Source organism: Cibotium barometz, chromosome 3 (assembly GCF_041138505.1).
Source record: "Cibotium barometz isolate CiBa-2024 chromosome 3, ASM4113850v1, whole genome shotgun sequence".
NCBI classification, from domain to species: Eukaryota; Viridiplantae; Streptophyta; class Polypodiopsida; order Cyatheales; family Cibotiaceae; genus Cibotium; species Cibotium barometz.
Genome location: NC_141048.1, coordinates 30157455 through 30229543, shown reverse-complemented (window position 1 = coordinate 30229543; position 72089 = coordinate 30157455). Strand labels below are relative to the sequence as shown.

The window sequence follows — 72089 nt, the reverse complement described above, 5'->3', positions numbered from 1 at the left end:
TTGCAAGGCACCCATTCCATCACAAGAACAAGACTCTCTTCCAAATTTAGCCCACCCGACTTTAAAAGCAATCAACAACACGCAAAGAGCATGTGCTTTAGAATGGGGAGTATGGATAGAATTAATTAAAGCGACAGAAGTGAAACTACCAAGGTATCTTGGCATGTTTTTGCATTGACAGTTTGTAGATTAATTGAGAGCCACAAGCTCTCATCAAAGAGTTTAGTCACCCTGAAGGGAGAGAAGGGTAATGCAACGCTGCATCACTTGATTGATCCAACATTCTTAAACACAACGGTGCGCAAGAGAATCAAAAAATCAGAGGCGCAAAGGTTCCTATGCCTCTAAATTCTGGAATGCCACCTTCAAATCAGACCCTGGCTTATAAAACCACTGCAATTTTGTTAGGATGACATAGGAGCTGTTTGATTGTGAGAATGAACCATGGGCTCCACTTAAGGCACTGCAAGACATGGGGTTAATTCACTGCAACACATAGGGTTAATTCAAACACAAGACATACATTTCACCATCAATGTTCTTCGAAGTATTCATGCAGAATCAACATTTAAAAGAAATAATACCTCTAGCAAGCTAACCTATGAGCACCACAAAATTATGCAGAGCTTACACATGAAACGCAGAGGATATGGATTAGATTGAGTGCAATTTAATCTTCCTAGTATGAAATGTTCTTGTGAACCTCCATGAGATTATATCAACACAATTTGACAAGGAGGATGTAAACAAAAAACAATCAGACTCAATATACACACACAATTTTAGCCCCTGCACTATCTTTTAAAGAGAACTATAAATAGACATCACAAAGGAGCACCTACTGATGTTCCTCTGCTTTTCTGTTGGCTACTTACGGGACACACAACTTCAGTAGGCTATTCAACACAATTTGACAAGAAGGATGTATACAAAAAACAATCAGACTTAATATACACACACAATTTTAGCCCCTGCACTATCTTTTAAAGAGAACTATAAATAGACATCACAAAGGAGCACCTACTAATGTTCCTCTGCTTTTCTGTTGGCTACTTACGGGACACACAACTTCAGTAGGCTATTCAAGAACAACACCATTTCTGTTTCCTTTGGCATTGATACTGACCCCTCTTTACTATAGCATTCTATGATTGTCAAGAATCAATCATTACATGATGAACATCTGTAAAATCACCACCAGTCCTCCCACTAGGAAAAGGGGGGATGCACAGAAACCAACCTAAAATTTTTCAAAGAAAGTAAAGTCACAAAAGCCAGCCATACAGTATCAAAATGTTTACAACATTCATGGTAATTCCCTCAATGAAACACAGGTAATTATCACTAACTAATTAATTTTTACAGCTTTTACATGAAGACAATCAAAGAAGCTGTATCCATACATTGCAACAATTCATTGGGAAAAAAACAATGAAACAGTGAAGAGCACATTCCAAAGCTTGTATTTGACAGAAAAGAATGTCAGCCCAACAGTCCATGATCTACAACCACCATGTTGACTGGCATACACGATGAGGTTAACTACCTCCTAACCACACCCAATTAAAAGATAACCAAATCCAAATGTCAGCAAGATTAAGTTGTCTCCAACTGGTAATCATCACAATATGTCATTGGAGAGAGTAGTGACAAACCTTATTGGTAAAACTGTAATGCAAAATTCAGCACTCCATTCAACCTAATCACTTTTATGCTGCAGGCTTTCCTGTATAGCTTCCATGTGACTCTGCAGGTAGCATTCCAGACTTAGAGCAGGTCTGCATATGCCAACGCCTCAAGCCACCATTGTGTGTAGCTTGTAGAATACTCCTCAGCTAGCAATACCAAAGTAGCTCTATCAGTTGTGGCAAAGAAACTCCAAACCAAACTTTTTCATGCTCGCCCAAGCAACCTTTCCATAGTTTCACATTGCTTTGCCCACATCTTAGACAGCCAAGCTCAGTTCTTATTTGCGAACTTGGCTCTCAAAGAGATAAGCTACTGCTCCTCGGTGACATTGACTAGCTCGTATTCCACAAGAGAAAGATTATTCTCCTCCTTAACTGTGAAACTGGCCGGCTCCGTCACCTCAACTCTACCCCATCGGTCGACAGCCAGTCGCATAGAACCTCGAAACATGTCAATTTTAGCATTCCTCAGGATTAGGGTGGCTCCTTCCTTCACCAGGTCAACTGCCATACATCAAGTTCAAACGTGAACTCAGTGTAGTACTGCCAGATGCAGATTTTTTTTGACATATAAAAGAACAGACAGAAATCTTAATTTTCACATATGAAAGATAACAAGTAAAAAAAAATTCACTCTACAGCAATGTATAATCTTCAATATATCTGCACATGTAAAAAGAAAAGAGTACACACCAGCAGATGCAGCTAACCAAGTAAGATAAGATTCCACAGATGTGTTAGACTAAGCGGGTTGTCACAATGAGATAAACAGCAGTCATCATGAAAACCTAAGCCAAATCAGAATCTGCATAGTTTCAGAAGATTGCAAAGGCTGCCACTCAAACCCAAATGGTTGCAATGAAAACCAAGCAACAACCAGCAAAGTCTTTTGAAGAGAATCAGTAGGATTTACTAAAAATTAAGCCAGAAAAACAAGCCTAGTATGGCCACCTCCGAGAATGTGATGCCTAGCAGTAGATACAAAATGACTACAATCTGAAGCTGGTTAGTCACAAACATAAACCCTGGAGAATTCTAAACTCACATGCAAGATACTGAGAACAAATGATCGCAATAACGAGTTCCTGCTCACAATCAAATGACAAGGTAGTCCTCTCTCCAAGCACATAAACCAACGCTAGTTCAAAACCAAGCAAGATAAGATTCCATTGATATGTTCTGCTAAGTTGCATTTTCTTAGCTCCCTTTCACCAAGCAACAACTACACCTTCCAACCGCTTCAATTACTAACCAGGATCTTGCAATCAATAAAGAAATTGCCTGGACAAGCTTGTTCGAGAATCATAAGAGGAGATCAACTGTCTAAAAACTCCTGAAAAAACAGTACTAACCATCATCTAGGTTAGTTAAACAAGCATATTCAAGAAACGTAAGAGGAAACAACTGGTTTTCGTACCTTGTTCTAAGCCCTTAGAGAACACTAAAACATATGAATGGAGAAGAATTGGTTACCTACACTTCTCATAACAGAAACAGTCGCCTACCTTTGACAGGAACCACTATAAAAACCTAACAGGTAGAGTAAATTGCGTACAGCTCAGCAGCAAGCCCTGTAAACAGAACATCTGACCTACCTTGTTCAAAAACTTCAAAGAAAAACCATATCGCGTCTAGAACCCTAACAGGGAGAATAAACTGCATGCGCCTAAAACAACTCTGCGGCAACCCCCGGTAAACACAACATCTTACAGGCCTTGTTAAGAAACCCTTAAAGAAAAAACAAATTGCCTACATTTGGTAGACCCTAAAAAAAAGAAACCAGACCGGAAACACTCTGGAACTCTGAACGGGAACACTTATAACGCACACAAAAAAAAAACTAAAACATCTACGGAAAACCTCGAAGGTCAGAACAAGCCTGCAAATCCAATCCTCGACTGTACGGCCATGCCGCACGGCAAAACCATCAAATCAGAAGCCCCTAGAAGAAGAACGGCTGTAAAAGAACCACGGAGAAGGGCTAGATCATGCCTAACCTTGCTCGTTCCGCGCCGTGAAGACGATGACGCCGGTCTGGTCGCCGACGACGCACTCTGCTATGCGGACATGGCGAACGTTGCTCAGGTTGGGTCGCGACCTCTGCACCACCATCTTGCAGCTCACCACCTTCACCACTAAATTGTGGCCGGAGGTGCCGGGGAGCAACTGGTCCACAGTCACAAACACGGGCTTGCGAAGCTGCTGCTGCTGCTGCTGCTGTTGCTGCTGTGGCTTCGCCTTGGGCTGCTGTTGCTGCTGGCGCGGAGCTGGAGAAGCCATGGACTCTAGACTGAGCTAGGGTTGAGAGAGAGAGACAGTGAGAGATTAGGGTTTCGCAGAAGGGCAAGAAAGAGAGCTATGGCTTTCCTTTTTTTGTGCAACCACAGAGACCTTTTGTTTAGGGCACAAACCAAGAACTTCTTTACACGAAGACCTTACCTCTTAAATAATTATTAAATAATCATACCTTACCTCTTTAATAATTATTAAATAATCATTTCTAATCCTAATCCTAATCACTATTCCACTTCAGGTTCCAACCTTCGTCTTTGAGGGCTCATGTTATTAATATCTCAAAAATTGTGTGAGTGCTTTAATTACTTTGAAACTAGAACAAGCAATTCTACAAAGATATATCACTCTACAGTGGAATTTTGGGGCGCTATTTAATTTACAGATATCATTGCTTCATCCCGCTCTACAATAACCTACTTCGTCGTCCCTTCCCTTCCTGTTAATTTATTGTGCCCATGCATAGGTGATCGATCTCACTACCACATCTGTGAATGTGTGGAAGCCACCAATCCTTGTGAGTGATAGAAAATTATTTGTTTTGCCAAAGTCTTCATAATGAAAGTGTTAAAATGGTTACGCAGCATTAGGGATTCTTCCCCTTGATCAACTCCCTTCATCACACATACGCCAAAGCCTCTTCTCTTTAATGGATCCCAAGTGTAGGCAATCCTCTCTCTCTCTCTCTCTCTCTCTCTCTCTCTCTCTCTCACAACCCTAGAGAAGGTTAAAGCAGCACGAAAGGCAAGGAAATGGGCACTCTTTGGAGGGACTTGGCCTTTACTAGGGATTGCAAGACGGTAGAGCGAGTGGATCCCCATCCTACAAGTGATTAGGGTGTATATTTTGCTCCGACGAGCCTATGGACCCTTAGGTCTTTTCTTTTTCTTTCTCTTCCTTTTTTACATTTTTAACTTATGATAATATCTTTCACAATCTTTGCTTTATTCTAGTACCATAGGCCATATTTTAGCCTCCAATGAACATCAAAAGTAATCTCTCCCTCTCTCTCTCTCTCTCTCTCTCTCTCTCTCTCTCTCTCTCTCTCTCACACACACACACACACACATACATCTGCTTCACAGTCTCAAAAAAGTAGAAACGATGCTCAATAAATTGCAAGAAATTGAAAAGCTTCAAGGTGCAAGAATTGAAAGGGGCTATAATGTAGCAATAAAGGATGCACTACAAGAAAGTATACCGCTCCAAGTGACTATCTAGGTGACTTCCCTACTTTGATTTCCTAGATATAACAAGCATCGCTTGGAATATCTTGTTAGACAAGTCACGTTGAAATGACACCACCAAAGTCACTTTAAGATGTAAAGTTTATTCAAACAAATCAAAAGTGGGCGTCGCCAACATACCTTCAAGGAAGTCGCGTGACCCTTATTCACTATAAATTTCTTTGAGCATACTAGGAAAAGTCTGTTTTAGTATTAAAATGAAGAATTAAAAGGAAGAAGACTTATCTTTATTAGCGAGTACAAAATGGTTGTTTCACTCTCATGCATAGTAGACATTAAAAAATGTTAGTAGAAAAATAAAGAATTAAAAGGAAGAAGACTTATATTTATTTTAGCAAGTACAAAATGGTTGTTACATTCCCATACATAGTAGACATTTGCACCATTGAACATATAAATGAGTAAGGTGACCAAACACTAAAAGGTGTAAATTACCATATTCTTTAACATGGGAATATAAAAAGCAAATACAAATATAAAAAGTTCAAGTGAAGACAATACCCCATAGTTGCCGCTTACTGAATACGAGAAGTTATTGGTTGATCAAATGTGATCTTGTAGCATTGATGCCTCCACTTGCAAACCTCTCACACAACGATGGGAGTGTTTGAACTAGTTATATTTGTTGGGTATTTCGGAGCTTCACGTATGTGTTCATCGTGTGCGTGTATACCCATGCTTGTGTACCTATGTGTGTCCATATGTGTAACCTCTAAAAGGGCTAAGTATATGTATGTCCACCTTGTGTGTGTGTGTGTGTACACGTGTACGCGCACGTGCACGCGTGCATGTGCGTGTGTGACCTTATTCATATGTATGTGTGACCTTATTCATATGTATGTGTGTGTGAATACCTCTTATGTCTGAATAAGATAAGTGTGTGAAACCACTCTTATGAGTGGATAGGGTAAGTGTGCCATGTGGCACACACCTATTAATGTGTAGTATTTGTAAGGGTCAAAAGATAAGGTTTACCATCTATAAAAGCATGAACTTGGTATACTTCAAATTATTAATCCAATACACATTGAGTCATGCAATCATCTCTCTCTAGAGCATAGTTTCTCTCTCTCTCTCTCTCTCTCTCTCTCTCTCTCTCTCTCTCTCTCTCTCTCTCTCTCTCTCTCTCTCACCCCTGTACACTTCCACCATGGAGCCCTTCAAGCCACCATAGTTGCCTATGCTCCTGGGAACCCTAACCTTTGCCTTGGGATTCTACATTTGTTATCAGAGCCTTGTCACCCATCCCTCTTTGTCCCGTTAGCTGAGCCACCATTTGCACTTATGTAGACATGTGTATCACTACTTGGCTACACATGGGTAGCCTGCTTCAGTCTCCCACGATCAGTTGTAGTGACTAGTCCCCCACTCATCCTCCGAACAGGGAGGAATGCATACCATGGAGGCAAGCCTTAATTTGTAGCCCATCGAGCACTTGTGCTGCTATTGCAAGCATCATTCATTTAATATGCATGTCCGCCAAGGCATTGCCCAAGAACCCTTGACAGACAATTGCATTAGAAATTTGTTTTTATGTGTCACTTGCTCCACTACCGCCCACATGCCTAAGATGCAAGTGAAGTTGACCATGTCTAGAGAAAGGCCCTCAAATTTTGGCCTACTTGTCTACCATGGAAAAAAACGTGCACATGTGTATACATAGGAAGAAAATACACACACATTATATCAGCTTTGGTCCAAAAAAAATCTTTGTTTTGGATCTCATCAGCTTTCCCCATAGAATGCCACTTTATACAAATCCACCAGTGCGTTGCCAAACATGGTATTATTTTTAGGCCATATTTTACATGTAATGCATTCCAAGAGACAACATTAGAGCACTACAATCTCAACATTATATCCATCAAAGCAATGCCAACCATAATATTTTTTCCAAGCAACCTCTATATAGAAATCTCATCATGAATTGCCCTTTGTCAATTGCTTTTATGCTTCCACATACTTTCAACATGCAAGCAAAGGTCATTATGTCTAGAGAGAGGTAGTCATGATACATTTGTTCAAAACAATTCATAGCTTCCACACCTTGGTCCTATTGGGCATATGTCGAGCAAGAGAGAGGCCATCATAATGCATTTGTTCAAAACAATTCATTGCTTCCACACCTTGGTCTTGTTGGGCATATGTCGACGAGCAAGAGAGAGGCCATCATGATGAATTATTCAAAACAATTCATAGCTTTCGCACCTTGGTCCTACTGGGCATATGTTGAGCAAGAAGCTCCTCAAGCACTCGTTACACTTTTGCGAATGTGAAATGTCCAAGAGATCCCAAGAACACCTTATGCATGGTCCAAAGGAGACATCATCCCTTCCAAGCACACCATCAGTCCCCCAACAACCTCTGTGTGGCAATCTCCTTGTGAATCTTGTGCTTAGCACACATTAGTTCATGCAACCAAATGAGCATGTGCAACTTGACATAATACATACACCCTGCATATACGCACATACATACAGCCATGAACATAGGCTTCAAAATAGGCTAAAGTAGATTCAGCCATGATGTAGGTTATCCCATATTGCAATCTTGTCTCGTTAGTAGGATCCCCAACGCACCTTATTGCCACGATACCTCGCAATGAGATCTGAAGACAATGGCCTAGAATAAGGTCTTGAATCCATCCTGAGAGATGCATAGGAGGGAGCTGAATTTGAGAGAATCTGATGATGACTGGTCAATCCTCCTACGCCGGGAGAATGTAACATTGTAAACTATACCCCTTTTGAGACAATGGATGTCTCTCAGTCTCACATCAGTGTAAACTTGTAGCAGATAGTGCTGAGCATCAACTCCACTCTGCAACGCAACCACACCGTCCAGAATCGGCCCAACACAGTCCTCTCGCAAGAGACAAAAGTTCGTGGTGGCTAAATATTCAGACACACTAGAGTAGGCATTACCGCCAACTTTAACTGCTGCTAAATTCTCCGCGGTTCCTTGAGCAGGTGATCTATGCTAGGAGGTATAATGGGTATACTACGAAAATCTGGCTCGATTCTAATCGGTTGTGCTTCTTCCTACAGGTTTAGCAAAACCACAAATTAATGCAAAAATTAACTGCCTGCTCGCGAGCTGAATCATCACAGCAGCGAGCCTTCTACAAATTCATTCACTTACATTCTGATCTACAGATACTAAATTATGGTTGTCTAAAGGTTTTATCGCAGCGCTGCACCTAGCTGCCTTCTTGTCGAAGCTGCTCTTCATCTAGCAAGGCTGCCTTCTCCCTCTGTTGTCCTCCAAGTTCAGATCAGCCATTCGAGAAGCGAAGAGCCGTTGCACAACCTTGGAGTGCGCAAAGTGCAAGGCGGACCTACCCCCCTTGATTGACTTTGCATTCACATCTTGATCTTCAAGGAGCACCATTTCTAGAATGTCAACGCGGCCACCTCTTGCAGCAGAGTTTGAAGGAAGCTAACCTTTCTCGTCTAGCGCCTTAAGAATGTGGGGGAATTCTTCTTTTCCACGAACTCCTGCTAGATCCCCTTCTCGTGTAGAGAGGTGCAGCTGATGAAGCATCCTGCGCGGCGGTCACTAGCACCAGATGGTTGGCCAGGGTTTGCGTGCAGAGCACAAGACTCCGAGTCGTCAGCCAAGCCCAAGGGTTGTCAAACTGGCTGCCCAGATAGATGGAATCCTACACCTCACCCAACGGACACCTTTTCCTGTGCCCATTAGTAGAAGCACACGAAAGCAAAGAAGCAACCATGGAGTCCCATCGTCTGCATAGTCATTGCTGCTTATGCTCCTTCTCCTACTACCCTTCTCGCTTTCGCAGCCCACCCCTTCTCTAATGCCTACTTCGTCTTCAACCGAAAGAGTCGCGTGGGAATGAGCAAGAATGTTCGCTCAGGACACCACCCCCGGGCATGCCTCCTCTAGAGCGCTCTTCACGTCATCCACACCACATCAAACCCCCCCAACGAGTTGGCGTTGGGTGTCAAGACCTTCTCCAGCAGTACCAACCCATCGCAACCTTTGTTTTAGAGCACTAAGTAAGGTTTGAGCAGGATTTTCTCTAGATGTGGCTGGCCTAGTCCCACTAAGGGAAGCGGAGCTCGTAGAAGGTGTTGAGGACGACGACAGTCACGTGGGGAATGAGCTTGCGGTGGCAATGGCGGTTGAAGAAGGATTGTTGGTAACGGCTCTCTCTACATTTAATATTAGCCTACCAGCCTACCCGAACGCCAGTATTTTTTGAAAGGAAGGTTTTTTTTCAAACAAATGCGTCGCATCTCTTACCCATCTCTGTCCACCCCCATTCTTTGATGACACGTGTCATGGGAGAGTAAGCCCCTTAATATATATATAGATTGTCGTCTCCAGAGCTTTGTTTGTCACCACCAGCCTTCCACCTTGATCACTCACGAGTGTGTTTGTTTTGTTCATGCTACCTGGGGCTTCAACTCTTCACCATGAAATCAACACCCTCACCTTAGCTTACAACTTATGAAGGTTTAAATTACGAGGCCATGTCACTTACGAGGTTTAACTTATTTTAGTGTTGGTGTAAGGTTCCTCTGCCATCGATCAACTCACCGACCAAAGCTTCTCTTCCGCCTTCTGTTAACCACAATCGTTGCTACTCCTGCATGATGACCTACAACCTGAGCCCGTCACCAACTGCTCTGCTGAATGCATTTCAAAAAGCAATCATCTCCTTCAAGATGAGAGATGGTCCAAATCAATTTTAAAGATAGGGTCCGGAGGAGATGGCAACATCATCTGTTCTTGCACAATTCAAAAATTGTTGTGAAGATTGTCTAATTAGAGCTCTTGCATTTTAATAAATTTGGGCCTTTCTACAAAATTAAAGCATTATCATCAAATTGAAGCCTCTGCAACCCCAAAAATTTGGGGCTTTTTCTGAAATCAGTAAAAATCAGCTAAATTGAAGTCCTTGCATATACCAAAATTTGTGGCTTTTCAGAAGTAGGGCATAAATCCTCTAATTAAACCTTCTACAGTGCAAGAAATTTAGGGCTTTCTGATTTGAAGCCAACTCTGACACATTGAAGTCTTCACGGGTTCTCTGCCTTGGCCCTCGGGCCTAAAATGACTAGCCAAGCATCTACAGCTTCGCATTGGTTCCATAAACAATATCTACATCAACATCTGTTCAAGGGGGGGGGTCTAATCTCCTACAAATATTTGTGTTTTTTTATGTGTGAGTGTCATGGGTCCTCCACCTAGGTCATCCCCCGAAAAAGATTTATAATAAATGTTCATGCGTGTCAGTGTTATATGTCTGTACCACCTTGTGTTATAAATGGCTCTGTAATTTTCTCTTATCCATGTTTTGAGTCAAGGGGGGCTAGTTTGGGAGGCTGAGGAATCAATCACATGCATGATCAAGCTTCATTTGCAAACTTAACTATGATCTATTGTATCATGTCAAGTATGGCCATTGTGATGGTCAAGCTCCATTTACAGGCTTCACTGTGATCTATTGTATCACGTCAGGTATGGCCATTGTGATCTTTTGCATCACATGGTGCCAGTGGGCCTAAATCATCATGTGCATGAAGGATTATCCTCATAACACCTCTATGGCTCCAAAGTGTTTTTTTTGGGTATTTCAAAGCTTCACATGTGTGTTCATCGTGCGCGTGTATACCCATGCTTGCGTGCATGTGTGGGTCTGTGTGTATAGTCTCTAAAAGGGCTAAGTATATGTATATCCACCCTCTGTGTGTGTGTGTGTGACCTTATTTATATGTATGAGTGTGTGAACACCTCTTATGTCTAGATAAGGTGTGTGTGAAACCACTCTTGTGAGTTGATAGGGTAAGTGTGCCATGTGGAACACACCTATTAATGTGTAGTATTTGTAGGGTCAAAAGATAAGGTTTTCCACGTCTAAAAGCATGTACTTGGTGTACTTCAGATTATTAATCCAATACACATTGAGTCATGTAATCATCTCTCTCTAGAGAAAAGTTTATCTAACTCTCTCTCTCTCTCTCTCTCTCTCTCTCTCTCTTACCGCCTCTACACTTCAAGCATGGAACCCTTCAAGCCACCATAGTTGCCTATGCTCTTGGGAACCCTAACCCTTGCCTTGGGATTCTACAATAACATTTCTTGCCCCTCAGTATGAAAAAAGGAGAAACTTAGTCATTGAGAAAAGCCTATGGATGTTACCACCTCCTCGATAGTGTGGCATTCAAGCTATGATTGGCTATGGTTGTCTCTTGCCCATGTGATACACTATGTGAACACGCCCTTGCATCCTCCAAAAACATTGAGCATCCAAAATCATTATTAGATGGAATACTTACATATTTGGCCTATCTCTTGCTCTTTTGGAAAACTTAAACATAACCTTATGATAATGCACAACTACCTTGTGATGCTTTGACAATCACCTTATGATAGTGCACAACCACCTTATGATACTTTAACACAAGGCATTGTGTGACAAGTGTCTAGCATCCCCAATCCTCCTTAATGCAATGCAATATGTGAATGGTGTCTTGCTCCACGAGAAGAAGAAGTGGGCTTCATCTTCACCACTATTTAAGCTACATTTGAGGATGTCACAATCAAGGAGCTTCTTCTTCTTTGTCTCCATCTTGTAACAAAGAAGAAGAATAAGCAAACTATTTCTTCTTATACATGCACATGCGGCATGACACACTGATGAATGATGAAGAAGAAGAAGCTTGCTTTGGGGAAGATTTATTGATATTGGGGACTCAATTCTGCTATATTAATCAAGACTAGGACCCAAGAACCCTAATGTAAAAATCACATGGTCTACACCATATTGGTCATATTTATACTAATGGTACTATGAAACTTTTGGGGATATGGCAAGGATAACACTACCTAGGTTTTATAATGCATCCAAGATCAAGTTGTGCACACCCATGGTGGCTAGAATATCAGGAGTTGAAGAAGTTGAGAAGCTTGAAGGCTTCAAGCTCTTTGAGAAAAGAATAGACAGAATCGAGAAAACCCTCGAAAGAAAATATAGAGACCAAGGAGAGGCATGCCAACATTAGAGACGAGAGAAGAAATACAAGGGAGAAGCTGAGAGAGGAGAAGTGGAAATAAGTGTGATACCCTTCAAGTAATGACTTAAACGATCACACTGATGGGAAGTTGACAAGGGCCATTTATAATTGAAGGAAATCATATGTTCACAATGATGCATTAATTTATAGGATCATCACATTTGGCACAAAAGCCTAGGCATGCTAAAAAATAGCTTATTCTACCTACCTTAACCTAATCTCACTAATCATGAATTTAGCAATTCATTTGTGTTCATCTTCTTGTGATTTTGTCTTTAATTCATTTGAATTCATCTTCTTGTGATCATCTTCAATGCTTATGATTGTCTTCAATAATGTAATACTCATCTTCAATGAAATACTCATCTTCTTGTGATCGTCTTCAATATAATATTTGTCTTCTTGTACGCATCTTCAATGCTATACTCATTAGATTGTAGTTTTCTATAAGGTCTCGAGCACTATAAGGTCTCGGCGGGCACCTGCATGGCACTACTAGAAACATGGCACTATAAGGTCTCGGCGGGCACCTGCATGGCACTATAAGGTCTCGGGCGCCTGCATGGCACTACTAGTTCTCTATAAGGTCTCGGGCACCTGCATGGCACTACTAGATGCAAGGTTAAGCCATTATGCTTTGCCCTAGTATCTTAAAAGGGGGGGAATTTTTGTAGAGGCGGTGGCAAATTATCACTCTTCTCGATAGCATAGCTTGCAAGGCTTCTTGTGGCACATCTTCCCAGATTCTCTATTTGGGAGGCTGAATTCCTTTGTCATGTATTCCATGAATAGCTGCATTTTATGACCTCCAATAATCGTACATCTTTGTGCTCACTTTTCCACCGCCTCTATAATAATTCCCCTTTATGGGTACTAAGGCAAGGCATAGGCATGGACCCTACTACTTCTAGCAAGCAGCCTAAAACCTTGTGCCTTGCTTCTAGTATGTGCATCATTTTTGCCATGGTTAGCAGACACAAAATACATAGCACAAAAATTACAATTTAATGAGTATTACATTAAAGACGAGCATAAGAAGATGAACATAAATGCATTGCTAAAATCATGCGATTAGTGAGATTAGGTTAAGGTAGTTAGAATAAGACATTTTTGAGCATGCCTAGTTTTTTGTGCCACCTATGATCCTATTCATAAATGCATCATTACGAGCATAGGATTTCCTTTAATTTATAAATCATCCTTCTCGGATACCCATGCTACCCATGCATGCATCCCATTAGTGTGTTTATACTCAAAGGGTATCACACTTATTTGCGTCTTTATGTACTCATTGTGTCTCACCTCTCGGCCTTTTTTTAATTTTGGTTCTTCGTGTTGTTTTTCTAGGGCAAAACATACGCATGGCTCAACCCTGCTGCTTCCAACAAGTAGTGCCATGCCTGCACTTGAAACCTTGTGCCTTGCTTTTGGTATGTGCATCATTTTTGCCATGGTTAGTAGACACAGAATACACAGCATAGAAAATTGCAATTTAATGAGTATTGCATTAAAGACGAGCATAAGAAGATGAACACAAATGAATTGCTAAAATCATGATTAGTGATATTAGGTTAAGGTAGGTAGAATAAGATATTTTTTTCGCATGCATAGGTTTTTGTGCCACCTGTGATCCTATTCATTAATGCATCATTATTTCCTTTAATTATAAATCATCCTTCTCGGCTACCCATGCATGCATCACATTAGTGTGTTTATACTCAAAGGGTATCACACTTATTTTCCTCTTTATGTACTTATTGTGTCTCGACTCTCACCTCTCGGCCTTTTTTTAATTATGGTTCTTTGTGTTGTTTTCCCAAGGCAAAGCATAGGCATAGCTCAACCCTGCTACTTCTAGAGCAACAAGCAGTGCCATGTATGTGCCTGAAACCTTGTGCCTTGCTGCTACTTCTAGAGCAACAAGCAGTGCCATGTATGTGCCTGAAACCTTGTGCCTTGCTTCTGGTATGTGCATCATTTTTGCCATGGTTTAGCAGATACATATTAGCAGATACATAATACACATCACAAAAAATTACAATTTAATGACTACTGCATTAGAGATGAGTAAAAGAAGATGAACACAAATGAATTGCTAAAATCATGATTAATGAGATTAGGTTAAGGTAGGTAGAATAAGATATTTTTGAGCATGACTAGGTTTTTGTGCCACATGTGATCCTATTCATTAATGCATCATTATGAGCATAGGATTTCCTTTAATTATAAATCATCCTTCCCGGCTACCCATGCTACCCACGCATGCATCCCATTAGTGTGTCTATACTCAAAGGGTATCACACTTATTTGCCTCTTTATGTACTCATTGTTGTTAACCTATGACGGACATTCAGACGTACTATGTTTTACGTCATTAATTTAAATATTCTGAGTCATGGGCCGGGCTTGTCGGCACCATATGTTAAGGATGAAGGGATTGGGTGATCGCCGATGAGAGGCGCACCTTGAATATCAGTAGGATAAGGGTTAGGATCGGTCGGCCATGTATGGGCGCCCAAGTGTGAACGGCCAAGTCACCTATAAGAGCCAAATGTAACCCTAAAATCCTCATTCTCATGTGTTGTGAATACAAGTGTGCTCTTGCCTTATCTCTTTGGTTTCCTTCTCTTGCGTGTGTGAGAGAGAGAGAGAGAGAGAGTGAGAGAGCGATCGAGCACTGTGTAGCGGCACGGCGGCGGAGAGGCGGTAGAGCGGCGAGACGGCGGCTCCTTCTTCACTGCGACGCGGGAATCCTTCAAGGCGGCGGTTGAGCGGTGAGTGACACACCCTTTGGCATTCTGTTTGAGCTTGCTTTCCTTGTTGTATGCTTGCAGCCATTCGTGGCTCGCATACGGTGTCTGGCAAGTCCCCAGCTACGACCTATGCGGCAAAAGCGCACAATTGTGTGTCTCACCTCTCAGCCTTTTTTCAATTCTGGTTTTTAGTATTGTTTTCCTATTGTCCTCTTCTTGGTTCTCGATGGTTCTCAAACTTATTTCTCACTTCTCGGCCTCTCCCTTTGTTAGCAATCCATGATTCTTCTTGGTTCTTGGTTTCCATCTCTCAGCTTTCTCCCTTTATTTAAATTTCCCTTCTCGCCTCCACTATCATTTATTTTTCCCTTCTCGCCTCCACTATCATTGCGAGACTACCTTTCCTTGGTCTCTATATTTCCTTTCAAGAGTTTTCTCTCTTCCTTCTATCTTTTTCTCAGAGAGCTTGAAGTCTTCATGCTTCTTGGTCTCTTCAACTCGCGCTATTCCAATCGCCATATGTGTGTACAACTTGATCTTGGATGCATTATAAAACCTAGGTAGTGTTAGTCCTGAAGTATCCTCAAGTTTCACAGTACGATTGGTATAAAATATGAGCAATTTTATATGGTCTAACCATGCGATTTTTAAGTTAGGCTTCTTGGGTCCTATTCTTGATTGATATAGCAAAAGTAAGTCCCTCTTCTTAAGTTACTGCTCTTTAATGTGCTTGTCATGCCATACTTTTCTCCTATTTTGGACGATTTGTTGGGACCATACATCATCCAGCTAAGTTAATTGGTCCATCTATCTCAAAGAACTTCTACCTCACCAATTTCGTGTGTGGAAGACATTGTAAAAGCATGATAACTTCTAATACATACACAAACCTAATAGGTGTGTGCCCCATGGTCACCTTGTAAGCCATCCTATATGTCCATAGTGCAGTTATCAACTTCTTATCCTAGTTGTGAGGCTCTCCTTGTACTATTTTGGTAAGAATTTCTTTTAAGGTTTTGTTAGTTCTCTCTGCCTACATCTCGTATAGTAACGGAGTTGACTTTTTGTGCACAATCATGAATTCCCTTACCAGTTCTTGTATTTCCTTATTAATGCAATGGGTTCATTGCTCGATCACAATTTCAATCGGACACCCAAACCTAATTATCACTGATTCGTAGACAAATCATGCCGTAATTCTCACCGAGTTGTCCAATAATACCTTTTCTTCAACCCATTTAGTGATATAGAAGTAGCCACTATAATATACTTTGTCCTCCTTGGTGTGACCTTCTTGAAGAGTCCCTTGAAACCTAGGCCCGACTTCATGAATGAGATTCAATGGCATCACGTCACTTAGCATAGGTCTTCCTTATCTTAAACATGTGTCACAATGATTTCAAAATTTAACTGCATCTCCATTCATTGTCTCCACCACTCTTATTTCAAAATTTAAGTGCATCCCCATACATTGTCTCCACCACAAACCCACTTGTAACACTTTTCTTACTTTGATGTTTGCAACCAGATGGTCTCCCATGGCTCTCAAGTGTGCCTCCCTTAGCACCATTGTTCTTTCTTTTTGCAGTGGTACATATCTTTTGAGCACCATGTTTACTCCAAGTTAATATAGTACTCCCATAACCACCGTGTACTTAAAGCCTTCAAAACCAATACCTTCCTTTGATTCGTCGTGAATTATCATTCCATGATGTCCTGTCACTCTAGATCCATCATTTCAAGAAATTGAATTGATCGTGAATCTTCACAAATTCTTCCTCAAAATCCATTGACCTTGATAGATAATCGGCCACAAAATCCATTGATCTTGATAGATAATCGGCCACAAAATCAGCCTTTCCAACCTTGTTACAAAAGCAAGATCCACCTCATCAACCTTCCATGGATGACTACCTTATTAATAATATGTAATAAGATCGACATAGAATATGAAAAAGTTCCCTATGTCTGAATTTTTACACACTATAGACCATCCTAAGAGCTTCTCTATGGTGGTGTATGCCTTGTTGCTATCTGAGAACTTTTAGCTTGAAAAGTGGACTAGAAAGTCTAGGCTTGCCTTAGGTTGTTCCATTAATAACTCCAATGCCTAACCTCTACGCATCTATATGCACTTGAAACACATCATCCCATCTTGTCTTCCTTAAAATAGGAGCATTGATGGCTATCTTCTTCAAAAGACTTGGAATGCTTCTTCTTCACTTAGTCCCCAATGAAATTTGACTTTATGTTTTGTAAGCTCGTATAGAGGAATAGCTACTTTGGCAAAATCTCTAATGAACCTTCTATAAAAGCTTACATAACCTATAAATGATATCTGACTTGAGTGAGGTTAATAGGTATTGTCATTTTTTCTATGACATTAACCTTGTTAGGTGCAATGCAAATTCCTTTCTTTGAGATAATATGTCCTAACAACTCTCTTTTATGTCACAAAATATGCACTTAAATAGATTAAGTAATATGTGCATCTCTCAAAGATCTTATGCAGACACACTGGATGCTCCACCATTTTAGAAAAGGCTATAAAGTCATCTACAAATATTACCATGAACTTATGAAGAAAATATGAAAAACTCTCCATCATGAATCTTTGGAATGTGGCTATTACAAAGCCCAAAAAGGCTCCCCACTATGTGATGAAGATGCTATTTTCTTGGTCGTCCTAGCCCTACCTTCTCCAGCTTTGCCTTCACTTCTGCGTCTTCTAAAATCTGCAGCATTCTGGGTTGTGGTATTGCATGGCTATCTTCCCATGTGCAGTTTGGACGTCCTTGGTAATTATGGATCCATGGAGCATCTACGCATACTGACCCAAGTAGCTAAGCTTTGGGCCACGTGATGGTCTCTCTTTTTTTGTCCATTGGTGACCCTGAGGCACTTGCCTGTGTGACAGATGGAGTTTCTGCGACTTCGGGTTCGGGGGTGTTGGATGTCAACATCTACAACATTGATTATAAAGTAAGTCATAATGACTGGTGAGAGCATGTGGTCTTTTTCCCTTTTTCTTCATCTCTCCCTTCTTCTTCTTATATATATATATATATATATATATATATATATATATATATATATATATATATATATATATATTGCATGTGTGTGTGTTATATTGAAGAGAACGGTGTTAGTGGGGTGAGCCATAAACAAGTGTATAATATGTGAAGATGTAGGCAGCAAGGTATAAGCCGTGAAAGTGCAGGATCTTTACCCGTGAAAGTGCAGGATCTTTACTCGTGAGATAGTAGGGTTTTAGCCCATGAGACAGTTAAAACGTGAGATGGTTAAGTCGTGAAGTGGCTTAACCTGTGAGATAGTTAAGACATGAGATGGTTAAGCCGTGAAGTGGCTTAACTCGTGAGACAGTTAAGAGTGAGATGGTTAAGCCGTGAAGTGGCTTAACCCGTGAGACAATTAAGACATGAGATGGTTAAGCCGTAAAGCGGCTTAATCTGCAAGAGCGCAGGGTCTTAACCATGAGATAGCAGGTGCCGACCTCGTGAGATAGCAGCAGGGTTTGAACTCTAAGGGTTTTTGACTTTAAAAGCTGTGATTTGTGAGTGCATTGAGAGTCAGATTGTGTGGTCTCTTTCAAAGTGGGTACTGTGAAATATCAGGTGGCTTCAAACATGAGAAGCCCTAACACGTGAGGTGGTTTGTCCGTGAGATAGTAGGCTCCAACCCTCATGATATAGCAGGTTATTGACTCATGAGTTAACAGGTTTTTTGACCCGTGAGTTAGCAGGGTTTGAACTCTAAGGATTTTTAACTTAAAAAAGCTGTGATATGTTAGCATATTGAGAGTCAGATTGTGTTTCGTGAAATATCAAGTTGCTAGTTGTGAGTGATCATTTTATGTATGTATGTACGATACATGAATATACGCACATATGCAGCAGCTGCGTAAAATAGAGCACTTACAACACGGTTTCACCGCTCACAAGAATTAACATGACACACGATTTGCAACTCACAAAATAAAGAAAGAAACGAAAAGAAAGAAAACAAAGGTAAGGCATAAGCTCCCACCTCAAACCGAAGTTGCAGTATATGCGTGCAGAAGAGCACATGGAAATTGAAAGTGATGAGCTGCAATACGCGAGAAATGCAATCATTGAAGAATTCACACAAGCGGAATGCACAAAAGAGGAAAAAATTCAATTTTATTGAGCAATCGTCGTCGTCGGCCTTGGTGGCTATCTTAATAAAGTATGCCACATGGCATTCTATGATTGGCAGAGGGAAAGTGACCATTTCACGCCGTGAAGTAGTAAGAACATGAACCATTTAGGACTAGTTTACGACGTGAAGTGCTTAGGGTCTCATGACGTGAACTATTTTGGACCATTTCACAGCGTGAAGGACTAAGGCATTTCACAACGTGAACTATTTCTTATTCGGTGCGTGCAAGGTTGATACCCTATGTAGCTTACATGCTCAAACGCTCAATCATGCACTTAGAAAATGGTTGAATACACATGAAATGAATGATCATGTTTCATGGCATGAAGATCAAACATTTTTACCTTGTACCCATTTTTTAGTAATGGATACCTTCTGTACTTCATCTTTGTTTATTGCCATGAAAACCAAGGTGGTACTTTGGCACTTGTGGGCGTTGTTGTTGCAATCATTTAAGCTCAGTGTGAGAGTGCTTGATTTTTCCCTCTATTTAATTGAAGAGTGCCTCCACTGAATCTTGTTGATTGGGTTCTGTCTCTTTCATGTGTGGTTGCACACTTTCTCTTTTTTTCTCCTTAACTTTGTCCACCTCTTTTATTTTGGTAGGTGCAGTTGGCGGTAGTGCTATCTTAAGTTCACTGTGTTGAATCGGCTTCTTTCTCCAAACCAATTTCTGTACTTTCTTAGCATTTTCTTTAGCTAGACATTAGTCTTGTTTGCTTTTATTGTCCTTCCCTATTTTTCTGAAAGTATTTGAAGTACTGAACCTTGGGTAGGACTTTGGCACCCATATTATCGTATTGCCTGGTAATAGCCTTGTGTAGCTAGCAAATCCTTTCGAACCCATTGCTTTTCAATGCTTTGTGGATGGTGGCCTCGTTTGGAATACTACTGGCTGACATTGGATGGCCATCTATGTCCCTTGTCTGTAGTTTGAACTTTTTGCCCTAATCCCCCAATTGCTCTTTTTGCATCATAGTATTTATGGGCTCGAAGTTGGTTCTTAGGGACCCACTGTTGAATTACAGGAGACTTTTTTGTTTTTTGCATAAGGATTGTGATGTTGATGCCTTCTCTAGTACAATAGCTGCCTTCTTTGGCATTGGTGTTTCCATGTCATCTATCATAGCCTGCTTTCCCTTGTTTTATGGACTCCATAATGGCACGGTAATGATATACTTGCCCTCATCGAGTTGTGCAACCCTCTTTTTCCACTGGATATTACAATTACTGGTGCAAATCCAGAATTGTCCAAGGATCATTTCTTCATCCATAGATTCTACAGGTATAACAAACACCTTTCTAACCAAGGTATTCTTTCTGATGGAAATATTAACACTTAGAAATCCCACAACTTTGGTAGTTGACAAATGCACACTTCGTACTTGTGCATTGGTGGCCTCAAGGTGCGGTTTGTCTAGAGCTTCCCATGTTTCATAAGAGATAAGATTATGACTTGATCCCGTATTATCGATTAATGCAATGCTTGTTGCATGACTTTTAATCGTAGAGACTTTCACACTGAGCCGTGCTGGCTTAATGTCTAGGTTATCCTCATCAAGGAGCGTTAGTGAAACCATGTTCACATGCAATGTTCTCTCTTGGAGTCTCTGTTTGGCCTTGACTTCCCTTGCCTTAGCTTCTTCTTAAGTTGCTTGATTTTTTCCTTGGCTAGCTCTTTCTTCTGTTTTAGTAGATGCTCTTGCATGAGCATCTCCTGGGTCAATGGTCCGTAATACTTTTTAAGCTTGCTTCCATTGATGTAACCCTCCATTTGCACACCCTCAATTGTTTCAATTTGTACCAACCCTTGAGGTGTGATTTCGGACACTCGAAATGGTCCTAATCCTCTGTACTTGAGTTTCTCTTCTCTGGTGCATCCGACACCATACATGAGGTCCCCCGTATCTAGTTCTTTTTGTTTCAAGTTATGGTCAAACCAACGTTTTGTACGCAATTTCTCGACCATAAGCCCATGTGATGCCATTAGTCGGGCTTCCTCAAGTTTCTCTAAATCAACCAACCTTTCGGCTAATGCATTCTCAGTTAATCTCTCTTGCACTGCAATTCACACACTTGGAACTAAGTTCTCCATAGGCATTACCACCTCAATGCCATAAGCTAGACGGAAGGGAGTATATCCCATCGACTACCTTATACGATGTTTGATATGCCCATAAAGCTGCAGTTAGCTTATGTTCCCAATCTGTGTGACTAGCTTCTAATGTTTTTGTCAAGATAGTACACAAAATCTTATTTGTACTCTCAGCTTGACCATTTGCCTGTACATAATAGGGGGACGACTTTCGGTGGACTAAAAGGAATCCAACAAGTAAGTGATCAATCATCTCATTAATGAAATGTGAACCCCGATCATTGACGAATTCCAATGGGCACCCGAATCTTAAAATGATTTGTTCATATAAGAATTAAGCCATTGTTTGTGCATCAGCTCGCTTAGAGGCTCTTGCCTCTGTCTATTTCGTGAAATAGTCTGTGGCCACGATCACATATCGGGCTTGTGATGGATGCACAGCTGGACTAATGGGTCCAACACTATCCCACTTCTCAAAAGGTTATCTTTTACAATCACAGGGGTAAGCGGCATCCTATCTCTTTGTTGTGGAATAGTGAATCTTTGACACTCTTTGCATCTTTTTACAAACTCCATGGTAGTCCCAAATAACGTAGGCCACCATAGCCCTACTTAAAGCACCTTGTGCACTGTGATCTCCCCAGCAAAGTGTCCTCCAGTTATTCTCGAGTGTGCTTCATCTAAAATAGCGACAAATTCATCTTCCCACACACATCTTCTCAAGACATTATATTTACTTAGCTTGTACAATTCTCTAGGAATTAATTGATAAGGTGCGATTAACTTAATAAGCCGACATATTTTTATCTTTGTTCAAAGGTCGTTCTTGTGAAAAACCATAAGCTAGATAGTCTGATATTTCTTCACTCCATTCAGGCACCATGTTTAGTTTAAACACACAAGCATTTGGGAGGTCATCATCAAGACCAATTTCCGGTTCCCTATTTGGAATTCTAGACATATGATCGGCCAGCACATGCTATGTCTCCTTTCTTACCCCGTGATCGTGAAATCAAATTCTAATAGTAATAGCAACGAGGGTGTTATTCTTCCCATGGTGCAGGGCTTATTCACCAAGTATAATAAAGCCTAATGGTCCACAAAGAATACAAATTTGTTGGACAATAGGTAATGTTGATACTTCTTGACAATATAAACCATGGCCAAACCCTCTTGTTCTGTGGTGGTATAATTTACCTCTGCATCATTCAATTGGCGATTAGCAAAGCAGACCAGGTAGTCCAATTTGAACTCACCAGCTTGTGCCAATACACATCATATTGCGAAGTTCGATGCATCGATGTTGTGCACATGGAATATAAGATCCCAGTTGGGTGGTCTCGAAATTGGTGCACTGGCCAATGCTTGTTTCAATTTATCATATGCTTCTTGGAATTCTTAATTCCATTTAAAGACAATGAGTAGTCTATATAATGGTTTGGAAATTATAGCATAAAATACTATGAAGCAACGATAATACCCAACATGGCCCATAAACCTCTGTACACCTTTGTAATTAGTGGGTGGGGGCAGTTCTAAGATAAGCTTGACCTTTTACTTTCGTCTATGGAAATGCCGTTCTTAGAGACAATGTGTCCCAAGATCACACCATGTTTGACCCAAAATTGGCATTTCAACGAATTTAAGGATATTCGATACAATCAACATCGCTCAAATACCTTTTTCAAACAAGCCAGATGTTCCGATCATCGTGATTGTGCACACAGATCATCAATGAATACCTCCAACCACTTTTGCAAGTAGTCCTTGAAGGCTATGCACATCAATCGTTGGAACGTTGCTGGGGCATTGGTGAGACTAAAAGGCATAACTTTGTAAGCAAATGTCTCCCACATTGTATTGAAGGCCATTTTATGCTGGTCTTCGGGTGCTATAGACACCTGATTGTAACCTGAAAATCCGTCTAAGAAGCTGTAAGCTTCTTCACTAGTTACCCCTTCCAAAATGTGTTCAATCTAAGGCAGTGGGGGTAATGGTCCTTTCTAGTAGCTACATTGACCTTTTTGAGATCGACACATACCCTAAGTTTTCCATTCTTCTTTGGCACTATACGATTGATGATTGTTAACCCATTCCTAGGGTTAACAAGAACTACCACCATTATCTTACATCAAGGAGTCAAGGTAGATACACCAAAGGGTCATACATTCAAGATATGAAGTAATGGTGTCCAAAGCTACAACTTGGATGGGCGCCTGTAATGGTGTGACGATAGAGTATTTATGGTGATTCCCGCTTCAAGAGCGTGTGGTGGCAAGTTAGAATGAAGTTCTAAGTGATGTGCTTCATGGATATATTATGAGAGTAGTCATTATAATAGCATTAGGCCTCTTATAAGCCTAAAGTTCCTGGCCGACCACAATTTAAGTGAGTGTGAACACTTATGGCCATGTATATAAGTGAATATCTCTCATAATACAACATACTCTCCCATTTTGCAATTGAGTCTTGCTCTTTCTAATCCTCTTGCTAATCTCTCTCCATAATGCATGCTACTGAGTGTGTGTGAGTGAAGTGAGGTGAAAGGAGGGACAAGTACCCGTAGTGCAATAATGCGGCTGTGTGACAACGCTCACGGGAGGCGCGGTGGAATTGCTTCTCAAGGAGTTATAGAGCTTGGAGACCTCAAGGGTTTACGAGCTCGGCCAAATGGAAAGATCCTCACAACAATTGTGGTTCACTAAGTAATCTCTTGTTGGATGTGTTTCAAGGAGGGTTACGGTGAGCCATAACAGTGATAGCCATTTTGTGTGCTCAATTTGGTAGATGAAATATGCAACAATGAGTTTGTCAATTTCCTCCTTTACAATTGCTGCGTATTTTGGACTCATCTGGTAAGGTTTCTGCCTGGTAGGTCTTGATCCTTCCATGATTGGGATCGTGTGTTGTACCACTTTAAGTGGTATGCCCTTCATCTCTTTGTAGTTCTAGGTAAAACAATCTTTAAATTCTTTGAGGAGAGCAATAAGTTCATTTTCCTTAGCTGGAGTCAAGTCCTTAGCGATATAGATAGGTTTGGTTTCCTCCCCTCTCTCTGCAATATCAATTTTCTTGACCTCAGCTGGACCATCGTATGATGTGGACAAACCATCTTCCTTAACTCTTTTGGCCGTCAATTGGACCATTGTTCATTCGTCAATCGTGTATGTCTTGAAATGGTCAGGCACTGAGAGTGGGTCTGGTTTATCTTCATCCTCTCTTTTTGTTTGAGCTTGAGCCATCACCTTCTTGGCCTTGCGCTTGACTTCCGCTAGAGCCTTCTTTCGTTTTCGGCGCCCCGCCTTTGTAAGCTTAGGCATTCCGGCTTTAAGGGAATGACCTCCTCCTTATGTTTCCCTTCTAAGGATATCGTGTTCAATTCCTCACCCCAATTCTTAGAAAAGTCATCGTGCATGTTAGTAGCTTCGAGATATCTCAGCCATTGGGCGTCCGTGGGTTTACTTTGTAGAGGGCATTTCGTCGAGCGATATACCTTTTTTGCTTCCACCATCTTCTAAGGCGCTGGGCACTAGTGAGGCCCTGTGATCTAGTCCCTTCTGTGCTAGAGGCTTCCTCCTCGACCCCTCTTCACTTGGTTGTACATTGACCATATAAACAGAGGTGTTAGGGACATTCCCAGATTTGATATATTGGGTTCCTCGGGGCTGCATAACATCTATGGTGGCTAGCACATGTATCCAATTTTCACTAAAATCCGGAGAGGGAAGCATAAATTTCAGTTTCTTCTTCCTCCTTTGAAAATTCTACCGTTGGCTGGCATACTTGTATGGATGTGGTTCGCTCAATGGTGACCAAGTTATTACCAAACAGTTGCCCTTCCATTGGGTGTGCTTTCCACATTCGCAAGTCTATCTTTAGGATTTGTGAATCCCTTTGAACATACACGTGGTCTAATGCCCAATAATGCACCAATTTGGATTCCCTCATGAAGAGTCTCCCAAAGATTATGTTGTATGAGTTTGGTTGGTGTAGAAAGTCCATTAGCACAAATGTATAATGGTAGCGGAACATAAAGAGTTTAAGTTGTACATTCTTCAAAAGCCCCATGGGTCTTGAAGATGTTATGTCTGCCATTTTAACGATAAGATCCGCTCTTTCCAAATCTAGTTTTCCCCAATTCTCCCAACATCGTTTTGTGATAATGCTAACACCTGTTCCTCCATCCAGGATAGCCACCAATGCTTGGTATCTGTTATGATCAATTGGGATTGTAGCATTAGTGTCGTCACTTTCATAAAACCGCCCCAATTAATTGACCGATATCTTGACAAATCTAGGCATTCTTTCCCCTACGTGTTTTAAGTTTCTTTATGCTAGAGGTGGCTGGGTCTCCTCTCAAGTGGTCATTGGCTTTAGTCCTCCCTCTACCCATTCTATTATGTCTGCCCACAATGTTGGTGAATTGCGTAGTAGCAGTTGTCCAAATGGCATTTGGACGGGAGTGGACAGTACAGCAGTAAGACTGCCTATGTCCCTTGGTTCTCTGGCAAGTGAGGGCTCCTTTCACTTCTATGTCTCATATTCACTCCTCATTAGGAATGAATGAATGGAAACACCTTGCTTAGCCTCCTCAAACATTCTTGCCATAAGGTCTCCTTGAGATCCTCCTTCAGACTCTTCTGGAATTGTAGTAGGCACATCCAATTCTCTTTCCCTTATCAGCTCGTTTCTTGGATACATTGTATCCCTGGCGCGATTAGCCTTTAATTTGGCTTTATGAAGTCGTTGGCACTCTTCCACTAGGGCCTTAGCTACTTCAAGCTTTCTTATCTCTTCTTCTTGCATTTGGGTATTCACTAATCCCCTTAGGGGTTGCTGGTCTCTCTCTTTGTACCTCTTGGGTAAGCTTGTCTGATTTTGGCGCTTGATCACTCTCTTCCTTTGATTGGGTAGATTTAGTGTGAATAGTATCTTCTTCAGATCCATCCTGGATTGTGACCCTAGTGTCACCTTTACCCACTTTTTCACTCTCCTTCTCATGGTAGTTCTAGAAGTGGTGGCACTTGCTGGGTTCTTCCCTTTGTCCCCTACTTGGGCTTGGGCTCACGTCAAGACATTCAATGGCATGATGTTTCTAGGCTACACACTTATGGTCCTAATAGTGGCATGGTTAGAAGTGGAAGCAGAACCACTTGCACGATATGGGCAGTCTTTGATCAAATGATCAATCCCACACTTAGTACAAGTAAGCACTAGCATGTCATTACGTGCGGTGTAGCCATTGGCTGAGTTTGATGCGCATGAACCACATTTTTGTTAGGACAGTCTGTTATTCGATGAGGTCCACCGCAACTAAAACATTGTAGTGGACCCCTTCTCATATTGGAGTTTATGTCCTTACCTTTCCATTGTACCGTGATTTGGAACACTAGTACCGGTGTGTTATTTTGTAAAACATAAAATTCTAGCACAATCTCTGTAGCTTCCTCATAGTACTCACTTTTGACTTCTACCTCACTCACCATTTCACCCTCATTTGATGGCTCCTCAATCAGCACTTGGTTGATTTTAGCCTATGGTGGTTGTGGCGGTAGAACAAGTGGTAGTAGAGGCGACGTGTCATGTATCTAGAACATCCCTTTAGGTAAATAGGATGGGTTTGGCTGGCCTGCATCCGTAGTGATTTGCATGGGTGGTGCTGGCAAAGGCTAGTGGTGCTCTAGGTGCCGACAATTGTGCTACAGTTTGGAATCTTGGATACTTGCACATGGATGTGTCATGGTTCCCTAATTTCACACAATGAGCACAATAGAGTAACGGCCTTACTCTTTATGGAGGGCATTCAGTGGTGGTGTGATTCATTCTACACATAGAACACCATATCAAATCTCTCCGAGGGTAGAGATGAGCATGCCCATGACCTGATGCTTCTCTTCCATCCTTAACCTTCAATTTGTCCAGTATGGCATTATTGAGTTCATCCACAGTCATGTTCCCAACTTGCTTGCTCCAAGTTCATGTGTCTTGGTGACTCGAGAATCATGAAGTTGTTGCTCTGCTGAAGCTGCCTTGACATCTTCAGGTTGTGGCAATTCAAGCATATTGTCTTCATATTCGATTGCTAACTTACAGCATGCATCTAGAGTAGCCGGTCGTGCTAATACTAGATAATCATGCATTTTGTGATATCGGACTCCTCTCTGAAAGCAGGGCAATAAATGATCTCATCAGTTAGCCTCTCCCATAGATAACATCTTGAATTTAAGTGCTTGAGTCGGGATACATAGTCTCGCATCCACTCATTTTCTTTCTGTTTGATATTATGCAGCTATGCCACACGGCTCCATCTGTCACCACTTTGGGCAAAGCTTGGCACGAACACATTCTTGAGTCGAGTGAAATTGATCTTATCTTCTGGCTTAAGGGTTTGAAAACCATTGATGAGCCTTTCCTTCTAGGGTCAGTGAGAAGGCATGAATCATGGTTACATCACTTACTCGCCCACAGGTTTCGCACATGTGGACTCAAAGATCTCAACATGTTGGATCGGGTCCCCATCCCCTGAGAACTTTTGTATGAGCTTTGAAATGATGTGTGGCTTCATTTGGGATGGTATAGATTCTAGAGCAGTGCCTAGTTCCCTAACCATTCCTTGTCCCATTTTTGTAGCCATATTTAGCAAATCTGTCCTTGTGGCCACATTAAGATCTACATTTGGATCCACCATTTGTCTTTGAGGAGCTACTCCCCCTACCTAGACCTCATCCTCTTCTAGGCATTTCGGGTCTATGGGTAGGTTTAGCCACCTCATTCTGGCCTAGCTCATTATTAGCAACCTCCGTCCGTCTTTGTAGAATCAAGAGCTCCATGTCCTGCAAGAATGTGGGATTGATCATTTGGTCTATGTCTTTCTTTGTGTATAGGATGTCTTCAACTTCAACAGTTTCCCTAGTAGGTAGGTTGTCCCCTTCATTTTGGGTATCAAATCCTTCCTCCGCTCTTGGCTCTTCATTAATGGGTTTTAAATTTGGGTTGGCTCCCTCACCCCTGCCCATTTCTATATTATGACATTGTTGAACATTTATGGTTCCTTGCCATGTGACTGAAATGGATCTACCTTTTCCATTTCCTTTTGTTCACTTGTTCGTCGAGTATCAAGATCTTGTTTCCTTAAGCTCAATGCTCGTAGTTATCGCTCTACTTCAGCCCTCTTTAAGTCTAATTCTGATTTCTATGAGGTTGGGAAGAATAATTGACCAGTCCTGGCCGCACTTTCCATGTCCCTCCTCATCCTAGAAGTTCCAGTGTCTTCTGTGCTCTATTTTGGAGACCAAAAAATCCCCTGGCTATATCAAAGATACCACTGGAGTAGTAGGGGAAGATGCTTTTTCTTCCTTTCCAATCCCAAGGAACCATAGCCCTTCTTCCATGGACTCTTCACTACTTGTATCAATGGTGGTTAGATTTTATTGAGTTGAAACACTCAATTGAGTGCTCGCAAAATGGCATGAACCAACACTCTTTTGATAAGAAGATCTTGGGTGGCTCGATGCACTCGCTCGAGAGTAAGGTCGTTCTTTGATGAGTTTGCCAGACCTCAAGTGTATGTGAATACGATTTGATAGGCTAAAACACTAACCCAAATGAATTTTTATAGGGTTTTATCGATCTGAATTTTCTTGGTCGTAAGACTGCAAATAGCAGTTCACGTCGTGAGATAGTAGGAAATGGTTCATGTCGTGAAACAGTAAATGGTTCACATCGTGAACTATTGTTTGCACTTTCACGTGTTCAACGGTTACTTCGAATTTTGGGTCCGCGTGCCCTGATCTAAGTTGGTTGGTCTCAATGTGCAAAATTTAAAGCACTTTCCTAACTTTAATCTGACTGTCCTTGGTTCGTGAACTAGATCCGTTATTTACTGATAGTTTACATCGTGAAATCGTAGAAAACAGTTCACATCGTGAAGCACTAAGCAATGGTTCACGTCGTGAAAAGTTATACAGTTCACGTTGTGAAATCGAATTGGTTCATGCCATGAAATAGTGGATGTTTCATGTCGTGAAGAAGTATCTTCCTGCTAGTTCACGGGGTAAGATTCCGTAAGACCCGTTGTGTCAGAGGTGTCAGGATAAGGCACCCTATATTTAGCAAGGTAATCCCATAATTTGCGGCATTGATTACGGAAGCGGTTCACGTTGTGAGATAGCAAGAAATGGTTCACGTCGTGAACCATTTTCTTGCACTTTCACGTGTTAACTCCCGCATCAATAGTTTGAAGATTGGGTGTGAATTACCTGTCCAAATTGTTAAAACCGTAAGATCTCTCTAGATAATTGTTATGCATAAACATGCATAAACCAGGCATAAACTCATCCACCCGCCCACCCCCGAGCCCAAGGGATGCACATATGAATTATAATGAAGTACATCATACCTTTACCTTGATGTCCCATACCATCAAGAGGTATAACTCCAATCCAGTAGCGTGTAGCTATAGTGTGAAATGGTACGTGAGTAGTTATGATCCTCTAACACAAGAGAACATAACATAACCTAACCTCAAGATAACATCAAGAGACCATAGCCTCAGCCTCCAAGCCTGCTTTGAGTGTGCCCCATGCCCCTATTATATATGAGGGCCCTCAAGTGACTCTTGACTCTCCATTTCCCATGTGCGACCCTTGGATGCCTAACCCTAACCTTAACCCTTAAGGTTATTAAAGATCAATAGCATCAAAAGGTGCTGGTTTGTAAAGATCTCTAGAGAAGACAAATGAGGGAGTGGGTTATGGACTGTGATGCAAACAAATTTGAGATTTCGAAGATTGAATAGTTACTCCTCTTTGTACATTCCCTTGAGCATCTTGTTGTAGTTGCTCAAGTTATTCGTTTGGCTATGGCTTCATGATCGGCAATGCACACCAACAAGACCTACTTCCATTGGTTTTACACCCCCTCTATTGGATCTCTCTTAACCCCCTGAAATGTCAATTTTGGGTCCGACATGGAGTAATACTAGGACACATTGTCTTAGAACATGATATCTCCACCCCACTGATGATAGCAAGGTGCGACTCATTCTTGAGGTGCCACCCCCTACTAACTTCAAAGGAGTCTAGTGATTCATGGGACATGTCGGTTATTACCGGCAGACATAGCTCGTCCCCTTTACAAACTCCTAGTGATTTTTTAATGGACAGAGGAGTCCCAACAAGCATATGATACCCTAAAAAAGACATTGACAAGCGCTCCCATTTTGAGATCCACTAATTGGGAAATCATATTCCATGTTCACATAGACCCCTCTGCCTTTGCAATTGGTAACTTGGAGAACATAATAGGGATCCTTGTTAGCTTTACTAGTCGCCAATTAAACGAAGTAGAATGAACTACACCACCATGGAGAGAGAAGGGTTGGCCATGGTCCATACTGTTAAAAAGTTTCGTCGTTACCTTTTGGCGACAAAATTTGTTTTCTCTGTATACCATCAAGCTCTTCTTTATCTGGTGAATAGACCTTGTACCACGGGTAGGATCACCAGATGGCTTTTAATTTTACTTGAATTTGACTTTACCATCATGGTGTGCAAAGGCTTCCAGCATGGATTGGCTGACCATATGTCACGCATCCCCCTAACGGAGATCCACTGGTGGGCGTTAATGATGACTTGTCAATTTTCCCCCTATCTCAACTATGTTTGATTCTTGAATGGGGAGAGGAAGTGGCACACTTACTTACTAATGGCCTACCCACCAAAGCACCAATCAACAAGGAACGAGCAGAATCTACCCTCTATCAATTAATTATAGGGCAACTCTACAAATAAGGAAAGGACAGAATCATGAGATGTTGTGTTCGTGAGAGAAATATGTCTCTATTTTGGAGCAATCCCACTTTGGAGTTGCAGACAGACACTTTGCAATGGATACCATTGCTCGAAATATCCTTCTGGTAGGCCTATAGTGGCCAACCTTGTTTGGAGATGCTATTGAATACGCCAAACAATGTGATGAGTCCAATGGACGGTGATTCCACACTGTAAGGACAAAATGTCCCTATATCCTGTCATGCCCTTACATCCATTTGAGAAATGGGGTATCGATTTTGTGGGACCCATTAGTCCGACTGCCCGACACACCCAAGCCCGGTACATTATAGCGGCCACGAACTACTGCACAAAATGGGTTGAAGCTAGCACCACAAGAAAAGCCAATGCCACATCCATAGCCAAATTCCTTTACAAGTGCATGATCACTCGCTTTGGGTGCCCCGTGGATCTTGTTAGTGACAATGGCACCCACTTTAATGAAGTAATACAATTCTTGCTACAAGATATTAATCCCATCATGGATTAACAAGTATGCTCCTCCATTTGAGAACATTAATAAGTGTCATGCAAAGGCACTATAAAAGTTGTAACATTATGAGACACTGGCCACCCAAGGCCTTAGTTAGTGAGTTTTATAGGCGCCCAAGTGTGAATAAGGGCCAGTTGTATATAAGTCATTTTCTTATAATGAATGGACATAATCCCCCTTTGTGCTATGAGAGCTCTTGCCTTGTCTTGAGAGAGAGTGTGAGAGTGTACTCTAGTACATGTGCCTTCTCTATGCTTGTATGCTTGTGTAGAGGAGTGAGAGAGAGAGAGAGATTGCCTTGTGTGGAGGAGTGAGAGAGAGAGAGAGAGAGATTGCCTTGTGTGGTGGTGTGAGTGACTCTACGGTGACAGCGTGGAGGTAAAGCTTAGAGGATTGGAGCTTCTTGAAGTGAGTTTAGAGACCTCAAGGGACACAAGCTCGAAGCATTGGCAAGCTCCCTATGACGGTTGTGATCTATTGCTTCTTCCAAAGGTGAATGCTTAGAGTTCCTTCTCGGGAGGTGTGGTAGCCCATAACATTTTTGGCGCCACTGCCGAAGAAACAGCTTTGTTTCTTCTGTTCTCTTTGAGTTTCAGTACCCACTATACAAGTTTCATCATTGACTTTACATTTAGGTAGTGCATTGTCTAAAGAATGAATGGATAAGGTTTGAGTGGAAGTGAAGATTTGTGAGAAATTATTTGTTTTTGTTGTATGGGTGAGTACTTGGGTGACCTTACAAGAAAGCTGCATCATTTTTTCTTTCAATTTTGATGTTGTACCACCAAACTCGCTAACGTGAACTAGCAAGTTTGTTACTCTATTTTTTGTTTTTCTAAAAAAAACCACAAAAATCACAAAAAAAGGAGCCATTGGTTGTGCTTTGAAGTTGCATTACACTCCTTATGACTAACACAACCATTTTGGAGCATTTGTGTTATATGCACATTACGTGTGTATGTACTAGGAGACTAACCCACATTAGACTTGTGAGCATAGGCGCATAAGAACAAGCTCTAGTGGAGCATGGGTGTTAGGATTAGCGAGAAGAGAAAGAGTGTTTCTTCTTCTCATACTATTGATCTTAAATAAAAACTATGGAGAAAGTGTGTGTGTGTGTGAGAGAGAGAGTTTCTTCTTCCAATTATCCATTTTCTAAATTGTTGATTATATATTATTTTGCTATATTTTCACTCCTTTTAATCTTATCACAAAGAGCTGCGCGGCTAGTAATGGGTATCAAAAACAAGTTCGCGTCCATAACATATGTTTAATGTTTGTGCTATACTAGTACTCCAACCCGCGTATTGCTTCGGTATGTAAAAGACATTAAGAAGCGAAATGTAGAAATGGAAGCTTGAATACAAAGGGCCAATCAAAAGAACTTTTTACTCTTATTTTTTAGAAATCAAGGATTTCTTTTTTCTGTCCTCTCCTTGTGCTTTGTTTGTCCATGGTTAAGATTTAATAAATGGCATTGTGAAATAAAACTATGCCACCTCTCCCATGCACAAAAGAAGTATTACTACAATCAAAGCAATTACTTAATCTAGGATAATGTTGGTTTGTGCAACGATCGTGAGACACTTCCTATATATTTAATGATAAGAGCATCAATCTTGCTCCTAACAATTAGTCTCAAGATTCAATTAACATTCTTATTCTATATTTATGAGCAATTGGAATCAAATTTTCTTAGTGTAGTAATCTATCATTCCATGGAGTTGTTTGTATTTTACATAGTAACATTGGGAATTAAAATGAATCATAACCTGTCGTGCCCCATGAATCTAGAATGCTTAATAAAGAGTAGTGATTGAGGAAGACCCCTCGGGACTTGTGTGCAATAACCATGCATGATGCATGTGATTACGTTCGATACAAAAACTCTATCTTCCAGTGCAAAATATATAAGTAATTTTTACTGAGAAGAGATTTGATGATATTGGCACAATGTCACCTTCTGCAAGGAGCATGGAGAGCAAGCAAGATGACATGGTTGAGCAAAGAGAGGACATGCATTAGTTTACCCACAACATGCTGAGGATTGCATAATTTGCAAAAGAGCCATCCAAGAAGCGAGGGCAAATAATCTAGGTAAGAGCTTTATTTTGGCATTTGATTTGGCATCCAAGACCATTAAATTTTGGCTTTGATTGATGAATTGAGACTCTGTTGTCTGGTGGTGGATAAATTGACACTGTCTTCGTCTTTAAAGATTGTGAAGCATTGACTCCTTGCTGCTGTAAGAGCACTTGCTTTTGCACGTTCATTTCTCTAAGCAACAACCCATTTGGTGCTTTTGGGTCGAGAGCCCTGCTGTTCCTCATTGGATCTCAAGGAAACTGGAGTTAGCCTCTAGAGCCTTAGTGATTAACTGTAACTCCGAGTGGACAAAAGGGACATCAATACAATATTGAACATCTATTATTAGAAAAGCATCTAAAAACTACATTACTGTCAAGATTTTGCACGCAACTCTTAACAATAATAAACCCAAATCTGTACCAAATTTGACAGCAAAACATCTCCACATTGATATTTTACCTCTGTTTGGCTGTGAATTTCCAAAATGATAAACCACATGACGTTTGTACCAAGAACCCAAGCCCATTATGATAAACCCTAAAAGATCCAAGAAACCCCCGAAACCAACATGCAGGCTTCCCTTGCAAGTGTCATTGGCAGCAGAACAAATCTAGCATTAATAACATGAACCCCACAAGATCAAGTATTTTACGTTTAAAAAAAAAACACCTACCCAAATGCATGCAACCTAAGACACGTAAACTGTGATTCAGATCTTTAGATACCCACCATCATGTTAGCAGTAGCAAATTGCAGCCCATGATGGCCTTGCAGAAAAAAGCTTTCACGTAAACTGTGATTTAGATCTTTAGATACCCACCATCATGTTACCAGTAGCAAATTCCAGCCCCTTCAACCAAACAGATGAATGCAAACAAACCACATTCTTCCTAAAAAAAATCAAGGGAAAAAACTCGGGAGCTCCACAGCTTTCTTAATCAGATTGCAAGAATTTTGCGCTTGCGCTTCTATTTTCTCTCCAATGGACGCCCTCAACTTTGCTCATGCTTGGCATGATGGGAGAGAGGAGACAGAAAGGACAGAGGGAAAGGAGAAGTAGCAGACAGCAGGATCCGACAGGTGATACAATGGGTTCCTCCATAAATTCCTTACTTCCTTACTTGAATATGATAATGCACTACAACTCAAGCTTGAGGCAAAAAATGGCATGCTTCATTTAAAAGTATATCCTCCTTACTTATTAAAATAGTTTTTTACAACAGCAACTCCAATCTTTCAGCCCATTTCTGGAGGTAACTGGACTTGGATCTAGTTTAGCCCTTGCATCAAGAAGCTACTGCTGTCACTGCAAGCAAACAGTCATTGCATCAATAAGCTACTGCAAAAAACGCTTCAACACAAAGCAACCAGTAATTCCCATTTTTAAAAAAGCCTTCTAACCACCAGATTAAGACCTCCAGAAAACTAGCATGGAATCCACCATGAGTTGGTCTGGGGGAAATCTGTTCATGCTTGTAGCCCAAGTGTGTGAGTTCAATTCCACTACCACCAAAGGACATTGTCTGGTAAGAATGACAATATTCTCACCCATGGGTGTGGCTAGCCACATTCACACCATGTCTTGTCAAGTGTGAGGGCTTAAGCAAGGAAGGGAAGACTACTTGCCTACAAGAAAAAACGCTGCTAATTCTCATGGCTCCGTACACCCATGGGTGTGGCTAGCCACAGTCACACCATGTCTTGTCAAGTGTGAGGGCTTAAGCAAGGAAGGGAAGACTACTTGCCTACAAGAAAAAAGGCTGCTAATTCTCATGGTTCCGTATGCAAGACCAGATGCACAAAAAAGTGATGATGATTCATATAAGAGACCTTGTCAGTCATAACTCGAGATCTTGCTTATTACCAAGTAGCTGAGCCAATTTCCCGCTTTGGAAAGCCTCCACGGTATCTGCATCATGTGCACACTCCTATCAGTAGCAAACATGCAAGTAGTGTCCTGCTTATCGCTTTACATTTGCATACCTAAAACCTTAAATTCAAAAGTTTTTATGAAGCATACCATCAGAACCACCGACGTGCTTGCTGTGAATGAACACTTGTGGTACTGTTCGCCTACCAACCAGATCAGCTACAGCCTTTTGAATATCAGACCCATCCTCTGCAAACCCCAAATAACATGGTGCTGAACATGACATCTAGACCATATTGAAGGATTTTTTAAATTATACCCAAGGAAGTCCTCCAAGAGGAGGATTCTTTACACCACTCCCAAAATGATGTACAGTAACTCCCATGTGCAACAAGTACAGTAAGCAAAACTAAAGATTTCAGGATTAAAAAAAGCATATAGATAAATACCATAACATGACGGTACAAACAGACTGATACTGAGTTGCTGTGGACAAGACTGTGCCTATAAAGGTCGTGCAAAGGGCATGAATATGTAATATAGTGAATGGCACCAGCATACAAATACAAAGGGTTCATATTAGGTAGGAACCACTGCCACTAGTCACTGCACCTGCCACCTGAGTTACTGATTGTACAGATTTCTATGCTGTTTAGACGCTGTGCTTCGCTATGGATCTTTCACTGGGCTATGGCTGCAAGAGCAAGGGATAAGCAATGGCTGAATCCACCCTTGGACTTCTGTAGAGCTCCCACAGCCCAACCTGAGTGTGTCACCAGCTGGAAATGTGTCCTCCTCAGGCTCTCTATCTCTCTCATCGCCCTATTCATGGCCACTCTGGCGCACGCTTGGAGGTCTTTAACAAGGGGGCAACTTGGCATCATGGCTTTGGGGAACCTATGTGTCCTCCTCAGGCTCTCTCTCTCTCTCTCTCTCTCTCTCATCACCCCATTCATGGCCACACTTTTGCATGCTTGGAGGTCTTTGATCCTTGCAAGAACACCCAAAAAATCTGCTCGCTTTTCGTAGCCACATACTGTAAGGCTTCTCTTTGGCCATTCACAGCTTCTAAGCCCTTCATATGGCCACTTTTTGCCAGCCCACCAGTTACAGAGAGACTTCGCCTTATCAGCTATTGGGATTACTCTCGTGGTTAACAGGTTATATTTTGAAGCTTTGGAAGGAGAGAGCATCTTGAAGAAGGCCTCGGCAATCAACTTCATCAATAAGTGGCTTTAAGGATCATATCACTATTAATAGACGACAGAGACCATCAAGCCACACAAGCAATCTCCTAGAGTAGTCTCGAACCAGATAATCCTCTTCAGCCACAAAGCAAGAACCTGGAGTGTCCTTATCATTTGGAGTACTTATCCTTGTACTTGTGTGTGGTACACTTAATCAATATATCCACTTTGAGTTGTGTGCCTCAATAGCTCTCACGACTGCATACTGTGAAGGTTCTTGCTGTACTAGCTGCTAACCCTAATTCCATAGGTAAACCCAACAATTGGTATCAGAGCAGGGCTTCTCCTCCATTGGGACTAGCTGCAGTCTAGGGTTTCTACTTTGGGAACCGTAGCCTGCATTTGGAGAGCTTCTGTACAAGCTGCTCGAGCTTCCCACCATTGGAACTGTGCAACGCTCCCCTATTGCTGCTGTGTACAGAGTTGCTGAGGGCTCTTTCATACGTGAGCACCACTCTTGCGTAGCTCTATAGCCAACTAGTGCAGCCCATCTCCTACAAAACACCATCGCCACCGCTTCCAACTCCAGCTCCACAAAAACGCCTACATACACTGTTGGAGAATGCACGGGCGGAAGTATAAACAAGACGAGAGAGAGTAGAGAGAGCTTGTGGACAAGATCACCTTTTATATTAGCTTGAAGCTTTACAATGGCAATTGGCCAGCAAGAGAATGTTGAACTTGTGCAAGGGATTGGATGAAATAGTGAGAAATGCCACCACGAACAGCAAGGAACTTTGTTTGGCCATGAATTCCCACACAAGTGTGCAATGAACTCCAAGAATAGATGATGAGTTGCTGGACACACCGCGCCCATAATCCCCAACAGTGGACGGAAAACACATCACATCCCAAAAAGCCTCAAACAATGAACTAGGAACAATTCCAGTTCATAATCTCTGCGATACAAAAGATAACCATGTCCTGCCAGATGTCTAATGCTTGGAACTCCGAATCACGGTCCCCATGCACCAGTAAGTGGAGCTATAATCAGCCCCCTCTCCCGCCCACAAGCCTCCTCTGGCTAGAAGCACATGGGGGGGAACTGCATGTATACTAGAGAAGTACACCATCTTGGTCCTCCTGAGCCGGAAACACCTTGGGAGCCCTAGAAGTGGTACTAGAATCTGTATCACTATCCTGTGTCGTCGTGTCTTTGCCTTTTCTTTGAGATGAAGCCTTGCCCTTGGTCTTGTCCTTCTTCTTGGAGAAACAATCCTTGGACAGATGTCCTCGTTTCCCACAAGAGAAGCGACTTTGACCTTTCTTCTGAACTGAGGAAAGTGCCTAGTCAAAATTATTGACTGACACCTTCAACTTACCCTGTGAAACGAGAATGGACTCTTCCTCCAACAGTAGGGAGCTAAGATCATCAAAATCCAATTGAGTGGATGTGACCAAGCACCGCAAAGATCGAGAATCACATCATAGTTGGGGGGAAGCTTGGTGAGGATAAGTGCAGCCAACTGAGACGAGGATAAAGGAGCACCCATAGCCAGTAACTAGTCATGGATAACCTTGGCCTTCATGAGGAACGACTGCATGGGACTGCCTTCAAGGAATAACAAACCATAGAGCTGCTCTTGCAAGGTAACTGCCCTCATCGACGAATCTCAAGCAAAGAGATCCTCCAATTTAGACCATACCTGATGAGAACTCGTGAGTTTGCACGGCAGGTGAGTGAGACCTCCTCTGTGATGGTCCGCACGAGCATTGAATGCGCCTTCGAGTCCCGATTCTCCCAGTCTTGTAATTCTGCAACAAATTCATCCTCTTGATCCTGAGTCCACCTCCTAGAGTTTTGAGGACGCTCGGGTTTCCTCTCAGTGCCCTGAACAATATTCCACAAACCCTTGTGGATGTACCAGATCTGCATTTGAAGCTTCCAATGGGCATAGTTGGGTCCTTTCAACTTGTCATCCTTGTTCGTACAGGGGGAGCCATATCCATGACAACAAGAAACACAGGTCTCAGCTCTCAAAGACTTCTCTCAAGTGCTTTCCAACGAAACGAGGCTCCAGAATCCATCAGCCCCCTCTCAAACCTGAGAGAGAAGAAGGCTGGACAGCAACAAAACAGTCCAAGAAACCACCAGGAACCTCCTACCGGAAGGGCAAGGACTCGTGGAGGACTAAGGAGATGTACAGCCACTTGTCTGGCAACACCACATGCAAGAAACTCACCAACAACTGATGCCAGAGCAGAAAACACAGCCAAAACTCCAATGCTTGTCTTTGTAGAAGAAAACGCAGCCAAGAACCTGGCCGGCTTGCCTCTATAGGAGAAAACACAGCCAAGAAACAAGCCAGCAGCAAGAAAAAAGGCTGGCTGGACCAGAAAACGCAGCAGATTACAGAAACGCAGCCACTATTTGGGACTGATCTGCAGACAGGAGAAGCTAGGGCAGACAACGCAAGGCACAGTCTCACAGATGAGAAGGTGCGCAGATTTGCAGAAGATGGAGCAGCCTGAACCGAAGCGAGTGATACCATATCGGAGAATAACCTTTTATATTAGCTTGAAGCTTTACAATGGCAATCAGCCAGCAAGAGAATGTTCAACTTGTGCAAGGGATTGGATGAAATAGTGAGAAATGGGAGGCCTCCTTATATAGTGAGTATGAGCACCTGGCCAACTGCACTAGAGCAAGCCGACTAGCTCACGGCCCAAAAATAGAGGAGAAAATACACAATAAATGGTACAAATAAATGGTACAACCCAATTACACTGAGATGCATAAATTCTAACATACAACAGCTCGCAAAGGGCCCAATTAGAGGATCCCCAAATCAATTTTTTGACTTGGGCATTTCCGCTGTCCGTGCAGAGCCAAGAAGCCAGTTGAGCTGCCCGACTCTGCCACCATCCACCCACCACCAGCACCACCACTGCAATATTAGCCCAATGTTCTTTTAAGTTGGATGAACATCATGTTTTCCATGGTAGTAATGTTAGTTCTTCTAAGTCTCGTGGGCCAAAAATCTCCAAAATCAGAGCCCATTTAGGCCATCAAATCACCTCTGCAAATTTTCAGCCTGATAAAAAACACAGCTGAATGGAGCTCCATTGCCTTCGGGAGTCTTCAAGCTACTCATCAGTGGTATCAACGTCAACATACACCAACCGAGCTTGCATAAACTTCAGCAAGTACTTCTCTATCCCTACTCCTTTCAATACATTTGCAGGTTTTCAGAGAGCTACTTGTAGTGCTACATATTGGAGTCAGTAGCAAACACACTTGCAATATTGCATCTTTTGCATTAAGTTGGATACATAGAGTACACTTACAGACAATATGGCTGACAATGATGTGTTTGAGATGCTTTTTGCCGAAGATAAGCTGGACACAGCTAACTACCTATGATGAGACATCTACTGGTGGCCAAATGACTTTAGGGAAAGAGGAGGAGAACAACGCCCAATGTCTACAGTGCAGCAACCTACTCCTGCTACTTCTATTGTAACTTGGTTGAACACAATGCTAATCAATACACTTAAATACACTAAGATTTTATGGACACTTGCTCAAATACAAGAAGTAAATTGCTGAATTGACAAGAGACACACAATGAGCTGGAAAGACCGACCCCTCCCTCAAATAAAGTATATTGATCTTGGGAGAATCAAGTACATAGTGTCATGGGCATTTTTGACCAGATTTCCATACCAATGCATATGAATACAGTATTGCGAACAAGTGGTTGTCGATGTAGACTTGCAACCCACACTACCCTCTCAAGTGCCCATGTTCCCTACCATCTGCTCTCTATTGTTCCACCAACACATGGTAGCAACAATCTGCAAGAGAGCACGTAGGACAAGAGAACACTACACGGTATGTGATCTTGTAATTCGATTCCTCCCTCCTGCTACTTGCTCCCATATTTAAGCATAAAAGCTTACCAATAGCAAGTAGAGTCGATGAGAGCGGAAGTCTTCGCGATGGAAGTCCTTGGAGTGTTGAGATCTTTGATTTATCGCCTTTCTTTGCGACAAAAGTCTTCAAGAGGATGAAGGGAACCTTGGGAAAGCTTCCCCTATGGTTCAACTTGAGAAAGGAGAGCTAAAATTAGGATTTTCAGCAAAAAGACCAAAAATTACAGCAATAAAGAGAGCTGTTTTGCTGAATTTCAATCATTGGGAGTGTGTAGGAGAGTCATTTGGAAACACTCTTGGAAGCTTGGAAAACACCCTAGCAAGTTGGGTATGGCTATGGAGAGCTTGGAAATGGAGAGAAATGGTGAAAAAACAGAGTTTTCAGCCTCCAAAAATCTTCATGAAGAGAAAACATGAATTTTCTCTTAATAAGTAAGTGAATTGGGTCCAATCAGGTGAAGGGACATGGGGAGATGCCCATTTTATAAAAGGGGAGGATCAAGTCTTGGACATTGAGTCTTGTCCGCCTCGGGACTTCAGTGTGTGTGAACTTGGAAGCAGTCATAATTTATAAGTGACTTTTGGGCGCCCAAACTTTAATGAAGGGGGAACGCACTCACTTATAAATATTGGCAAGTCCTAAGGACTATTTGAGCCTAGATTGGGTAATACTTACCACCTGTTCACATGCCACACAACCATGTCAGCAGACAGTTTCACACGCACGGTTCACGGGCAGGCGTCCCCTAGCCCAGAACTACACATAGGTCATGCAGGCATGAAAACAGCATGCAATTTCATTTGCAGGCAAGCACATAAAGATGCTATGCAATGCAACATTGGTATGGACAATCCCCGTTCATGAGACTATACCAAAATAGACGTGCTCCAGGCAAGTACACAAGGTACCAGACCCAATGGAACACCAATCCACCAAGCATTTCCGGGCATGTACACGGAGACACAAGTCCCAACGGAAAGCCAAGTCTACAGTATCACATGAGTGGCATCAATCCCCGGCATAAACAACTTATTCTACTTTGGAAGTACATCAAAATGAGCACAAATTTACACTAAAATGGTAAGCTTTTGAGTCATATTAATAATTAAGTAGATACAAAATGAGTCATGACTCAAGAGTCAGGACTAAGCCTTAAGGAGGCAGAATACATGGACGGACTCAAATGAGTCAATGACAAAAAAGTGCTGAAGACTAGAGGCTAGAGCTAAGTAGTAAGGCCCATGAATCATGATCCATGAATGATCATCCACGTGAATTGTAGCTTGTGCCAAAGAAGCATCAAGCTCATCCTCAGTCTCATCCTCACTGGCATGCTGCTCCTGCACCTCATCCTCTTGTTGCTCTTCTTGTTGACTCATCTCCCACTCGGTGAAGGAATCTGCCTTCTTGGTCACGCTCTTGCAAAGCATTCGCAAGTTCGCACTAACGAAGACAAGGTCATTGGCACGCTCTACCCAGAGTCGGTTCCTCTTCCTAGAGGCAATGTGGCTGTAGGTACTCCAAAGTTGCTCCAAGCAAGAGGAGCTGACGGCCTGGCTGAGTATGCGGATGGCAAGCTCCTGCAGCTCCGCTCCATCCGAACCAAAGTCCTCCCACCATAGAGCAGCACCAACTTTGGAGCGGTCAACTTGTGCATCATGACAGCCATTGGTGCCATGAAATGACATGTACATCGAAAGCTGGTCCCTGATCTTGCGCCTAACCGATGCATCAGGCACAAGACGATCCAAGATGATCCTCCATCCAGCGCTCACCTCCCGATCACTCTCCTGCTTGTTGCCTTGGAATTCTGGGTCCACCACATAAGCTGCTGCATGCAATGGAGAGTAGTAGGAATTCCACCTTTCTAGACACAAGGCATGGATCTCCTCGTATCTGTCTTCGTCAGGCACGAAGTCTTTCAACTTCTCTATCATGCGATCCATGGCCTCGTAGACCTTGCCTATGCATGGTTGCATAGCGTCTACAATCCTCAATAGGTGGACTATGGGCCTCACCATAGCATCTGTGGTCTTCACACGCTCCCACCAAGAGGCGTCATCCGCCCGTAGCCTACACTCTTGGCCAGTGTTTGTATGGGACTCTTGCATGGCGACAAACTCGTCGCTAAGGAAAAGCCCCCTCAAAGCACCGCTACAATCCTTCAACCGGCCCAACATGAGAAAGTTGTAGGCAAACCGGGTGTCGGAATATTTGAGGAGAGAGAGACACGACATCTTGTTGAACTCATGCCGAAGTCTTTGGTGGTTGAGGACAAAGGAGACCATGGTGTTGGCCTCCTCAATGAGCGGACTGATCCATGGTAATGCCTCGATGTCCTTGAGGAGGTTGTTTAGGCAATGAGCCATACAAAAGAACACCGTGACGTGTCCATACATACCATGGAGAATAGCTCCCGCCGCCCTATTGGAAGGCTCCCCATCCGCAACAAAGCCCACTACATGCTCGGGGCCAACGATCTCCATGGTGGTCGCCCACTCCGCCGCAAGCACATCCGCGCTCTTCCCAGTGCCGGATGCATCATGAGATGAGATGAAGTACATCTCTCCGCGGGAATATGTAACCACGCGGTGAATACTCCTCTTGCGGGTGTCACTCCATCCATCCACAATGAGGGAGACTCTGTTCCTCTCCCATTGCCGCTTTGTGTTGTCCGCCGCTTGCTCTACAATGCGCTTCTCCTTCTCGAGCAATGTAGTGCGCAAGCTCTCGGATGAGGGGGGCGTATAGGTTGAGCCATGCTCCCCAATCTTCTTAACCATGACCTTGAAGTATTCCGACCTATTCAAGAAAGTAATTTACTAATGAGAAGGGGACTAGGATGATGAAAACATGAATGATGAATTGGCAATGATCGATTGCACTTACCTAGCCGCTTAAAAGGCGATGTGATCGTGGAAGCAGAAGCGGGCCACCGCCATATCCACCTCCTCCTTCAACTTGGGGTTCCAATTCTCCCCAAGTGTAGATTGTCGTCGTGGGCCACGTAATGGTTGAGAGGCCGTGGAGATGGAGGGTGCTGGCGTCGTGGATGGAGTAACATTCTGACTTGATGGTGAAGGTGATGGTGTGCATGATCCCGATCCACCACATGACTCCATTGTAGAGGCTTGAGTTCCTCTCCCCATCGTCGCGGGATCCACGGCCACTTATGGTGTCCTTCTTGTCGCTTCGACCGCCTCGTAGATGCTAAGCTTGTCAAGAAGTTCCTGTCTCTTCTCAGGCGTGACATTCGTGCAAAACCTCACCTCATGCCCACTCTCATGCAAGAGGTGGGCTCGCACTTTGTCAGCGCCACCCATTTGCCAGTACGGGCAAAGCTTGCATACCCATGGCTGAGAGCGGATGGGGTGTAATTACCCTCCTCCCACCATGTCCATCCCGTTGTCCTTCTACGGGAAGCCCCGGCACGTGAGGAGGCTGCCATGGTTGAAAGATGGCTTGACTCTTGAGCCTTGAGGAATGAGAGAGAGAGAGAGAGAGAGAGAGAGGCCTAGAGCATAAGACTCTTGAGCCTTGAGGAATGAGAGAGAGAGAGAGAGAGAGAGAGGGAGAGATGAGAGAGAGAGAGAGTCTAGATAGTAGGGCGGCAGCCCGCGGGCCTTGTGTGAGAGGCTTGGAAGTTGGAAGTTGGAAGCTAGAACTAAGAAGAAGCTTGAAAGCATGAAAGTTGTGTGTGCTTGTAGCCTTGTAGAGGCTTGTTCGTACATAGATAGGCAAGAGAGAGAGGCAAGCCTCAAGGGCAAGAGAGAGAGAGAGAGGGCCAAGCCTCAAAGCCTCAAGGGCCAAGGCCCAAGCCATAAACGGCCAAGCGGCGACTGCAATGGCTGGAAACGGCGACTGCAACGGCTATAAACGGCGAGCGCAACGGCAGAAAAACGCGCAAACGGCTCCCTGCCGTCCCCTCACAGAACCGTCCCCCACCGGCATCCCCGTTCTTGAGGCGTCCCCGTCCCCTGTGAGTGACGCTTCTTAGGGGACGTCTATCCGTCCCCTGCCGTTCCCGTCGCCAGTCCGTCCCGTTTCGACATCCCTCCGTTCCAAGCACTCGTCCCTTCCGTCCCCTGTGACTATGATTTTCCCCCATGTTTGTCCATTGGGACAACGCCTGTGACTCGCATCATTTTTGGACCAAAAGGTGATGCATAAGACATAGATACATGTGCCCTGTAAGCATGAGGCATGGCTGGCCCCTCAACATGCATTGATACATTTTCAGCCATAACTTCTCCCTCACGAGCACACTTGAAGGCATGAGTGGCATGAGAGATACGCGGAATACCTGCACCAACAGAAAATTGCAGCCCATGTTGCATGTGTTGTGCATGCACATTTTCAGCCGGCAATGGCATTTGACATACATTTTGACCACTGCCATAAACATTGTATCCTTCACGGACTACATTAGGTGTTCCTGCATGGTGAAGTCACTGATTGTTCCTCTCCCATAGCATGGAGATTCATCCTCTTTGACATAAGTTCTTGTTCAGGCACTTGTGGGGATTCCAAGACATGTGGGATGGTTGCCTTTTCTACATAGGCATCCTCAGTATGAGCCAAGTATGCATGTGCTGCATCCCTTGGTTGCATGTGCAACTCTTGAGCAATCATTGCCATTGCATGATCCATATAAGATTCAGCTTTATTGGCTGAAACCGGCCTCTGATAGAAAACCAGGGTGCGGTAGGAGCAATCACCCGTCCACTTGTAGTCTAGATGAGAAACAAAACACAGATTGGAGCTAGAGTGCCCAAATCTGAAAACACAGCGACACCTGTTGGCCCCAAAGCTTGGCGCCCCTCGCGGTATTTCTTTATTCAATTAAAAAAATAATATGTATGGCTGAGTACAACACAAAGACCAGCCAAGAGTTTACACCTGTAAGTCCAATCTGACGGCCCACAAATCCTTCTCAGCACAGAGGATCTATGCACACAGATCTGTGTCCTCAAGCAACACACTGTGCCTCCCTCTGATCAGCCAAGATCACAAAGCAGGCCAGCCATGGGCATACATCTGGCATAACTCAAGAGCATGATACATCTTCTCAGCTCAAACATACATGTGCTGTCCAATCTCTGTCTTAATCTCTTGTCAATCTGCTATACTCCTCCTCTCACAAGGAGCCAGATAACACATATCTGCAACAGACATCAAGCAGTAGAAAGAGAGATGGATGAACAGAAACAGAGCTTACCAAGTTCAGCTCGTGAAACAACACTGGAGGAAGCAACAGCACCAATCTGTGCCTGCAGGCACTTGAATCCACAACCCTGCTTCACACGTGTGCTTGCACTTGCCTGTATCCTCCTCCTGATGCTCACTCCTATGCTGTCCTTGAAAATACAGATCTGAAAATCAGCACTGTACCCGTCTGTACCGCCTCGGGATACGTGCCAGGAGTTGTACTTGCATAAACAGCTTGCTGTCCACTTCTGTACCAACCTGAATCAGAGTATTCAGGTCTGTCCAGCACCTGTTTGCACCACCTGCAGCAGCCTGCAGCAGATGTACTTGCTGTACCTGGCTGACCGTACACTGTACGGCAGCCGTACAGTGTTGTACTTGCTGGAAAACAGACTGTACAGCCTGTACAGGTCTTCTGCGCAGAGTTTCCAGCAGCAGTTCTGTGCGCCGCCAGCAACAGAGGAGAAAGAGAGAGAAAGAGTGTGCCCAGTTCTGGCCGTACAGTGCTGTACGGCTGATTCTACTCAGAAAAACAGCTACAGCACACAGCAAAACAGCCGCCTCCTCCTTCCTGTGCTTTTCCACGCTAGCCTCCAAGCGCATGAAAGAAGACTCCTCTTTTGCTACACGATTCCCCAAAAAGGGAAGAGAGAGAGAGAAGAGAGAGAAAACTCCTCCCCAATTTAATCCCTAGGGCCCCAACTTTAATAAGTTCCTAGGGCCACTAAGGCCTAGGGGCAAACTCCAATAAACATTAAAACTTAATGTTTCTAGTTCCCCCCTTCACACCTAGGGATGTCCACACATCTTAAACACTGTCCGGGCACCCCCCATGTGAATCATAAAATATTCTGACTCTGCAACCACCATGCCCACACTTGTCCTGCTCCATTTTCACAGGGCCATGACATACCCCCCTCTTGAAAGATGGCAAGCGTCCTCGATTGCATTCTGGTGATGCATCAAAATATCCAAAGTGAAATATACAATATGGCAAGATCAGCGTCCCAATCTCTCTGAGCCATACACATGTATCAACATTCACTGCAAACCAATGGCATAGTAATAGTCCAAGTTGTATACCACTGTGAACCATACATATCCACAACAATCTCATGTGACTAGTACACATATATCATAGAAGTCCCATAAACAGATGTACTGTCAGCCTCAGTACCTTCGGATGAGATAAAATCTGCACCAAGCGACCTCTAGATGTCATCTGAGCCTGTCTGTATCAAGGGAGTGGAGGTGCTACCCCCCTCTTGAGCATCAGGTAATGCTCCAGACCCATGCTCTGCTGAACCTGAATGAGCCACAATAAGAGTCGGCTCTAACTCAAAGGCATCGAGATAAAGCTGCAAAACCTGAGGTGAATCTGTTAAGTCACCTTCCTCCATCCACTTCGCATCCATCGGTGAATAGTTCTTGAACTTCACAAGATAGCGACGGGAAACTTTACCTCGTACCTTCCTTTCTTTATGTGCCAGTATCTGCTCTGGAATCAGAACCTCATCAAGTTCCTCAACTTCCGGCTGAGCCTCATCTGATACATCCTCAGGCACATCCCCACGGAAAGGTCTAAGAAGACTCACGTGAAAAGCATTGTGAATCCTCCAGTGATCTGGTAACTTCAAACGATAGGTTACCTCACCAATCTTTTCCAAAACCTGAAAAGGCCCATAATATCGCATACTCAACTTAGGGAATAAGCGCTCTTTACCCTTCATCTTCTTGAGTCTAGCCTTTTCAAAGCGCAAAATAACCCAATCACCCAATGCAAACTGTAAATCACGTCTGTGACGGTCTGCGGCTTTCTTTTGCTTCTGCTGAGTTTTCTGGAGGGCCAACTTAACTCTCCGATAAGCTTCATCCAAGCTCTCCACATACTGATCAGCCTCAAAGATCTTATCCTTTGTATGCAAAATGGGTGGTACCTTCTTCCCTCCTCCTACAATCTCAAAAGGCGCCTTGCCTGTCGAGCTATGTACAGTGTTGTTATATGCAAACTCCACCAAAGGAAGATACTTTTCCCATTGTTGCTTGTGCTCTGACACATAACACTTGAGAAGATCCAACACTGTAGAGTTAGCCTCTTCTGACTGACCATCTGTCTGTGGATGAAATGACGATGAAAACTTGAGAGTTGTACCCATGTTGTCAAACAACCCTCTCCAAAACAAACTCGTCATCCGTGGATCACGGTCACTAATGATAGACGTAGGCAAGCCATGATACTTGAAGATGTTCGCCATGAACAACTTCACCATATGATCCACTTTAATTGTCTTCCGCACGGGAATGAAATGAGCCTGCTTACTGAACCTGCATATGATAGTCCAGATGCCATCATTTCCCGTTTGTGTCCGTGGAAGATCAAATACAAAATCCATGGCAATGCTCTCCCAAGGTCTATCCGGAATAGGTAAAGGCTGTAATAACCCAGGTGTCTTCTGACGGTCAAACTTTACCTTCTGACATACGATGCATTGCCTCACAAAGGCATCAACATCTCTTCTCAAGGTTGGCCAATAAAAGAAAGTCTCCACTGCTTTGACCGTGGCGTCAATACCTCTATGACCTGCATACGGTGGAGCATGACTTTCAATCATAACCTTGAGTCGCAATGGCCTGGTAACACACAGTCTGCCATGCATCAATAAAAACCCATCTCTGAGAGTGTAATGCTCATGCCGCTGACCCTCAGACATCTGATCATATAACCTTTCAAAGTCCTCATCATGGGCATACTGCTCTTTCATTTCATCAAGCTCATGATGATAAGCAAGTGAAACTGCAGAGACCTGTGGCTTGCGTGACAAAGCATCTGCCACTACATTCTTTTTGCCTTCCACATGCACAATCTCGAAGTGAAACATTGACAAAAAGTTTGCCCAACGCATATGCTTCTCTGAAAGCTTAGTCTGCGTGAGGAAATATCGCAAGGTCTGATGATCTGTCTGCACAGTGAAATCAGCCCAAGCAAGTAGTGTTTCCATGTAGAAAGAGCGTGAATTACAGCCAACATCTCTTTCTCATACACCTGCAAATGCTTCTCGGCATCTTGCAAAACTCTACTCTCATAGGCTATCACATGTCCCTCTTGCATGAGAATTGCACCAATGCTACTTCCACATGCATCACACTGGACAACAAAAGCCTTTCGGAGGTCCGGTAACACCAATACTGGGTCCGAAGTAAGCTTTTCTTTGAGCTTTTTGAATGCTGTAATTTCCCGATCAGCCCATCTAAACGGAGTTGCTTTCTTCGTCAAAGCATGAAGAGGCGAAGCAATTTCAGCAAAGTGCCGTATGTAACGCCTGTAATAGGAACACAATCCTAGAAAACTGCGTACATCATGCACGGTCCTCAAAGCTGGCCAATTAAGTATTGCTTCCACCTTTGCTGGATCCATACGGACTCCATGACCAGACACAATATGCCCCAAGAAATGTATATCCTGCAAGAAAAACTCACTCTTCTTGCCATTAACCACCAATCTATGGTTTCTGAGTTCTGCAAACACAATGGCCAAATGCCTTCTATGCTCTTCCTCAGTTCGTGAATGCACAATCATATCATCAAAGAATGTGCCCACAAACTCTCTATGAGGCCTGAAAATCCTGTCCATCATTCTGTTAAATGTGGCAGGCGCATTCGTCAAACCAAAGGGCATAACCAAGAACTCATACAACCCAAATGTGGTTCGGAATGCTGTCTTATGCACATCCTCGGGTCTAATGCGTATCTGATGATACCCGCTTTTCAAGTCAATACGACTAAAAACTGTGGAGCCCTGTAAGCGGTCCAATATGTCATCGATCCTCGGTATGGGGAATCGATTCTTGATGGTATTCTTATTCAGCGCCCTGTAATCTATACACATGCGCCAAGAACCATCCTTCTTCTGCACTAAGAGCACAGGTGAGCAAAAGGGTGATGAGCTAGGCTGAATCAACCCCTTATTCAATAGCTCCTGCACCTGACTCATAATCTCTTCTTGTTGGGCTGCACTAACACGATACGGCGGTCTATTCGGTGGAGTACTACCAGGAATCAGATCTATGGCATGATCTTCTGGCCTCTCAGGAGGTAATTCTCCTGGCAATGACTCGGAAAAACAGTCTTGAAACCCACTTAAGAAATCAGCCCTGTCCTTATCTAACATTGACAAATTAGACTTAGACTCATCATCCTGTGCATCCTTTACATAAATCAAGTACGCGGAAAGATGCTTTTTCATTACTGATGAAATCGCCGAAGCGGATACAATAGGAACAGATTCCCCTTTGAGTTTTACATCCAATACATGCTCTTTCCCTCTATGAGTCAGAGTAATTTTCCTATTGAAAGTATCCACCACCGCATGTACCCTGTGGCACCATGGCATCCCCAACAAAACATCACAGCCATCCAAAGGCATGATGAAGAACTCCTCGCTGTCCACATAACCCTGCAAATGAAGCCGAAGCTTCCCAATGATAGGAGTAACGGGTTCTGCATACCCTGGACAAGCCATATTTGCCTCATGTAATGGTCCCATCTCCTCTGCGCGAATCCCCAATCGGCCAACCAAATCGGGTGAAATGAAGTTGGCTCTAGCACCTGTGTCAAAGAAGATCAAAGCATTCTGATCTCTCACTTTGCCCCATGCCCTGCACAACACTGTAGCTTCACCACTTAGCTGCTCACCCACAAGATCAGGAACTAAGCCTGCAGAAGGCTTTGGTTTCTTTGGCTTGGGCTCTCCTTTATTGTCAGGGTCCTTCTTGGACGTTCTTTTGGGACAATTGAATGACATATGCCCCTCTTCAGTACAGTAAAAACACTTTTGAGCATCTCTCAAAGCCTGTCTTTCCTCAGAAGTCCTTTTGGGCATTGGCAACTTCTTATACTTTGTCTCTGTAGACCCTTTAGCATCACGAGAAGCATGCCCAAATTTTTCAGCTTTCTTGCCCAATTTCTTACTGCCTTTAAACCCAGATGAACCACCTGTGAGTAACGCATTAGCTGTCATAGCATTCTCAATCATCTGTGACATGTTCGTTACTCTCGTCTTTATACAGTAATCTCGTACCTCCTTGGGCAGCCCACAACAATACTTCTCAACCTGCTCAGATAATGGCACGGCACGATAAGAAGTCACTGGGAGTAGAGCTTCCCAAAACTTCTTGTTATAATCCTCCAAACTATCACACTTGGAAGCATCCAGCTTGTGCCATGCGGTCATAACATCCACCTCAAATGTAGATGTGAGCCAAACGGAAGAGAAAACCTGTTTGAATTGGACCCATGTAGTGGGTGCTATGCCCTGCAAAAGAAGAGTAGACCACCACTGCAAAGCATTGCCCTTGAGAAAAGTGGCAGCTTTCCTCACCTTTGAGGACTCTGTGTAATTCCCACCAGAAAAAGCAGCATCAAACTGCTGTAAAAAGGTAAGTGCCTTCAATTTATCCTTGGCCCCACTGAAAGTGTCAAACTTCACTGCAGCTCCCCCTTCCTTGTAATCCTTCGCCTTGCCCATAGGCGTTAGATTATCATATGGAAGTGGTTTCGTAAGATTGCTGCCCCCAACATTCATACCCATCATTGGGTCAACATTTCCCATTCCAACACCAGGCATACCATACATCCCAGCCATGTTTCCAAACATTCCATTATGCATACCTGGCTGCATGCCACCAAACATATTGCCTTGCATCCCAGGTTGCATGCTTCCAAACACATTTCCTTGCATACCGGACTGCATACCACCATACATATTCCCTTGCATGCCAGGCTGAAAATTGGCTCCAAAAGGCCCATACATACCCATGCCTCCCTGAGGATAACCCCCAGTCATGGATTGAAACACTGAGCCACCACCAAAGTACCCTGGATGCATGTTCTGCTGAGGAATAGGTGGCTGTCCATAGAAGGAACTCTGTGGGTTAGCACCAAAAGCATGCTGCATGTTCGGAAACTGGGCAGGAGATGGATCCTGTGGAGTGGTACCACTATGACCTTGAGAAAGATTCTTCGAACGAACCTTCTTCTTCTTTTTCTGGGGCTCTGTGCGGGGCTCTGTGCGAGATCTCAAAAATTCAGCAAATCTCTCACTCTGTGTGAGCTGCATAAAAGTATCCATAACACTAGCCAAGCGATCTTTGAACCGAGCATCATCATCCTCTTTACCATGCACATCTTCTGGCTGTGTTACATCCTCATAAGGCTCAACATCTGCAGCCTGTTCTCCTGCAAAAATATCCTCAGATACATCTCGTTCAGGAGAAGTCTCTTGCTCTTCTTCTTCATGATAGAAGTACTCTTCCTCTGTATCAGACGTGATTGCTGAATTTTCAGCGATGGCTTTCTCCAAAGCAACCACGAGCTCACCCCCTTCAGAAAGTTGATGATGGTCCCGGCAACGGAACCTTGAAACCGGCCTCTGATAGAAAACCAGGGTGCGGTAGGAGCAATCACCCGTCCACTTGTAGTCTAGATGAGAAACAAAACACAGATTGGAGCTAGAGTGTCCAAATCTGAAAACACAGCGACACCTGTTGGCCCCAAAGCTTGGCGCCCCTCGCGGTATTTCTTTATTCAATTAAAAAAATAATATGTATGGCTGAGTACAACACAAAGACCAGCCAAGAGTTTACACCTGTAAGTCCAATCTGACGGCCCACAAATCCTTCTCAGCACAGAGGATCTATGCACACAGATCTGTGTCCTCAAGCAACACACTGTGCCTCCCTCTGATCAGCCAAGATCACAAAGCAGGCCAGCCATGGGCATACATCTGGCATAACTCAAGAGCATGATACATCTTCTCAGCTCAAACATACATGTGCTGTCCAATCTCTGTCTTAATCTCTTGTCAATCTGCTATACTCCTCCTCTCACAAGGAGCCAGATAACACATATCTGCAACAGACATCAAGCAGTAGAAAGAGAGATGGATGAACAGAAACAGAGCTTACCAAGTTCAGCTTGTGAAACAACACTGGAGGAAGCAACAGCACCAATCTGTGCCTGCAGGCACTTGAATCCACAACCCTGCTTCACACGTGTGCTTGCACTTGCCTGTATCCTCCTCCTGATGCTCACTCCTATGCTGTCCTTGAAAATACAGATCTGAAAATCAGCACTGTACCCGTCTGTACCGCCTCGGGATACGTGCCAGGAGTTGTACTTGCATAAACAGCTTGCTGTCCACTTCTGTACCAACCTGAATCAGAGTATTCAGGTCTGTCCAGCACCTGTTTGCACCACCTGCAGCAGCCTGCAGCAGATGTACTTGCTGTACCTGGCTGACCGTACACTGTACGGCAGCCGTACAGTGTTGTACTTGCTGGAAAACAGACTGTACAGCCTGTACAGGTCTTCTGCGCAGAGTTTCCAGCAGCAGTTCTGTGCGCCACCAGCAACAGAGGAGAAAGAGAGAGAAAGAGTGTGCCCAGTTCTGGCCGTACAGTGCTGTACGGCTGATTCTACTCAGAAAAACAGCTACAGCACACAGCAAAACAGCCGCCTCCTTCTTCCTGTGCTTTTCCACGCTAGCCTCCAAGCGCATGAAAGAAGACTCCTCTTTTGCTACACGATTCCCCAAAAAGGGAAGAGAGAGAGAGAAGAGAGAGAAAACTCCTCCCCAATTTAATCCCTAGGGCCCCAACTTTAATAAGTTCCTAGGGCCACTAAGGCCTAGGGGCAAACTCCAATAAACATTAAAACTTAATGTTTCTAGTTCCCCCCTTCACACCTAGGGATGTCCACACATCTTAAACACTGTCCGGGCACCCCCCATGTGAATCATAAAATATTCTGACTCTGCAACCACCATGCCCACACTTGTCCTGCTCCATTTTCACAGGGCCATGACATACCCCCCTCTTGAAAGATGGCAAGCGTCCTCGATTGCATTCTGGTGATGCATCAAAATATCCAAAGTGAAATATACAATATGGCAAGATCAGCGTCCCAATCTCTCTGAGCCATACACATGTATCAACATTCACTGCAAACCAATGGCATAGTAATAGTCCAAGTTGTATACCACTGTGAACCATACATATCCACAACAATCTCATGTGACTAGTACACATATATCATAGAAGTCCCATAAACAGATGTACTGTCAGCCTCAGTACCTTCGGATGAGATAAAATCTGCACCAAGCGACCTCTAGATGTCATCTGAGCCTGTCTGTATCAAGGGAGTGGAGGTGCTACCCCCCTCTTGAGCATCAGGTAATGCTCCAGACCCATGCTCTGCTGAACCTGAATGAGCCACAATAAGAGTCGGCTCTAACTCAAAGGCATCGAGATAAAGCTGCAAAACCTGAGGTGAATCTGTTAAGTCACCTTCCTCCATCCACTTCGCATCCATCGGTGAATAGTTCTTGAACTTCACAAGATAGCGACGGGAAACTTTACCTCGTACCTTCCTTTCTTTATGTGCCAGTATCTGCTCTGGAATCAGAACCTCATCAAGTTCCTCAACTTCCGGCTGAGCCTCATCTGATACATCCTCAGGCACATCCCCACGGAAAGGTCTAAGAAGACTCACGTGAAAAGCATTGTGAATCCTCCAGTGATCTGGTAACTTCAAACGATAGGTTACCTCACCAATCTTTTCCAAAACCTGAAAAGGCCCATAATATCGCATACTCAACTTAGGGAATAAGCGCTCTTTACCCTTCATCTTCTTGAGTCTAGCCTTTTCAAAGCGCAAAAGAACCCAATCACCCAATGCAAACTGTAAATCACGTCTGTGACGGTCTGCGGCTTTCTTTTGCTTCTGCTGAGTTTTCTGGAGGGCCAACTTAACTCTCCGATAAGCTTCATCCAAGCTCTCCACATACTGATCAGCCTCAAAGATCTTATCCTTTGTATGCAAAATGGGTGGTACCTTCTTCCCTCCTTCTACAATCTCAAAAGGCGCCTTGCCTGTCGAGCTATGTACAGTGTTGTTATATGCAAACTCCACCAAAGGAAGATACTTTTCCCATTGTTGCTTGTGCTCTGACACATAACACTTGAGAAGATCCAACACTGTAGAGTTAGCCTCTTCTGACTGACCATCTGTCTGTGGATGAAATGACGATGAAAACTTGAGAGTTGTACCCATGTTGTCAAACAACCCTCTCCAAAACAAACTCGTCATCCGTGGATCACGGTCACTAATGATAGACGTAGGCAAGCCATGATACTTGAAGATGTTCGCCATGAACAACTTCACCATATGATCCACTTTAATTGTCTTCCGCACGGGAATGAAATGAGCCTGCTTACTGAACCTGCATATGATAGTCCAGATGCCATCATTTCCCGTTTGTGTCCGTGGAAGATCAAATACAAAATCCATGGCAATGCTCTCCCAAGGTCTATCCGGAATAGGTAAAGGCTGTAATAACCCAGGTGTCTTCTGACGGTCAAACTTTACCTTCTGACATACGATGCATTGCCTCACAAAGGCATCAACATCTCTTCTCAAGGTTGGCCAATAAAAGAAAGTCTCCACTGCTTTGACCGTGGCGTCAATACCTCTATGACCTGCATACGGTGGAGCATGACTTTCAATCATAACCTTGAGTCGCAATGGCCTGGTAACACACAGTCTGCCATGCATCAATAAAAACCCATCTCTGAGAGTGTAATGCTCATGCTGCTGACCCTCAGACATCTGATCATATAACCTTTCAAAGTCCTCATCAAGGGCATACTGCTCTTTCATTTCATCAAGCTCATGATGATAAGCAAGTGAAACTGCAGAGACCTGTGGCTTGCGTGACAAAGCATCTGCCACTACATTCTTTTTGCCTTCCACATGCACAATCTCGAAGTGAAACATTGACAAAAAGTTTGCCCAACGCATATGCTTCTCTGAAAGCTTAGTCTGCGTGAGGAAATATCGCAAGGTCTGATGATCTGTCTGGACTCTGCACAGTGAAATCAGCCCCAAGCAAGTAGTGTTTCCATGTAGAAAGAGCGTGAATTACAGCCAACATCTCTTTCTCATACACCTGCAAATGCTTCTCGGCATCTTGCAAAACTCTACTCTCATAGGCTATCACATGTCCCTCTTGCATGAGAACTGCACCAATGCTACTTCCACATGCATCACACTGGACAACAAAAGCCTTTCGGAGGTCCGGTAACACCAATACTGGGTCCGAAGTAAGCTTTTCTTTGAGCTTTTTGAATGCTGTAATTTCCCGATCAGCCCATCTAAACGGAGTTGCTTTCTTCGTCAAAGCATGAAGAGGCGAAGCAATTTCAGCAAAGTGCCGTATGTAACGCCTGTAATAGGAACACAATCCTAGAAAACTATGTACATCATGCACGGTCCTCAAAGCTGGCCAATTAAGTATTGCAACCACCTTTGCTGGATCCATACGGACTCCATGACCAGACACAATATGCCCCAAGAAATGTATATCCTGCAAGAAAAACTCACTCTTCTTACCATTAACCACCAATCTATGGTTTCTGAGTTCTGCAAACACAATGGCCAAATGCCTTCTATGCTCTTCCTCAGTTCGTGAATGCACAATCATATCATCAAAGAATGTGCCCACAAACTCTCTATGAGGCCTGAAAATCCTGTCCATCATTCTGTTAAATGTGGCAGGCGCATTCGTCAAACCAAAGGGCATAACCAAGAACTCATACAACCCAAATGTGGTTCGGAATGCCTTATGCACATCCTCGGGTCTAATGCGTATCTGATGATACCCGCTTTTCAAGTCAATACGACTAAAAACTGTGGAGCCCTGTAAGCGGTCCAATATGTCATCGATCCTCGGTATGGGGAATCGATTCTTGATGGTATTCTTATTCAGCGCCCTGTAATCTATACACATGCGCCAAGAACCATCCTTCTTCTGCACTAAGAGCACAGGTGAGCAAAAGGGTGATGAGCTAGGCTGAATCAACCCCTTATTCAATAGCTCCTGCACCTGACTCATAATCTCTTCTTGTTGGGCTGCACTAACACGATACGGCGGTCTATTCGGTGGAGTACTACCAGGAATCAGATCTATGGCATGATCTTCTGGCCTCTCAGGAGGTAATTCTCCTGGCAATGACTCGGAAAAACAGTCTTGAAACCCACTTAAGAAATCAGCCCTGTCCTTATCTAACATTGACAAATTAGACTTAGACTCATCATCCTGTGCATCCTTTACATAAATCAAGTACGCGGAAAGATGCTTTTTCATTACTGATGAAATCGCCGAAGCGGATACAATAGGAACAGATTCCCCTTTGAGTTTTACATCCAATACATGCTCTTTCCCTCTATGAGTCAGAGTAATTTTCCTATTGAAAGTATCCACCACCGCATGTACCCTGTGGCACCATGGCATCCCCAACAAAACATCACAGCCATCCAAAGGCATGATGAAGAACTCCTCGCTGTCCACATAACCCTGCAAATGAAGCCGAAGCTTCCCAATGATAGGAGTAACGGGTTCTGCATACCCTGGACAAGCCATATTTGCCTCATGTAATGGTCCCATCTCCTCTGCGCGAATCCCCAATCGGCCAACCAAATCGGGTGAAATGAAGTTGGCTCTAGCACCTGTGTCAAAGAAGATCAAAGCATTCTGATCTCTCACTTTGCCCCATGCCCTGCACAACACTGTAGCTTCACCACTTAGCTGCTCACCCACAAGATCAGGAACTAAGCCTGCAGAAGGCTTTGGTTTCTTTGGCTTGGGCTCTCCTTTATTGTCAGGGTCCTTCTTGGACGTTCTTTTGGGACAATTGAATGACATATGCCCCTCTTCAGTACAGTAAAAACACTTTTGAGCATCTCTCAAAGCCTGTCTTTCCTCAGAAGTCCTTTTGGGCATTGGCAACTTCTTATACTTTGTCTCTGTAGACCCTTTAGCATCACGAGAAGCATGCCCAAATTTTTCAGCTTTCTTGCCCAATTTCTTACTGCCTTTAAACCCAGATGAACCACCTGTGAGTAACGCATTAGCTGTCATAGCATTCTCAATCATCTGTGACATGTTCGTTACTCTCGTCTTTATACAGTAATCTCGTACCTCCTTGGGCAGCCCACAACAATACTTCTCAACCTGCTCAGATAATGGCACGGCACGATAAGAAGTCACTGGGAGTAGAGCTTCCCAAAACTTCTTGTTATAATCCTCCAAACTATCACACTTGGAAGCATCCAGCTTGTGCCATGCGGTCATAACATCCACCTCAAATGTAGATGTGAGCCAAACGGAAGAGAAAACCTGTTTGAATTGGACCCATGTAGTGGGTGCTATGCCCTGCAAAAGAAGAGTAGACCACCACTGCAAAGCATTGCCCTTGAGAAAAGTGGCAGCTTTCCTCACCTTTGAGGACTCTGTGTAATTCCCACCAGAAAAAGCAGCATCAAACTGCTGTAAAAAGGTAAGTGCCTTCAATTTATCCTTGGCCCCACTGAAAGTGTCAAACTTCACTGCAGCTCCCCCTTCCTTGTAATCCTTCGCCTTGCCCATAGGCGTTAGATTATCATATGGAAGTGGTTTCGTAAGATTGCTGCCCCCAACATTCATACCCATCATTGGGTCAACATTTCCCATTCCAACACCAGGCATACCATACATCCCAGCCATGTTTCCAAACATTCCATTATGCATACCTGGCTGCATGCCACCAAACATATTGCCTTGCATCCCAGGTTGCATGCTTCCAAACACATTTCCTTGCATACCGGACTGCATACCACCATACATATTCCCTTGCATGCCAGGCTGAAAATTGGCTCCAAAAGGCCCATACATACCCATGCCTCCCTGAGGATAACCCCCAGTCATGGATTGAAACACTGAGCCACCACCAAAGTACCCTGGATGCATGTTCTGCTGAGGAATAGGTGGCTGTCCATAGAAGGAACTCTGTGGGTTAGCACCAAAAGCATGCTGCATGTTCGGAAACTGGGCAGGAGATGGATCCTGTGGAGTGGTACCACTATGACCTTGAGAAAGATTCTTCGAACGAACCTTCTTCTTCTTTTTCTGGGGCTCTGTGCGGGGCTCTGTGCAAGATCTCAAAAATTCAGCAAATCTCTCACTCTGTGTGAGCTGCATAAAAGTATCCATAACACTAGCCAAGCAATCTTTGAACCGAGCATCATCATCCTCTTTACCATGCACATCTTCTGGCTGTGTTACATCCTCATAAGACTCAACATCTGCAGCCTGTTCTCCTGCAAAAATATCCTCAGATACATCTCGTTCAGGAGAAGTCTCTTGCTCTTCTTCTTCATGATAGAAGTACTCTTCCTCTGTATCAGACATGATTGCTGAATTTTCAGCGATGGCTTTCTCCAAAGCAACCACGAGCTCACCCCCTTCAGAAAGTTAATGATGGTCCCGGCAACGGAACCTTGAAACCGGCCTCTGATAGAAAACCAGGGTGCGGTAGGAGCAATCACCCGTCCACTTGTAGTCTAGATGAGAAACAAAACACAGATTGGAGCTAGAGTGCCCAAATCTGAAAACACAGCGACACCTGTTGGCCCCAAAGCTTGGCGCCCCTCGCGGTATTTCTTTATTCAATTAAAAAAATAATATGTATGGCTGAGTACAACACAAAGACCAGCCAAGAGTTTACACCTGTAAGTCCAATCTGACGGCCCACAAATCCTTCTCAGCACAGAGGATCTATGCACACAGATCTGTGTCCTCAAGCAACACACTGTGCCTCCCTCTGATCAGCCAAGATCACAAAGCAGGCCAGCCATGGGCATACATCTGGCATAACTCAAGAGCATGATACATCTTCTCAGCTCAAACATACATGTGCTGTCCAATCTCTGTCTTAATCTCTTGTCAATCTGCTATACTCCTCCTCTCACAAGGAGCCAGATAACACATATCTGCAACAGACATCAAGCAGTAGAAAGAGAGATGGATGAACAGAAACAGAGCTTACCAAGTTCAGCTCGTGAAACAACACTGGAGGAAGCAACAGCACCAATCTGTGCCTGCAGGCACTTGAATCCACAACCCTGCTTCACACGTGTGCTTGCACTTGCCTGTATCCTCCTCCTGATGCTCACTCCTATGCTGTCCTTGAAAATACAGATCTGAAAATCAGCACTGTACCCGTCTGTACCGCCTCGGGATACGTGCCAGGAGTTGTACTTGCATAAACAGCTTGCTGTCCACTTCTGTACCAACCTGAATCAGAGTATTCAGGTCTGTCCAGCACCTGTTTGCACCACCTGCAGCAGCCTGCAGCAGATGTACTTGCTGTACCTGGCTGACCGTACACTGTACGGCAGCCGTACAGTGTTGTACTTGCTGGAAAACAGACTGTACAGCCTGTACAGGTCTTCTGCGCAGAGTTTCCAGCAGCAGTTCTGTGCGCCGCCAGCAACAGAGGAGAAAGAGAGAGAAAGAGTGTGCCCAGTTCTGGCCGTACAGTGCTGTACGGCTGATTCTACTCAGAAAAACAGCTACAGCACACAGCAAAACAGCCGCCTCCTTCTTCCTGTGCTTTTCCACGCTAGCCTCCAAGCGCATGAAAGAAGACTCCTCTTTTGCTACACGATTCCCCAAAAAGGGAAGAGAGAGAGAGAAGAGAGAGAAAACTCCTCCCCAATTTAATCCCTAGGGCCCCAACTTTAATAAGTTCCTAGGGCCACTAAGGCCTAGGGGCAAACTCCAATAAACATTAAAACTTAATGTTTCTAGTTCCCCCCTTCACACCTAGGGATGTCCACACATCTTAAACACTGTCCGGGCACCCCCCATGTGAATCATAAAATATTCTGACTCTGCAACCACCATGCCCACACTTGTCCTGCTCCATTTTCACAGGGCCATGACATTGGCCTTCAAACGGTCATGTACCAATGGATCCTCGCGGCGGTAGAGATTCAATTCTTCTTGTGCATGGAGAAGAGCTTGCATACGAGTAAGTTCAGCCCTCAAGACTATGGACTCTTCTTCCTACATCTTCTCTTTGCCACGGGACGGCTGTCCCACATATTCATGTTCCCTATTGTGCACCACATGAGTTTGCTCATCCTGTAAAGCATTGGAGGCATGCATTTCATTGTCCCTGCCTCTTGTATTAACATCTCCAACATTCATTGTATGGCTGTCCATAATGTTCTAAGTGTAGAGATAGCTAGTGTTCATGGTGATCGTCTCTCACGATAGAAGTGAAAGAGAACCGTATGCTCTGATACCAATGTAACTTGGTTGAACACAATGCTAATCAATACACTTAAATACACTAAGATTTGATGGACACTTGCTTAAATACAAGAAGTAAATTGCTGAACTGACAATGAGCCGGGGCCCGGAACGGCTGACCCCTCCCTCAAATAAAGTATATTGATCTTGGGAGAATCAAGTACATAGTGTCATGGGCATTTCTGACCAGATTTCCATACCAATGCATATGAATACAGTATTGCAAACAAGTGGTTGTCGATGTAGACTTGCAACCCACACTACCCTCTCAAGTGCCCATGTTCCCTACCATTTGCTCTCTATTGTTCCACCAACACATGGTAGCAACAATCTGCAAGAGAGCACGTAGGACAAGAGAACACTACACAGGGTATGTGATCTTGTAATCCGATTCCTCCCTCCTGCTACTTGCTCCCATATTTAAGCATAAAAGCTTACCAATTGCAAGTAGAGTCGATGATAACGGAAGTCTTCGCGATGGAAGTCCTTGGAGTGTTGAGATCTTTGATTTGTCGCCTTTCTTCGCGACAAAAGTTTTCAAGAGGATGAAGGGAACCTTGGGAAAGCTTCCCCTATGGTTCAACTTGAGAAAGGAGAGCTGAAATTAGGGTTTTCAGCAAAAGACCAGAAATTACAGCAATAAAGAGAGCTGTTTTGCTGAATTTCAGTCATTGGGAGTGTGTAGGAGAGTGATTAGCATTTGGAAACACTCTTGGAAGCTTGGAAAACACCCTAGCAAGTTGGGTATGGCTATGGAGAGCTTGGAAATGGAGAGAAATGGTGGAAAAACAGAGTTTTCAGCCTCCAAAAATCTTCATGAAGAGAAAACATGAATTTTCTCTTAATAAGCAAGTGAATTGGGTCCAATCAGGTGAAGGGACATGGGGAGATGCCCATTTTATAAAAGGGGAGGATCAAGTCGTGGACATTGAGTCTTGTCCGCCTCGAGACTTCAGTGAGTGTGAACTTGGAAGCCGTCATAATTTATAAGTGACTTTTGGGCGTCCAAACTTTAATGAAGTGGGAACGCACTCACTTATAAATATTGGCTAAGTCCTAAGGGCTATTTGAGCCTAGATTGGGTAATACTTACCACTTGTTCACATGCCACACAACCATGTCAGCAGACAGTTTCACATACACGGTTCACGGGCGGGCATCCCCTAGCCCGGAACTACACATAGGTCATGCAGGCATGAAAACAGCATGCAATTTCATTTGCAGGCAAGCACATAAAGATGCTATGCAATGCAGCATTGGTATGGACAATCCCCATTCATGAGACTATACCAAAATAGACGTGCTCCAGGCAAGTACACGAGGTACCAGACCCAATGGAACCAAGCATTTCCGGGCATGTACACGGAGGCACAAGTCCCAACGGAAAGCCAAGTCTACAGTATCACATGAGTGGCATCAATCCCCGACATAAACAACTACCATGGACACCAGTCCAATGTACATACATAATAAGAAAGCACGGGTGGACCAATTGGGTGGCCAAATGGTGACATCTATAGGGGGTATTATAGTCACTTCAATCATACAAGCACCCGCACCTCCTGTTGTAGATCAAAGACGATGGGATTCTAGAGATGCACAGGCTGTTGGACATGTCATCTCCAGCCCATTTTACTCCATTTTATGCCACTTTTTATCCAAATATTTATTTGATGTAATTAGGGATTTTTCCCATATTTTTCACCTATTCTAGAGATGCACAGGCTGTTGGACATGTCATCTCCAGCCCATTTTACTCCATTTTATGCCACTTTTATCCAAATATTTATCTGATGTAATTAAGGATTTTCTCATATTTTTCAACTATTTGCTTAGTTTTAGGCTTTTTTAGGCATTTTGCCATTTGTCCAAAGTAGCTTTTTTGCTACAGCCGACTGGCTCTACAGATATGTATACAAGCATGGATATTGTTCATTTATAATTCATTCAATAAATTTCGGATCATGGCTATCTACTTTCTCTTGTTTGATCTCTACTTGCTTCCACTTCATATTCACATATTCTCACATGGTATCAGTGATCTTGTGCTTCCACAGATCAACAAGCAAGGAATCCATCTTAGATGGAACCAATTATCTTGATTGGGCACTACATATGAAGACTCTCCTTCGGTATCATCGGCTATGGGGTATTGTTTCTGGTACCGATGCCTCTCCCGATGCAACTTCTCCTCAGGCTGAGATTGATGCCTAGGCTGACAAAGATGCAAGGGCTCATGCCTTAATCTTCTTCGACATAAAACCCTCTCTTGCTCGTCAATTTGATGACAATGATGAGGAAATTGCATACGAATTGTGGGATACCATCCTGAGGAGGTATCACCGTGAGAACTCTGCTCAGAAGGTAGTCTTGGAGAATCGGTTCTCCAACCTGAAGATTGCCGATACTGCTAACATCATGGATTCTGTTATGGAGTTCATAACCATTCAAAAGCAGTTGGTCTCTTTGGGAAGCAAAGCTACCAACGAGGACTTTATTAATCGGCTCCTTGCCAAATTACCCGAGACTTTCTCTGCTTTTTGTAATACTATATCACTTCTTCCTTCAACTCCTGATCTACATACCATTATTGGCATGCTTTAGGATAGGGCCATGAGAAAGAAGACCATCCAGGATACTTCCGAGATCCTTCTTCACGTGAAGGGAAAACGCAAATGGCAATCCAAGGTTCCCATGAGCAACAAAGGTGACCACAAACTTGCCAACCATCCCACTCACACAAGGAGTTTACTTGTCATTATTGTGGTCTCAAAGGTCAAATTCAACTTGATTGTCGCAAGAAGAAGAGAGAAGGTGGTTCTACTAAGAAACCCCCCAATCAAACCTCTTCATCCACCAACAAATCCTCTTCCACTAAGGAGACTGTCTTCATTGGTATTAAGGAGCTTCCCTCTCGCTCTCCTGTTCCTTCCACCTCACGTCTTACGGATTGGGTGGTTGATAGTGAGTGCACTACTAAGATGACTCCCAACAGGACCATTCTTCATGACATTTGTCCCAACTCTTCGACGGTGTCCATTGGTGATGCTTCCAACTTGGAGGCCTCTTCAGTTGGTAATGTGTGACTCAACTCTTCCCCAGGCTAGCCTTCTATCATTCAGGATGTGCTTCATGTTCCCAAGCTCCAACAATCTTCTCTCAGTTTTTCAGATTGCGGAGAAAGGATATGGTGTATACTTTGACAGTTCTGTCCTTGAGATCATCGACACCAACAACTTGCAGATTGTTGCCACATGTATCCAAGAAGGTGGTCTTTATCGGTTGAAGGACTTTGGTGGCTCTTTGAGTGAGTCCCAATCTCATCTACTGCAACTTCTTCACAGCTATCATGCCTTGGTAGCTTGTGTGGATACGGATTTGTGGCATGCTCGCTTCGGGCATCTGAATTATACTTCTCTGCAGCTGTTGTCTTCTTAGCACATGGTCGAGGGTCTTCCGCCATTGAAACACTCCCAATCCACTTGTCTGGCTTGTCTTCATAGCAAGCAACACCGAGATGCCTTTCCTCACGAGGCTACTCATCACGCTTCTCATATTCTAGAGCTCATTCATATGGACCTGGCAGCTTCGTGTGTCACCGCTAGGTTAGCGTGGGATGCTCTTGCAACACTTTATCAAGTGCACAATGAGGCTTGCGTGGCTATTTGGAGAAGCAGCTTGACGTGCAAGATATGGATGAGGGTGACTCGATGAACGAGTATTTGACGAAGGTAAAAGGCCTTCGAGAGAATCTTGCCAACATTGATTAGATCATTCTGGACAGCTCTCTCATCACGAAGCCACCGATGGTTGTATTGTCATGCGAGTGCGGTCTACCACAAGCAACACAAGGTTGACTTTTCGAGACACTTCCAAACGCTCCTTAGAGGTGATTGGGGAGTCCTTACTATTTCACACCGGCCCAGTCATGCATGGCATGTGAATACGGTTAATGAAGGCACAGGAACGGAATGAAATGGAAATCAAATGACAATACAAGTGCAAAGCAATGATAACCAAGAGTACTCACATGTAGGCCAAGAGAGCTTGATTGTTGATTGATATCTAAGACTAGAAAGTACAATGCCTTTATAGGATAGACACACACACTCTCTAAGTGTCACATGTATATAGGATAAATCCCAATATGCCACATGGCACTCACACAAAGACTAGACATAAAACTCACTCTAGACACACTAGAACACTCACTTTGACTTCATGTTCTAACACCCCCCGATGAAGGCAAGGTGAGAGACTACTGGAATGAGCCAAGAACATAACATGGCAATGACGGACTACCAACCTCCAAGTTAGAACTAGACATAGTTCCCACACAATCTCAGAGGCAAGTGAGCATGGCTCAAAGGCTAGTGAGCATGGTACAAATGACTCAGAGGCTCATCAAGCATGGCTCAGAGGCTCATCATGCATGGATGCATGAACAACTCAGAGGTCTAGACAACTGGAGCAACCTGAGATCCTATCAAAGCCAATACATGACTCCACAATACATCCCCCTCCTGACTCCATAACAGAATGGTGGGGAGTCAGACACGAAAAAACAGGAAAGATTACAACATTTTAGGAGGACAATCCAAGGCTGTGAACCTTTATTGACTCAACACACATGATTTATTTGCATTCATTTTAGGGGGACTCCCAAGGCAGAGTACCTTCAACACACTCAAAAAACAAAGTCAAGATCATCCTCTGCATAGACCTCTTCATCAAGAGAGAGATCTTGGATGTGAGCAGTGAGAGCATGATTTGGAGTAGAGGTGTCTGCATCGTCTTCGTCTTCGTTGGATATAGTCCCAACCAAGTTGGCATGGTCTTTAGATTGTTGTTTGGCCAGCTTCTGGAAGCAACGATCTTCGGTGTGACCAAGCTTTCCACAGTAAGTGCACTTGAAAGGTTTGAAGTTACCTTTCCCTTTAGGAAACCTCCCTTTAGAAAATAGTGCATTGGCGTCTGGAGTATCAATATGCCTTCTTTCATGATCAAGAAGCATAGCAACCATGTCATGGTAGCTCATGCTTGCCACTCTTAATGCTGGTATAATCTCCCGATACTTAGGAATTTCTTCAATGCTCGTGAGGAGCACCGCGACTTGGTCTTCATCCCCAACTGGGGCCTTCAACGCAGCAAGTTGAGTGATGAGAGACTCCATATGATTCAGATGAGCGAGAAGAGAGTCCTCATGCTTCATCTGGAGTTTGAAGAATTCTTGACGGAGGAAGACCTTAGAATTGATTACCTTATTGCCAAAGAGACCTTCAAACTTCTCCCATAATTCTTGAGCAGTGGAATCAAAGTCAAGATGATGAATAACTTCATCACCCAAACCCAAACCAATGAGAGAAAGGGCTTTGTCATTTAAATTCTCCCAGTGTAGAATTTTCTTCTCATCCGATTGTGGCTTTTTATCCTTGCCACAAACAACATTCCACACCCCGTCTTTCATAAGGATAAGACGCAACTTTGTTTGCCATGTCGGAAAGTTCTTACCAGTGAACTTCTCAATAAAGGTACTCGATCTCAAAGACTCCATGGCAGACAGATCTGAAGTAGAATAATGTGCAGCAGTTGTATGCGCTGAAGAGCTTCTCCACGCTGCAGGGTGCACGCAGGTATATCAGGAGCAAGGAAAATTGATATGGTGAGGAGGAGCTGATGCTGGAGCAGCAGAAGATGGGGCCGTCAGCAAGATGCAGAGTTGCGCAGGAAAATGACGAGCATTGGTAGATTGTGGGCAGCAATTTCTCTTCTTTCAGTAGATCGTGATGCAGATGCAGCAGGGCAGCGGCAGTTTCTGAATCATTGAGGCGACCAGCTGCATGTCGATAGGCAGCAATAGGGCAGCCTGAAGAAGGGGCAGATCATGCAGAATCTGAGCAGGCAGCAGCTCGAGCAGAATCGTGGGCTTCAGCACGAGCAGATTGACGGGCAGCAGCTGAAGATGGCCTTGTCTTCAAGATGGAGGAGAGCATACTCTGTTGCACTTAGAGAAAGAGAGAGAGGGCATGGCTTCTCTTTTTGGCCTCCCTCTCCTCAATCTCTAGGAGCAAAGAAGCAGTGGCTCTGATACCACATGAAGGCACAGGAACGGAATGAAATGGAAATGAAATGACAATACAAGTGCAAAGCAATGATAACCAAGAGTACTCACATGTAGGCCAAGAGAGCTTGATTGTTGATTGATATCTAAGACTAGAAAGTACAATGCCTTTATAGGATAGACACACACACACTCTAAGTGTCACATGTATATGGGATAAATCCCAATATGCCACATGGCACTCACACAAAGACTAGACATAAAACTCACTCTAGACACACTAGAACACTCACTTTGACTTCATGTTCTAACAGTTAATCCCCAATTTTGGCTATGGTTACGAACCTTTTCAGGTATTGAACAGCCAAGATTTATGCTAGGGATTTTACCCAAGCCAGTCAAAAGGAGTTGGAAGACATATCAAAGTTATTTGGCATTATATGCACAATCATATTTGTCCTCTATTGCTGGCCGCCGACAGCAATTCCAAAAACTGACTGTAGATAGGGGTAAATTGTAGCCTATAAATAGGCATAATCTTTTCCATTGTATTCGCCTGATCCCAAATTTTGTGGAATGGGTCATAGGCTTAGGTGTTTTCCTTTTGGAGGCTGTGTTGGCTAGGATCTATGTACCTATTGATACATATATGTACAAAACACTATTACAACAAGATCTCTCTCTCTCTTCTCTCTATTCTCCTTTTCTTTGGCGAATTAGAGATTACAACTCACACACCCCATCTTTACAAGGCATATAACATCTAATTACCTTTAAATTGATACTTGGAGTAAGACACAATACATACCTCGTTCATCAAGTTCTACCACAAAAGGTTTCTCCTTCATCTCATTAAACACAGCCTTGGCACGCTTGCAATACCTGCGGTATGACATGTCACACAATCATCATCACTAAAAGATTAGTACTCTAATCCTTATCCAAGATAGACGCATTAATTCCAGGCTACCTGCTGGTAACCCATTGCTCAACTCTAAAGCTAGACAAAGCACATCGGTAAGCATGGCATGAAAAAGTGCTGCTTGAAAACAGAGGGTGCATCATGCTAACCATGATCGGGTCAAGGATTGCAAAGAATCCATGGACGTTGACAAATCTTCAAGCAGACTAGATCAGGCAAGCAGGTCCACAATGGTGGCAACACAAAGGGAGTTATGTGTAGGGTAAAAGCATGATTAAAGTCTTTTAAACATCTATGTATCCCAAAGGTAACTTTAGATGGGACCAGATCTCTGTCCACAGTGGCGGTGCCACAAAGAGAGCTTATGATAGGACAAGATCTAGGTCCACAATGGAGACTTAGGGTCTTTACACATCAATCAGATCAACAAAGACGTGTGTATGCAAATGGGAAATCGGGGTATTTGCACATCTATGTAAACCAAAGGTAGAGTGCCATAGTGCTACAAAGGAACCTAAAATCTTGGTACACCATGGGATATAAACATGTGATTGGGATCTTTACACATCCAAGCAGGTCCACAATGGGGCACCACAGAACTTGTGATTGACAAAGCAATGGCGAGTTGCTGAATGTTGAAGGACATGGATCATTCACATTGGAATGGCATCAGTCACCCTAACAATCCAACACAGAAACCCTAACTGTCCAGCACCCTCACCACCAAAACAGACTCCCTAGACAAAAGAAAGCTATTGCTATTTTTGACACGCCATAGCCAAGGGTGTAGAAGGCTTACGGGCAATAGGACTTGGAGAAGATAACGATCTTGTTGTCTGCTACCACTCTCTCGACGAAGTCCTTGGGCGTTTCTGCTGCGAGGACCAAGGGCTGCAAGCCGCAGAGAAAGATCAGCAACACCATACACGCTCTGACCATGGCTTCACACGTGTGTGTTGTGCGTGATAGTATTCTCTCTCTAGTATATATACTCTCTCATATAAATATGTTAATGTAAATAAATAAATTCAGTGACCACTCCTAGTCCACTTCGGACCTCAAATCAACCGTCCAAAATTGTAGCAGAGGAAATCTTATAGACCTCGTGCCATTTAGTGACAAGGGTAAGTCCAAAATTGTCGCTTTAGTGACAAGGGTAAGTCCAAAATTGTCGCAATCGCGACGCAAGGAAATCTTATAGACCTCGTGCCATTTAGTGACAAGGGTAACCCCCCACATGTGATACAAAAAAAGCACATATAGTAATTCTCCTTTTTTAACATGAGTTTTACATGTCAACTCAATCTGAAGGCTTGAAGGGCCGTCGTGTGCAGATTCCGAGGGGCCATCCCTCACTTTTGTGCTAGAAAAAATAGCACTAGGAAGCAATGCTCATATATCCTGCATCTGTATACTATGGGATTCAATGTCTGTGTTTGTCTAAGGGATAGGGCTAGTTTCTTGCTACTCGTGGCTACTTTATGTGTCGACGACTCAACAAGCTATCCCAAAAGTCATATCCACGTTGAGATCCACCTACAAAGAAAACATCTCTCTTAATTCCACTAAAAAATGTAAGGCCCTTATTTAGGAGCACATGAAGAGTTAACTCCATACCTCGCCATGTTGTCCCATCTGGGTGTCTGCTCCAGTGCATCATGTTGCAAGGATCAATGGTATAATTAAGTGAGAAAGGTTGTGTATGGTTTTATCCAACTATGCTCATGAAGGTAGCAGTGACGAGGGTATGTATCTGCACAAAGAGTATGAGATGATTTTTTGTAGCAAAAGTGATGCTCAATGGAAACCTCTATGGTTAGTGTTGCTTACCTCTTGTCCAAAGGCCCTTTCAATCTGTGTTGTACATCGTACATTCACCAAGGTGGTGTCCAAGGAGAAGCCAAAACGCTCGGTGTGAGCTAGAATGGTTGCCACTTGATACATAGTACCGATGATGATAATAATAAAGCCATTGTCATCTAAGATGGTCTCACAAATCTGAAACAATGCATGCTCCTCTCCATCTATGTGGCATTAATTAGAACTACATACACAAAAAACGTAAGCATGACATACACACATGCAACATATGCACAACAGCACACAAGGTCTTAATGAAGGGAAAATAATCTCATCATGTGCGAAGATTCCATGATGGGACAATGTCATCGGGGAAACCATAAATAGAACCTCCTGTGGGCAACCTCACTACAATACAATCACATGTTGTGTTTGTATTGACGCCTTTAACAGTAAAGGTCCTGTCTCCCACGTTGGCCTTCAGCAACATATCAAAGACATGCTCTAGCTCCGGTGGACACTGCTGGTTCAAAAGTGCATGGCCTATTTTCAAAGGATCCCCAACACATGCCATCATCTTTATAGAATGATGTCACACCATGTTAAGTAGAGTTATACATCAATTATTATTACATGATATAAAAGACACACTATTACAATCATTTCACATGTGGTCACAATTGATTATTACACTTGTTAACGCCGAGACTTCTATAACAGTAGAGGAACTATCACTTTGATGTTTGCTGGCACCGAGGACTACTGTTGTGGTACGATGAAACACTCCTATAAAGCGTACATTTTGTAAGTGCATGCACCACATAAATACTTTACATTATCATTACCAATGAGTAAAATCATACCTGGCAAATTCATTTGGATTGGAGCCAAGTCACCCAGGCTAGGTGGATGAATTGGTCGCAAAACGGTGCATTCGACGCTTCACCTCTTGCCAAGCTTATCTGAATCCATAACTTAATCTATGTTAGTATGTAAATAATGTAACAATAATACCAATGAACCACAAGTAAAAGAGTGTCCTTCCTGTGTTGCTGCATGACTAACTTCTTCAACTTTTGTGGTTGTCTCAATCTTGCGTATGCTATCATCAGAATCACTTTCGTCATATTCTGATGGAGAGGTATCAAAGTTGTCCTCTTCCTGTAGTGACTTTCCTTTTTCCTTTTCCTTTGTTGTTTTTTTTTTGGCACTTTTGCCTCTTCATCATTATCATCCTCTTCATCATCATACTCTTCATCATCATACTCTTCATCATCATCATCATACTCTTCATCTTCATCATCCCCTTCTCATAAGACCTTTACCTTTGCCTTGAACATGTGATTTTTCACGCAGACTTCTAGGCTCTATAATAGAATTCACCATTCAAAAAAGATATAAGAAACAATATTTAAATTAAAGTGAAATATCTAATTGTATAGTTCATACCAAGGTTGATTTCTTTGCTTTACAAGCCCGAGCGAAGTTGTTCTTGTGTATACATAGTGCTTTCATGTTTTGGATTGCGCCATTCTTTTAAGATTGTGCAATAGATCTCTCCTCATGGCACTTACAAATCCATCTACACATTATTACATCCGTTCAGTTTACAAATATAAGAGTACAACCGAGTAGTAAGTACGCTTTCTGGAATGTTACGCACCTGAACACAGCACGCTTGGTAGCCTTGATGACAACAAGGTTCGAAGCTACCACACCTTGTTTCTTTAGGGATCCCACCATTTCCTTGAACAACTTCCCAAAATACATTCTCTTGAGATCGTCAAAGTCATCCAGGAATGTATCTGGAAAAATTACCTTGTACTTTTTTAATATTACTACAAGGACGGCTACACCCTACGCTCCAATCTCATGCCATATGACTTCTTTTCGAAGCCAATCCCTGAATAAACTTGCATTTGCTCCATTGCCATTGAATTGTTATTCAAACAAAATAGAGTACTTTGTAAATATCAAGAAGATAGGAAAAGCAATTATTACATACTTTTAGGGATTTGTGAATCCTTCAGCCCCTGCAAATAGCCATCAATCAAAACATCCAAAATCTGTGCTTTGTGGTCATTTGGCAATGAGCTAGTTGCCAAGCTGTATAGCCTATCCTCTATCAAACAATCCGGTTTCTCGTCCCAATTAACTTGCTCTAGTCGTCTGCAAACACAAC

The 72089-nt window shown here is 43.3% G+C and overlaps 2 protein-coding genes across 3 annotated transcripts; both read right to left on the bottom strand.

Annotated features, from left to right (window-relative positions):
• Positions 1-1434: 1434 nt before the first annotated feature.
• LOC147639926 (uncharacterized protein At4g28440-like) lies at positions 1435-4110 on the bottom strand. Its single transcript, XM_086775377.1, has 2 exons — positions 3686-4110; positions 1435-2192 (listed from the first exon to the last, which is right to left on the bottom strand). Exons 1-2 carry the CDS (start codon positions 3966-3968, stop codon positions 1999-2001), a joined length of 477 nt encoding a protein of 158 aa, XP_086631503.1. The 5' UTR covers positions 3969-4110; the 3' UTR covers positions 1435-1998.
• Positions 4111-34883: 30773 nt separating this feature from the next.
• Positions 34884-69118, bottom strand: LOC147639925 (glutaredoxin-C4-like). Of its 2 annotated transcripts, none has more exons than XM_086775384.1 (5): positions 68907-69118; positions 67994-68067; positions 35753-35851; positions 35563-35641; positions 34884-35038 (listed from the first exon to the last, which is right to left on the bottom strand). In XM_086775384.1, exons 1-4 carry the CDS (start codon positions 69044-69046, stop codon positions 35571-35573), a joined length of 384 nt encoding a protein of 127 aa, XP_086631510.1. In that variant the 5' UTR covers positions 69047-69118; the 3' UTR covers positions 34884-35038; positions 35563-35570. The 2 variants fall into 2 exon arrangements, with proteins under 2 accessions (XP_086631510.1, XP_086631514.1); XM_086775388.1 differs by having other exon boundaries at positions 35597-35641.
• Positions 69119-72089: the final 2971 nt, after the last annotated feature.

Bases quoted from the DNA above. Each gene is read 5' to 3' on its own strand.
- LOC147639926 (XM_086775377.1), bottom strand. From the start codon at position 3,968: ATGGCTTCTCCAGCTCCGCGCCAGCAGCAACAGCAGCCCAAGGCGAAG. The intron at 2,193-3,685 runs GTTAGGCATGAT...GATGTATGGCAG, and splicing joins CACGGCGCGGAACGAGCAAG to TTGACCTGGTGAAGGAAGGA.
- LOC147639925 (XM_086775384.1), bottom strand. From the start codon at position 69,046: ATGGTCAGAGCGTGTATGGTGTTGCTGATCTTTCTCTGCGGCTTGCAG. The intron at 68,068-68,906 runs GTAAGCCTTCTA...GTCATACCGCAG, and splicing joins TTCTCCAAGTCCTATTGCCC to GTATTGCAAGCGTGCCAAGG. The intron at 35,642-35,752 runs GTATGCTTCATA...CACATGATGCAG, and splicing joins GCACGTCGGTGGTTCTGATG to ATACCGTGGAGGCTTTCCAA.